The following is a 56,677-nucleotide window of genomic DNA, read 5'->3' on the forward strand; positions in this document are numbered from 1 at the left end:
TTTGTGAAATATGTAAAATTATATGCCTACATAAAAATATATTTAATAATGAATCAAATGATAGGAAAAGAATTAATAATTACTTAAATTTTTTGAATAAGACGAACGGTCAAACATGTGCTAAAAAGTCAACGGCGTCAAACATTTCGAAACGGAGGGAGTACTATGATACTACAAGCCCTTTATTTCAGAGATGACAAGTTGTTCATGTTCCTAGCATTTTTCTTTGCAGAAAGTCAAAACAGGAGGTGTGCATGGCATCATTTCAGCAATGACAAGTTGTATATATTTTTCCAATCAACCTACTACGGGATCACAGATGACAGGTTGAACAAAAAATGGAACCTTAAGATTATCAACTAAAATGTTTTATTTCTCGAACTAGCAAGTGAGAATGCATAGGAAGAATTAAATATAATTTCAATAACTAAAATAAAGGCACCCAAGTCCAAAGTCAAAAAGAACTCGAAACCTCAATGGTGGGGGTGCATACCCACACATCCCACCGGCGGAGGTAGAATCAGTTCCTCACTTCTCAAACAAGCAAGATGGGCACTTGATTTTTCCTGTCACTACTTATCTCATGATTATCTTAGGTGGACTTATCTGCTTTTGTAGATGAGCTTGTTTCATGCTCAAGTATGTTGGTAGCGTCATGGAATTCCATATGGAGCGCATGAAATTAGTATGTACAAGAACTCTATTATCTTATTAGAGACCCTTTAAACATGACAATACCACTAATTGATGGTACTCCATGAATCATACAAGCTTACATACAACAGTTTGTTTGATACATGAATGGCTTTTACAGCATATCTAAGAATCCTTTTATATTGATCAAATGGGCCAACAATTAACGTAAATGATAATCTCATCCTAATATATGCCATAGAAAATCCAGCAAGTCTGCATAAAGTACTGCATGCTTTCCTCAATTTCATTGAGGAAATTTATTAATATATCCAACTAATATAAAACTTAGTATCAGTCTCCAACAAATACAAAAAAGTATATCTAAAGGTGAAGCTAAATGGAATTATAAGTATACCAAGCTAAATGGAGCTCGCCGATAAATGAAAATGCTTATCAACTCTATAAATAGTTAGAATTAGCCAGAATAAGACCGGAAGAACCTCATGGATGGTAGGCAAGTCACTTCTTCCAGGACTACATCACGAGGCTTCATAAATTGACAGAACAGAATCATCTCATCATCCAGTAGCAGAAAACTGGATGTCAGCATCTCGGGAGGCCTTTCTGAGCTTCAATACCCTGCGCCTGAACTTTGCCTGCTCAAGGCCATCCATCGAAGGCACAATAGTCATCATCTCTAACATTGGTGTGTTCTTGAGCAGAAGCTTAACAAGATCCAATCCACTCTTGCTCTCATCGATGTACACCATCCTAACTGCCCTGAGATGCCTCAGCACGACCCCTTTACCTCCCATAACCCAATGGTTTGCTCCATCATCGCTACCCCATCTCCGCTTGCATTGCGATGGCTGCAAGAATTAGCAACCACACCATCAGCATTGCTACCATGTTTTGCAGAAAAAAAAAATCTAGAACAGCGAAAGAATTATATCTCACCACAACAGACACAGAGAGTTCTTCCACATTCTGACAATTTGCGAGCAATGGGGCAATGGATGAAGCACCTTCTTCTCTCCTCTCTATTATACATGACAACTGCCTCACTTTGTTTAGCCGCACCTTGGACCACTCCTCAGGACGTGCAAATTGCTTCAAGTTATTCACATATCAATAATTAGATTCCTCAAAAAAAAAAACTTTTTCACCAGATCAAGATTCAAGAGTATGTCATATACCTCAATGCACCAAGGTGAAAGCATAAGGCTCTGTACATTCCCAACCAAAGAAAGAAGCTCTCTGAGATTAGGCTCCTGGAGCTTGACCTGCGGCTTCTTGATGGCAAGAACGACCTCTTCTAATGAATCGACATTGTCTATAATGTGTCTGGTTGCCATTGCACCCAAGTAGTGGAGGGTGCGCAACGCTGGCATGTCAGAGAAGGCAACAGAAGACTGCGGAGTCCAAGAACAATCCGTGATGGCAAGCGAGCAAAGCTGCGTTGTGCCGGCTAGGCAGAGTGCACCAATGCGGCATTGTTCAAGGATCAGGTAGCGGAGCTGTTTGCAGTGCGAGAAGAGGTCTGCAAAGAAGTCGTCGCCGGCAAGCGGAATGGAGGCGAGGTGGAGGCGGGACAAGCGGGTGAGCGAGCAGAGGGACGGAAGAGGGTGGGCGTAGTGGTCGAGGCGAAGGGTCAAGGATGTGAGGTTGGTGCAGGCGATTAGGGAAGGCGGGAGGAGGGCGAGGCGGGAGCGGGGGAGGTGCAGCTCCAACTGCTCGACCCCGCGCGCGGCGGCGGCGGCGAGCCAGGAGGCGAGGTGGTCGGCGGCGGAGGCGGCGAAGGCCTGGTCGAAGAGGCCGTCGAGGCCGAGGCGGAGGCGGCGGAGCGGGTGGTGCGGCCTCGAGAGCGCGGCCGTGGCGGCGGCCGCGAATGCCGCCCTGCGGCGCGGCGCGGCCGGGAACGCCGCGGCGAAGTCGAGGTCCAGCGCCGGCGCGGCCGCCGCGACGCCGCGCCACCGGCGGGAGATGGCCGACGCGGCGACCGCCGACCTGAAGGGCAGCTTGGACACGATCAGCCCGAGCACCGCCTCGGGGAACTGCTCGAACGGGTCGCCACCTCCACCTCCATCTCCCCCGTCCCCGCCGCCGCCGCCGGTGGTGGCGTACGCGCGGGCGTAGGTGTAGCCGGCGGCGTGGTGGGGTATCAGGTGCTTGGTGCGCATGGCTGATCTCCCAAACCCCCCGGCCGCCTCCGGGCCGGCTCTTCGCCCCGCGATTCGCAGGAAGGTGTACTTTTTTTTTTCTCCCCCTGGAATCGGAAGCCCACGCGCCCACGCGACGCGACGCTGGCGGCGAGAAGGAAAAGTACAGCGCAAACAGGGGAAAGGAACCGAAAGCGCAGGCACGCAGGCCGCAGCCGACCCGCGGTTTTGATGGCTCCTTTCCGCGGGTGCGAATCGCGAGGCGGCCGCCGCGTGCCTCGTTAACCCGCGATACCGTGGGCGTGGGCGCGTGGCCCCTGCAGCTGCCGTCACCGCCGTGCCGTGGAGACGACTCGGCGAGGAGGACGGTGCCCCGCGCGGTCGCATGAACGAGCAGATGGGTTGTGAACGAGTAGATGGGTTTTTGGCTCGATCGGCCCTGTGTGCCGCGCGAGGCCGAGTGGAGCGGGGGTGGTGCGGTGCGCGCGGTGGGGTTTTTTGGCTCCGCGTGGTGGGTTTGCCGCTCGCTGCAGGCTTTTCCGTGTCGTGAGTCGTGAGTCGTGACGAGCGTGGCCGCTTGGGGAGTTTGCCAAGTGGTTTTGGTGACATCTGGGGCCTTTTGGCGGACTTGGGGGTCGGTCGCGCTGCCCACGTTTGGTTCTGACGTGGGTTTTGGTTCGGTTTCTGGTTTGGACTTCTGGGGCGGACAAGTGGATCGCGAACCGAACTTCTCTGTACGAGAGGGAATCCCTTTGCCTTCAATGATCAGTAATCCCTTCCCTCCGTTTTTACTCCATGGCAGGGCAGGTGATGAAACAGTAGAGCATCCCATTGTCCATGGACCACGGCAGTCGTACGAAAGATTGGAGAAATCGTGCAGTTGATCTGGCGTCAGAGAGCAGAAAGTGCGCTTGTCTATTGTTGTAGTAATTGCCTGACATATTAGCCTGCTGTAGTAACGCTGCAAGATCATTCCGTATTGAAATACTCTTTTATCTCTCCGTCCCAAAATAAAGTAAATATAAGTAGGAAAAATATGTGGAAGCCATAAAATAAGTGAAAACATGTGAAAATCATATCTCAAAGTTCTCTAAATTTATATATAGAAAAACTAGAACATATATAGGCATGAAATATATTCATACCAAATCTCAAATCTAAACTAAATTTCATTTGAGAGAATAAAAAAAGACAAATTACAGGTGAATTCACCTAACATTTTTGTTATTTTTTTTACTCACAAATAAAGATAAGTTTAGACAACTCTATTATCAGATGAGATACTCCCTCCATCCCAGTATATTTGACGTTTTACTTCATGTCCATTGTCCTACAATGCTTGACGTTTTAGCAAGGAGCATAAATGTGGGGCCGCATAGCAGCTGACGGAGCGTGGGGCTCCTCACCGGGAGACCGCGCGGGCCCCCCTTTGCCTGTTCGGCCGGGGGCGCTAGGTGAGGTTCTAAGCACTCGATCTGTGGAATGTTTCGCGAGAGAGCAAATGCGCAAGACACGGGCGATGTAGACAGGTTCGGGCCGCTGAGAAGCGTAATACCCTACTCCTGTGTTCTGGTGGATCTGTGTATGAAGGAGTTACAAAGAGCTGGAGAGCAAGAGAGTTCAAACTCTAGAAACCCTCTTCCTCTTTCTCTCCTCTACGAGCTCAGGTCTTCTCCCCCCTCTTTCCCCCGCTCCCCCTTTCTTAAGTGGGCAAGGTCCTCCTTTTATATCTCAAGGGGATCTCACATGCACCACTTCTACCTACTCTTCTTTTGGGTGGGGACTCACCCTATCTTCCCAAAAAAGAAAAAACTGGCTTGCGCCTTCGCCTGGAAGCTAAATCACAGCTTGTCTTTGAGTGAGGCCCAGCGTCATCACTCGCCTGACACCGGGGATCTCCCTGTTACTCCCTCATTAATGGGCGGAGATTTGCCATGGCTGTTGTCCGAATGACCCTCTGATGGGATGGGCCATACCTACCTCCACTCCGCCGGAAGCAGGCGCAACGTGGGAGCACGGTTGTCTGCCGATGACGTGACCGGCGTCAGACCAGTCACAAACCGGTCATTCTTGTCTACCACGCGTCAGTTTAGCATGCCACACGTCAGCCATTCTTCATAAAATGACTTCCTTGTAATGGTTGCGATGAAGCCTGGTATGAATCTAGCCGGGACTGACGTGCTAACTCCAGGAGTCAGCACGCCGGCTCCGGCTAGGGACGAGTGCCTAGAGGCTCTCATCATTCCGACGGGACGGGGCGAGGCGTGCGAAAGGCCGCCTGTTGCCACCTAACCCGCGATCTGACCGGTCTGTGACCGGTCACACACTGTGACCTGTCACGGACCGAACGAGTGTGCTGCGCTGCATTAAATGCGGCATGGGGCGCTCGTCCAACCCGCAATAAACGCGGTTAGGTGAGCGCCGCTGTGCTCACCTAACCCACACACGTGGCGCCAAACCCACAGGGGGTCGGGGCGCCCCAGCCCTCGGGGCCGAAACGGGAGCGGCCCGACCCCTCGGGGAGACAGAGGGAGGGGCGGCCACATCACCCTCGGGCCCGACCCCCCCGAGGGGGTCAGGCCACGTGGGTGACTGCAGCTGCCTCAAACCTCTAGTCAAGATACCCCCGGTCCCATATCACCGACAGCAGCGTACAATTCAAATTTTACTAACCGGGTTATCAAGAACAACAGCTCATCCATGATTCCACCGTGGCAGGAACGGCATGTGTATTCTTGGTTTGAAATGACTGCTCATCATGGTTATTCAAAGTACCTAGTACTCCAGTTAGGGCTATATAGTAATTTTCACCTAAGCTAGAACGCCCCAGGCCGAGTTTAGTTCCAATCTTCTTCTTCAAACTTTCAACTTTTCCATCACATCAAAACTTTCCTATACACAAACTTTCAACTTTTTCGTCGCATCGTTACAATTTCAACCAAACTTCCAATTTTGGCGTTAACTAAACACACCCTGGGACAAAGGGAGTACAAACATAGTACTAGTACTTCACTCTTGACAGGGAGTACTGATCTTGCCAGTTTCTCACCTGCCTCCTTGGCTCCTTCCGTTTTGAATCCTTGTTCAGTCAGATCTTGTGTTCTGGCTCTGAATCATGTAATCAGTACCATGCAAACAATGCAAATGAAAGCAAGCAACAGCTCCTATTGAACACTGCAAACCAGTAGAACTGATGTGCTTTGCATGGTATACAGAAAGATCCACTTGGTACATCAGTTTAACGATCAACTAAACAGTACTACATGAATGAATGAGGCTATCAAACGTTACAAGAAGCAGGTGACATTTATTTCTCTCCTTTCAGTTTTCCTCTCTTTACAAATGAATGTGACTATGACTATCGAGAAATTATGTACCTGGTTTGCTAACTTATCAGATACAACAACGTAGCAAGCTACGGTTTTTAAACAAACTGAGGTTTCCACAAAAACAAGAGAAAACAACATCCCAGCTGCACCTAAAGTTAGACATGACATCTCGTATCATCACCACCAATGATCCTCTTGTTATTCTGAGATACCAAGAGAGTGGTCGATTCCTTGCACCTGGACCATCTGGGTGTACTTCTCTCCTCTTTGTTCCAGAACCTGGCAACCACCATCTTCAGGAAAGCCCTGAAGTCAACAACAAATGAAGTTATGACCTCCCTGCACAAGATTGATACGTGTTATTATTTATTGATAGCACGAGTGTACCATCATTTTGGCAGCATGATAATGTTATCAGAACCCTGGGATAATTTGGCCATAGTAAGAACTAAAAATACATCAATTGAATTCTTCTGGATTGGTCATAAGGTCTATAAGTTCAATTCCTCTCAACACCCAACAAAAGATATTAAATTTAAACATCTTTGATAAAGTCGCAACACACAATAACAAGAAAATATTACTGCCCACCAAACTAAGGACCTAAACATTGCCTCAGCCATTCAATGATCTTGTTTTATGTCTAATAGTAAGTTAGGCCAAGTTTGCTGTGCCTTTAAAGAACCTTATGTCTGCACAGTAATGCCTTAGAGCTACCCTGTACCAACACCGTCATCCATTTGATGCTTAGTGACAAATAAGGGTACCAAGAGTTGATGACCTAACCCAGGATAGGTCCAAAGGTTGCGGGCGAGTGACTCACATTGTACTAATGACTTTTGGCCTTTTACCAAAATACCCCCAAACATTCAGGACTGGTAAAATACCACAAAAATAGTTTAGACCATTTCTACAAAACCACGTAGGATCGTTTTTAACCCTCCTGCTTCATTTTCTCTAGTGAGTACTTTTCCTCCCCCTTTATCTCTCCAACCCTTCCTCCCTCAACAAAAAGCAGCTGGAAATCATCTTTAGCCACCACTATCCCTCCCTGCAGACCAGCACACTGTCTGCTGCCTCCTTACTTTAATCAAATTCTACCACATCCAGCACAGAATCACACATGCACATATATGTGAATATGGTAGTTGAGTTCTGAACTTCTTATTTAAACAGCATGGACCAAATTAAACAGGAAGCATTATTCTGAATTGAATCGAGCTTCCAACAAGTACCAGTTTGAGCAGGATTGAAATAAAAATATATCATATTTAAATCAGATTTTAAGCCGAAGAGAATATTGGATGTAGCAGACTACTGGATGTTTGGGTGTGATTTTGGCAAAACACATAGTGATATAAGAAGGCTTTATGTTATCTTATGTGCTTGTTGCCTTGTTATCGGTCTTAGACCAGGGGTGCGACACTAACCCTCATCAAGCTGACAGTTTGACAGCACCTAGAGCTTCTCCCTAACGCGGTAGAGAGATTCTGAGGCTTAATTTATTGAACACTTGGTTTCTCATTGCTTGGTTAAAAGAGACATGGTCCCATCCTTGTGAAAAGAGACATGAGAAACTTATCTCCAATATTACGGAAAGAGATGGTATTGACCAATATAATCTTATCTCTAAAGTCGAGTAGTCCTCGTGGTGTTAAAGTAACTGCATGAAATGTAGTACCTCTGTCCCAAAATAATTGTAATTCTAAGTTGTTTAGCATATATTAAGGTTTGAGGAGAAAGACTATGGTGTCCCTCATTAAATGGTGTATATGCAAGAGCGGGAGGGTGGTTGAGGGTAGAATAGGAAGAAATTTGAATAAGAAGTGATTGATGGGACAATTAGTACTCTATTGTGACAACTATTTTGGAACAAATTTGAATCCTAGAAATAAAATTATTATGGGACGGAGGTAGTAATAATGTATGTGGTGCTACAGTAATCCCATGGTCAGAAATCATGCTAAGACATTGGGCTATGACACTTTATGCGCCATCTGGCTTAACATGTCGTAAGGTATTTAGATATTAAGAGTGTTAAGGTTGCAAATTCTACACGATTTAAAAAGTTGTGTAAACTAAACAAAACAGTAAAAAGAGAATGGATAAAAAGAAACATGTTCAAGGATTTTTTTTTTAAAAAAAGAAACATGTTGGATGGGCAACAAAAGGTTATATCAGTTGGAACTAGTGGAGATTATCCAAGGTAGGTATATATTATCCTGCCGGACAATGTGTAATCCTCTTAATAAAATCGTATTTGTAAATAGAAGGCTCTCATTACCAGCTTGGAAGAAGGAATTTAGATGCAACTCTGCCATGGTTGGTTGTTAGGGCAAGTCCAGCTGTAACTTTTTGTCTCTTTGGTCAATAGCTTCTATTAGTTTTATGTTGTCTAAAGAACTCATGTATCCTCAGCTTTTGTGTAAATATTCATTTATATGTTTTGATATATTAACAGTTAAGCCGTTGAGGCCTCTTCTCCTGTTTTCCTTAAAAAAAGGACCGCATTCAATTTCACACTGAATTCACTGAAAGCAGTCAAACAAGAAAAATGTTCTCCAGTGTGGGCATGTCCAGATCAGTATGAACCCATGGCCATAAACAGCTCATGCATTGCCAGTTTTGAAGCTAACTAGAAAATCGAGCACACTACAGAGTTCATGAGATCGATTCATCATGGGCAGTCGAATTTGCATATTATCCGAACGAGAGTTAGGAATGACAACTGCAGATAGTAAAATCCTATTGAAACACAGCATCGGATAACTACTAAAAACAAAACTTGCATGCTTCTCCAGATAAAGAACAAGAAATACTTACAGTGGTGAGCAAGGCGAACGGCCCCCATTGACATAGTACACAAACAAGTATGAATCATAATGCTGCCCTCTTATGTAATAGAAATGTGGAAGTCGTCTGACAAGCTTAAATAGCATCTTATTGTAAAAGCTGATAGCAGGTTGGTTATATGAGATGACATGCAAATAGACACCCCTGCAATTTGAGATACTTGCAGCATATTTAATCACCTCTCGGACCAGTGAGGATGCTGCAAGCGCGAATGCTTGTGAGGATTAATCAGATCATAATCACAAACTGTAAAACTAAGTTGGACGAGCAGGTAACAACCTATGCCGAGGTTTCTGTAGCTCTCCACTACACCGAGCGTCAGGATATACAGAAGTGTCAGATCTTTGCGTGAGCTGTTATACCTAAACAAGTCCTCAATCTGCAAGCCAAATTATTAGTTCCACCGAGCTCATCAGTAAGATCGATGCAATCTTGCATGTCATACCTCGCTATCTTGTGCTGCAATTATTCTCGTGGTTACAAAGCCTATCAGCTCATCTCTGCGGTCATCTGATCTGCTGGTATCCACAGCACCCCAAGAAATAATACCATTGCCGTTGACCACGTTCAAGAAGAACTCTCTCTCGTATCTGAGCAAAACAAATACAAGAATTAAGGGATTAATTGGTCCAAAAAAAAGGAAAAATCCACCAATAGGCTGCAACACTTCTACAACTGAACATGAAGGGTGATGCGACCGTATTCATAAGCAAGAACAGCAAAGGAGGGATCAGGGAGCATCCATTTGCAGTAGTCACCTTATGGGAAACAGCGCGAGGTGAATATTCTCAAGAACCTCGAGATCGGAAGGCTGGATAGGACGATACGCTATGGTGGGGTAGATTTCCGATCTTGGGTCCAACATGAGAAGCCCCGGTAACGACGACGACTAACCAGAGCCTCCGCCACGAGGTCCGCGGCGCGTTGCGCGGGGGGAGAGGAGCAGCTTCCGGGCGTCGAGGCGCGGCGCCGCGTCGGTGCGGTTGACCCGCGCCACAGCCGAATCGGCGGACCCAGCGCTCGGTGCAGCGCGGCGAGGAAGAGAGGCAGTACGGCGCCGGGAGACCGATCGATGCGTGACCCGGAGAGAAACGGGAGAGAGATGCAGGGGAAGGTTCTGGGTGGAGAAGGGAGGGAGGGGAGGGGAGGTGGACCAGCGGCGGCGGCGACCGGAAGGATGAGAGGAGGAAGAAAGAGGAAGCTGATCGGCTGATTTGGATTTTGATTAGTTGAAGCTAAACTGTCGAGGGGATTTCTTATTTTAATCCACCAAAAATAAGGTGCTCTTTCTCTTTAATCACCGGTGTGTGAATTGTGATTGAAAGATGCCGCCAGCCAGCCACGAGACCATTCTAGAGGTGATATGTCTCGATATCAACAGGCTAAACATAATAAATATTTTTTTATCAACAATAGCAATAAAACTATATAGGATGAATAATTTACCTCTAATCCGTTTTGTTTGATTTCGACTGGATTGCAGAAATTAAGAAATGACATAGTTTTATCAATTTGTTTTTTCATTGGGTATAATTTAAATAATGCTTCCTCTATTTATAAATATGTAAGGTTCATAATAATATTTGATTAAGGGTTTGTTCACTTTGATGTTAAAATTAACCTGCCAAATTTTGGCAATATTGGTAATACTAAAATTTAGTATGTACAGAGTAGAAGTTAGCCTAAATCATTTATTTGGTTTATTACATTCATGCATAATATATATGTAAAAATAACATGTTTTAGTATTTTCTAAGAACATGTTAGTCATTTTCTCAATAAAGATCGGTTACCAGTTACATTATGTTTGGTTTCGTACTTCTATGTACTCTGTTCATGTGATGCTACAACCAGGGTTTGCATATTCAATTATTCATCCTGTCCATCTTAAATTGAGGGTGTTAGGAACTTTCCTTCTTGGATTGAGGAGTTAGAAAGAAAATATAATAGACGGTATAGGAACCTATATTTGCAGCATGTGAGTATATGTTTAAAATTATTATGTATCATACTAAAATATAAGTATTTTGAAAAAAATGCGAGGTTTTGTGAAACATCTTAGCCTAAAAGCTATTGTTCCTTGAAATAAATTGTAAAAAATGAGGTTTTGTGTTATGGATATCAAAATATATGGTTTTGTGAAATTTGCTTGTAATTTTGTATAGATGGTTTTGTTAACATGGTATTGTCTTTTTCTTAAAGAAAATGTATTGTCTGGTTACATGGGAGTGGCCCTGGCACCCTCATCCTATTTGACCCAAGGGAACACAGGAAAACTTATTAGGAAACCCATAAAGGTTGGCGGGCTGGGCGGCCAGGGAGCGATGCCACGTCAGCGTTTTGCTACAGTAGCTACTGTGCGCGTGGGTTGGATTTTTTCGGAAAAGCCCTTCCATTTTTGGTAATCAGGTATAGGCCCCTCACGTCATGTGTTTGAAGAGAAAAAATCGCGTACAGGGGCTTCGTTGTGATATGTGGAAGATGAGAGGCTTTTTAGCAAAACAACATCCACTACCGCATACCTCTTCAAGCCCTAGCCGCCGCCAGCCGCTTCCTCTTCCTATCTCTCTCTCCCGTCCCGCGCCACCACCGAGCGCCAGCGCCGCCGTCGCCGCCTCCGCCTCTGCCTCCCCCTCGCCCCATCCCCGTCGCCGAGCGCCGCCACCACCCCCTCGCGCCGCCGCTTCCACTCCCGCCGCCGTCGCCGCCCCCTCAAACCCTAGCCGCCGCCACCCGCTCGCTCTCCCTCTCCCGCGCCGCTACCGAGCGCCGCCGCCTCCGCCTCCCCCTTGCGCCGTCCCCGTCGACCGGCACCGCCACCACCCCCTCGCGCCGCCGCCGCCGCCTTCCCATCGCGCTGCCACCTCCGCCTCTCGCCGTCCCCATCGACGGCCGGCTCCGGCTCCGGCTCCCCCTCACGCCGTCGCCGTCGCCGAGTGCAGCCGTCTCTGCCTCCGCCACCGCCATCGCCGTCGCCGAGCGCCGCCGCTGCCGCTCCCTCCTTGTGTAAATGCGGCCGATTTGAGGACGGGGATAGGGTTTTCGGGTGGATTTGTGAGGGGGATAGATTAGAGTTTCTGGTTTTCTGGTTTGGTCATCGGAGGAGATGAGCTCGTCGACGGCGGCCAGCATCGGGCCGCCGCAGCCGCCGCCGCCCCCCACGTCTCCCGAGGAAGGTGGGTGGCTAGGTTTGTTTGCCGCTTCGCTTCGCGGTTTGCTTTACTTTCCTTCTCGTTTGGTTGATGACTCGATCTGCTACTGGTGCAGAGAAGTGCCTCAACTTGGAGCTCTGGCACGCCTGCTCCAGCCCGCTCGTCTGCCTCCCCTCCGTCGGCACGCGCGTCGTCTACTTCCCGCAAGGCCACAGCGAGCAGGTGTCGTGGCTCAGTGCAATGGGATGCTCACTTCTGGTCAGCATGGTGTCGCTCGTCTGTCTCGTCCTGCTCCAAGTAATCTTCTGTTCTCTGAGTGTCCCCCAATTGAATGTTTGCAGCTTTTTTTTCCTGATTATATGTGTGCGCTCACGTTCTGTTTCTCTCATTTGCATTTTACAGTCCAGGGGAAACCATCAAAGACCATGGTGGATTGCCTTGCCATCTTCGTGGTAAGTATGGAGTTTTCAGTGGTTAAAAGTTTTTATTAGTACAAAAGCCAAACAAGAAAAAAAGATTGTTGACTGTAATTTACTCGAGTCTGAATGTAGTTGTCTGCTATGGTACCAGAACCAGCATAGTATACCATGGGTAATGCAGTTTGAAATTACAGTACAGCAAAGTAATTTAGGTGTCCGTTGAATTCCTTAATTGTAGACTAACAAATGTCCACATCTGTAGTAACTGAATATCACATCGCATTTGTGTTAATATATATTTTATATTGTGATTGGGTAAAAAAAGAGCTTTACGTAAGGAATTAGATGGTGAGGCTGACTTCGAATGGATCGAGTACTGTGGTTTTTATTTGTACGTTTTTTGTGATTTTCTTTTGCTATGGCTTCCATTTGGGTGCAGATTTTGAGTCCTATTGTTTGGATTAGATTGTTCAAAATGGATATTCCAAATGGATAGGTTGGCTGGGATTATTAGAAATGTAGTTTCAGATCAAGCTAATCCTGAAAATTCCACGAGGTGTGATTTATGTCTTTACAAATTTCAGACAAATTGATACTCTCTTCGTTATATTTTTCCTGTGCAGGTCATGAGACAATGCACAGCTCGGTTGATGAAGCCCTCTTGCTAAATGTACCGCATAATCAAATCAAGATGCACCTTGTTTTTTGTTTTTTTTTGTTTTTTGTTTGCATAAGAACTTTCATTTGAGCTTTCAGTGTATACTAGATCGACTCCCGCCGCAAGCTTGTCCCATTGAATAGTGATCCACCATAACCATTCACCAATTCGGTTGCAAATCTGAAATTCTATGATCTTAGATTCTTGGTACAGCTGGTGCTTCTTCTCCAAGACTCTCGCCGAGCGCGAGGCGTTCTATTACGTGGTTGACAACGCTGCTGTCATGGACTTCATCACTGTGAACACCAGCGGCTCCATCCTCATCAACATGCTCAAGGTAGCCCCTTTTCCTTCTCTCAAGTCTCACTCCTAATTAATTAGAAGAACTCTCTTTTGTTACACTCTTCTGAATATTCAAAGAACTCGACAATAATTAAACAGTATAGATGCAGAAGCTAGAAAACATGGTGGCTTCATGAGATTGATAATTACTCTATGATATTGTACATTAGAGATTTTACTTTAGCAATGTACAACACTAATGGTCTATTTATTTGCCTGTAGCAGTGAAATATCTTTGAATATTTTATCGATTACTCTGGATCATGTTGAAGGATATCTTGAATCGGCTGCAAAGACAATAATTTCGTGACGACTTTGTTCAGGTGGGGTGCAGAGTACTACATTAAAGTGGATGTTGATTTACATGTAAATTTATATGTGTGCGAAATGTTGCCCTCTGATCTAACATCATACCCCCCTTCTTTTAAGTCTTACTTTTCCTACTTAAATTTGACCTATTCAGACATTTCATTTGCATTGAATTTCTGCTAAGTATTTGGCATACAAATTGTACACTCAAAGTTGATAAAATCTCATGTTGTATTTTAGAGATGATGCTTCTGAAGCTAAATTTCAAACTCCATACACTTTAAAATTCTATCTCAACTATAGTGAGGCTCTAAAAACCAGATCGATAAATGTTGCAGCAACTCTTCGAAACATGCTAAGCATCGGTCAAAGGCTCAAGCTTACATTGGTTGCATGAAATCTGGTCCAGTCTTAGCTCATAAAAAAGTTTCCCTGTTGACTATTGCTGTTGTGTTTTCCCTGATATTTTTAACTCCTCACCAAATGCCATATTTCCCTTAGCCTGAGTATAGGAAATTTGGTGAATGGGGGAACAGGTGCATTTGGTTTACAACAATTCAGTTCTCTGTAATCTCCAAGGATCTAGCTTCTTACATATCAATTCAGCCAGTAAGGTATTTCTTCAAACATGGTTTTTTATCTACACGATATTTTTGTTTTTTTTCTAACATTTACCCATCATTGACCAAGAACAATGGTGTCATTTCAGGCTTTTTCTCTAACAAGAGTCTCCCTGTTTTGCTGTCTGGCTTTGTATATCTACTAGCTTTACCTGTATACATATATGCATTGGGGGTTAGCTCAGTTTTCTCTCACATGCTTTAGTGTTACTAGCACATGGTAGTATTTTTCATAGGTATGTCAACAAAGTAGTTTGTATGTATATCTTTAAATTGCTTACTTAACAAAGATGCGAAGAATATTGCTAATGCTTCCCTGGTCACTAGGAAATTATGAAACCTCTGTCCATAGACTTGCTAGCTAATACTGGATCACTAGACCTCATTGGCGGGAGGGGGAGGAGAGGAGGGGTTTGGCTTCCCCCCACAATTTGAGATTGTTATACATTGTGGCTTAAAGATTAAATCAACACCACTCTTAACAAATTAGGATCGCTAGCTCCATTACCAAATGATCCATTCTACCTCATAAAACATTCTTTCTCCCCTAATGGTTTCAATTGGAAGAAATTTCTTTCCTTTACCAGCTATTTGTGTCATTTATAGTTGGTCGAGTTCTCATTTCCTTTTTGATTGAGTCCATTGTTCTAATCATCTTTTGTTGTGTAGTGGCCAAACTATCTGTGTTGGATTGTTATGGGAGTATATTATAGGTCATTTTCTATCTTCAACAGCTCTTGTATCATTCATTTGTTGCTCCAAAACACATGGGTATATTGCTTCAGCATTCTATAATGCACCCCAGGAGGTGCTTGCCTTATGTTCTCTTCACAATTTTTTTAATTTTGGTTTGTCGTGTACTCTATGTACTTCCCTCTTGTGCCTTGATATATATCCGGCGGTCTCAATATTATTGGGAACTTGTCATTGTGGTTGGCAGATTCATCTTTGAAGGAGCTGCAGGTTGGACTAATTGTTTCCATCCTTTTTTACTTTAAATAAATTTTTTGCTTTATTGCTAAGCAGATTAATATTTCATTTGCATATGCATATATTCTTTATGTATTTATGTGGCCCATCTTTCTTTTAGTGTTGGTTTGCCAGTTGTTTGTGTCACACCATAATTCTCATATTAAGATATAATAATTGTTCGTGCGATTTCAATCAAAGGCATATTTAAAAATGATATGAGAATTGTTCATTATATCGATGTTTATTTAAGGGTTGTGCAATTTAAGTCACTTATTATTGTACAACCATCTAGCACAAACGTTTTTTTGTATTTTAAGAACAATTGATCTAATGTAAATAATTTCATACAGGTTGTTCTATATGTGTTCCAACTGATTCACTTGTAGAGTTAATACAAATATTGGTTGAAATGTACACACATATACGACATTGGTGCCCATCTCTTCTATCACCATCTGCGAGGCCTCACTCAAGGAGATACACCATCAGAATTTTGTGAGTTCCCCTTTAATATTTGAGTTTGTTACTTGACCCTGCAAGCTACGATGATCACAAAATTGTGTTTATTCAACAATAGCTTAAATTTCAGGACTAGAACATTTCTTTTCATCGATTATGTGCATACCTAATTGTTTGCTCGAATGTGAAAGTAATGTCGTACGATCTTGTTTCCTAGGCTTTTTTCATTTAAAAAAAAGATTTGAGCATCCCATGTTCTTGGATATGTCGAGAAGTTTCATCTTTCTTCCCATGTACAGAGTACAAACACTTTCTGTTTCCCCTTGACTATTCTAAAAAAACAAATCGGGATATGGCTTTTATTATTGTGCGCCTGTTTCAAGTGTGATAGGAGATCTTATATTGTGAAAACTTATTTCAGGTGAGGTAGAACGGGATTGTTCATTATGGAAGATTAGCACTACACTCTTGTTTGCTAGGTAAATTTTTTCCCTACTCTCTTTTCATCCTTAAGATGTGTATTATTGCCTATTCAGACATTCATCTATTTGATATTAATTTTATGATTGATTTTTGTCTGGTGTTACACATAAGATGATGATGATATACAGTCAAAGGCATACCTGATGTGATTTTTTTATTTTCCTAGGCATATAGATGATTAAAGTCAGGTCTTAAATTCCTGACAATTTTAATGTATATGCTTCTCAAAAGAATTTCTCAGCATTCTGTACATTTTCTTCTTGACTTAAAAATACTAATGAGTTACATGCAAATTTTCTTTTTAGCTTAAAAAGGATATTGAGCTAATGATAGTGATGACCAGGTGGGTAGTAACTTATTGTCTTGTCGGGAAGATTTGAAAATATTATTATGCTATATATGTTGTATATTATCGGAGCCAACCATTTACTTATAAGTGATTATGGCTGGCTGCAGTGTTCCTTTTGAACATTTATGTGAATTTTGAAGCCTGGATACATTATGAAATCCGAATATCTCCTTTTCTTTTCATTGGAAAAAAAATTTGTATGCAACTTTTTTTCTGAGCAATTACTTCCTGTTGTAGAGGCTGCAGAGTTTGAACTTGTTGAGCCCATCTAAATACTCTAAAGGAGATGCTGAAAGAGGAGGTGGATGAGAGCACTAAAAGAAAGTTTGATAGTTGTGGGTTGTTCTTTGGTTTACTATGGTTAAAAAACAAACTATGCAGTTCAGTTTCTGATAGTATTTGTCTTCCCTAGCTATTTAGAATGTGTAAAGCATGTTTATTATCTTAGTCTTAGCTTTCCATTTCTGATTTTGGGGCTATCATGTATTCTAATTCCCATTTCTCCTTTGGTTGGGAACTCTGTGATGTGAATAGGCTTTGGTACTAAATTTTTATGTTGCTTTAACTATAGATTGATAATTGAACTTTGAGATTCATCTGTATTGCAAATATCGCTTTGGTATTACTGTTCTGACTCTGATTAAGTTTGCAAAATGATGATTCTCATTGTATGTTGTGCAGGAGCTATCTAAGGAAAAAGAATAAATAAGATCTTATCCTCTTCAACATGATGCTATCATCCTTGGTCATCAGGAAAAACTCAGAAGACCATGGACCACTCCTGCCACTCGTTGTAAGAAAGATGATCATAAATCCAATCTGATATTAGTTCTGTAAACCTAAATTTTTGTCCTAATCTATAATACCAACAAATTTAGGTCGACAAAAAAAATCAATACGAAGAGATCATGCTTAATTTTATAAATGGCTGACCTCAGGGAAAAATGTTGCGAGGATTGGGGAAAAATTGTTGCACATCAATCTTTCTTCATGACGAAAATGATGCCCACCTATCTTGCTTACAAAATGATATATTTTACGATTGGTGTAGGGTCATATGCATTATCACTTCTTCTCAATTTTATGCTGTTTTTTTCATATGATCAGAGATAAATTGTGCCTCTGTTATGATAGGATACATACATTTTAATATTAGTTATACACTCAGCAATATTTATTGTTTCAAACATAGTCTCTCAGATTAGCGCTACACTTTCCTATGATTCCATTGCTTTGTTCGCCTTTGATTAATTATTGTTTGTTCGATCATATTGGTTGACGTGGAATACAAAACAGTCAGGGGTCTTCTTTGTGAAATGAGTTCATTCGAACACAGCCTAATTGGGTTACAGTTCTTTGATGGGATTCAGGAAGGCACATATGAATGGTGCATAGAATTTATCTAATTTATCTAAATGCTCCAAAACACTACTTTGTGCAATATTTTTTGGTACAGCACCAATTCTCCTTTATGTTCACCGTTCTTCTTGTTGAGCAAGCATTTAGAGGTGCCATCTCCCAGCTTCGAAGCTAATTTTTGATGCAAGGTTTGGCTCGTATCAATTTTCATTGTGGGGGGGGGGGGGGGGGGGGGGAAGGTTTGTTCGCATTTGATTTAGGCAAATGGCATTCTCATTTTTACCATTCTACTGCCTCCAAACCCCAGTTACAAGAACAAAAATCAAATGATAAAAATGAAATATTGAGATTAAGAGCATTGCAAATAATATTCTTTCTAAAAATAGATGCAATTCTTCTGAGTCCATGTGATGAACCTTTTGGAGTGGTTAGGATCTGATCATGAGAATTGTCAGTTATACACCTATTTAAGAAATCTCTCAAAACGTGTATGATTAATGTAACGAGTTAAATAATTTATCCCGATGCCTAATCTAATCCTTTACTCAATTATCTTGCAGGCAATCTTGATCAGTTAATTGCTCCAGTTTAAAGACTTTTTTCACTATAGGCAGGTGAGACTGAAGATTGTTTGTCAGTTGAAACTGCGCTGTGTAGACAGTAGCCCTTGCTTGAGAAATGATGGCTATGACTTTGACCCTTTGATCATATGGAACAACAACACTTCAGTATGCAAGAAGCTCTTGGAAGTGGCCATTTACATAGTGCAAAATATCCATGAATTACTATTATCCCTTTTATCCATCAGAATTATGTTACTTGTCGTCTATGGTTTTAATAACACCAAATTTTGGTGTAAACATGGTATCTAAACACTGTTGAGCGATCCAGCTATTTAGCACTTGGAAAATCTACCACTAAGTTATGTCGACAATTTTTTTTCTTATTTACATCCTAAGCTTCTACCAACAACATAAAATATATACATTTCATCTCTGTGTATCTGGCTCTATGAACTTTATTGCCCTCTTAATTCTTTCTATTGCACCGTTCATGCTACAATAACTCGATAATTCACTACCATCATATACCATACATATCTAATTATATGCAAACGCTAACACACTGCATCCTGTCATTCCTATTTAATTCTCTATACCATTTTTCTAATACATATAACTGGCATCAAACTTCACACTTCCTTACCGTACTGACAAATGCGTACTGTATAGAACAAGCTGTGCACATGCCTTACCGTACTGACAAATGCATGTAGAACAAGCTGTGCACAGGAGGCGCGCAAAGGCGCGCCCCATCCTCTAGTTCATGTAGAAGCCCGTTAATCTAGTACTAACAACATGGGACCGATGCATGAGGTACTACTTGCGTGCTCTTCTTGGCTTCATTTGGGTTGGGGACTGTGTTTGGAGCAAAACGATACATGGATTAACGCATAACTAACTATATATTAGCTAAAAAATTTAAAATGATTAATATAATTTCTTTACAACTTTACTATAGATTTTTTTTAAAAAACATCGTTAACAGTTTAGAAAACACGCACGTGAAAAATGAAGAAGAGAAATTAGCAATGTGGAAAAAAGAGTTAATTGGATCCATTCCATTATAAATTCTTTAGTTTTGAAATATGACATTACTATTCACTTATTTGAAGTGATGCCATTAGATTGAAGGTATTTGAAATATGCCGCTACATACCCTTTTAACACATTTAACAAAAACTTTAAACCAAATTGCCCTCGTCCTTTTCCTTTGTCTCCTCCCATCTCTCCTGTTCATCTCCTTGATTTCTTCCTTCCTATTTTTCGCCTGTGAATCTCGGCTAAGGACACCCCCTTCACCTTTACTCCGGCGCGGTCCTTCAAATCCCGCGAGGAGGAGATGAACGTGGCGTCGAGGGCTGGGTCGAGGCGGTACTATGGTTCGACCCTGTGAAGTGGACGACGCCGAGGGACTAGAGGCCCTGGCGTTGGAGCTCAGCCATAGCCGAGGGACCGTGATGGTCGTCGTCCTCAGCGGGGAAACCAGAGCTCGGACGCTCAGTAGCGAGGTGCAGGGCTTATAGTGGCTGGGTAGACATAGGCTTGGTGGATCCATGGCAGCAGAGATGAATAGGATAGATGGGAGGAGACAGAGGAAGGAGACAATGATAATTTGGTACAAATTTTTTGTTCAATGCATCAAAGGGGTATACAGTGGTATATTTCGAATATATGAAAAAATGTAATGGCATGATTTCAAATAAGTGTACAGTAATGGCATATTTTAAAACTGAAAAATTTATAATAGCATAAATCTAATTAACCCGTAAAAAAGACAGCTCAAGAATACGTGAGAACACATGAGACGCCTCTTCACTTGACACTTGATACGTGCGCCCTTCAACGGTCATCATGGCGAAGCCGATCTCATCTCAACATTTTTTCAAGTCTAAAATCTCCGATCACGCTAACACTGCATAACGAGGGGTTACTATAGAAGCTAAGGCCACCACTTCATAGGTTATAGCAGACATTCTTTGCTCTTGCAGTTGATTTCCTTGATAATAAAGTAATCAGAGAGAATGTATTGGAAGAGGGTTATTCCCAATATCCATATAAGATTTTTATTTCTTTTACATAGCCTAGGAGTAGTTGATTTATTGTTTTAGAATTAATCGCAACGGCAAAAATGGTTCGTCATCTCTAAAATCAAAGCAAGCCCATATGTCTCAAAATTTTTTTGGAGAAATTTAAATCTACAACTTAGAAAATATGCTGATAACAAAATATCATAAATTATTTATGTTTTTAAGAGGAAAAAAATATAATATCTTCATCTGACTTACACTTCAGCGATAATGTTTAGACAATTGATCAAATGTTTAGCCACTGGATGGATAGTCACACCATGTGTCCTTTTTATGCGCAGGAGGTGGAAACAACTCACCATATATTGGTGGAGTGTATCTTCACGACAAGTTTGGTATAAGTTGCTGTTCAGTGTCAGGTTGGCATCCCTATCACCCCGCTGACAAGCTTCGTTTCCAATTTGGTCGGAGTTTTCTCGCCAGCAGCTGTAAGTCACAACAGAAAGGGGGTTTGACTCCCCTTGGCTACCTCATCCTCATCTTTACCTGGCACCCGTGACTAGAAAGAAACGCTCTGGTCTTCGACGGAATCTTTCTACGGTGGAGATGGTTGTTGATCACATCGTGCAAGAAGAGAAGCTTTGGGTTGCGGCGTTGCCTAATCCACTAGGAGACTTTTTTTTTTGCACTAGTGAATAGCCTTTTTTCCTTTCCTCGTTGTTCTACAAGTTCGGTTTCTTCCTTAGTTAGTATAGTGTGCCCTTTCTCTCCTCCATAACTTTCCATGATATGCATTATAAAATTTCTCTTTTTTCTAATATATCGATGTGTTTTTGCGTGTTAAAAAAAGTTTCGACATGGAGACCTTTTTTTTCAATCGGTACTGCAGTAGCTCTTTGGTTAAGTATTGGAGCAACACTACCCATCGAAAAAAATTTTAGGACCGTTTTTCTTCCATCCAAAGCGCTGCCGTCGCAGCCACCGGTCGGGTCGAGCCGCGAGTCATCTCTGCATAACCCCCGTGACTGACTGGTTGGGGTTGGACCGGTTTTCATCTGTTCTTGTCCTGAGAGGAGGCGAGCAGAAGGCTCGTGCGACCGCCACGAGAAGGGCGACGACGGCGGCGGGATCAAGGTCACTCTCGACTCGACGACGACGGCTTGCTCGACGGCGGCGGCTGGCGGCTCATCCCCAAACCCTAGGTCCGTCCCAACACTCCAAGAAGCCGGCGCGCGGCGGCAGCGGGATCAGGGTCGCTCTCAACGGCGACGGCGGCTGGCGGCTTGCTCGATGATGGCGGCTGGTGGCTCATCCTCAAACCCTATGTCGAGAGAAGCCTCGTCCTCGGCGGCCGCCGCGGCGGCGGGGGTGGCTGTGAGGGATGTTGGGGATGACAAGCCCTTGCCGTCGGCGGAGGTTGACATCACCTACTGGGCGGCGCAGGAAGAGGCGGCTGCGCTGCTTGAGTCGATGGCCGCGAGGGCTCGTGGGGAGGACGACCTACCGGAGGAGCAGCTGCAAGCCAATAACCAACTACAGGAAGACGAGGTAATGCTTAGTACTAGTACTAGTTACTAGTTCGCCCATTGCACTAGAATGTGTGTATAAGTTCCCAAACAGTATCAGTATGCAGAACCATCAATCATGCTTATGGTGAACAAATTTCGAAGTTACTGTTTATTTGTGCGAAGATTTATTCCGGATGTACTGTGCGCAGTAGTACTCAAGTCTCCTAAGACAGATATTGCAGTGAAATTACACCTATATAACATTCTGGTTTCTCTCGGAGGTCCTAAAATCTGCCCAGCAGTTCTGATGAGCGCATCACTTTCAATTAGGATACCAAAATATGGAGATATATTTATCAGGAAAGATTAGGATCACTCAACTTATACGTAGCTATTGCCTGGCGTAATGGATTAGCACATTGGAATACTGCCAGTTCAAATAGCCTAAGTAGTGTTATGTTTAGGTAATAGCACTGCAAGCTATTTTTGGTGATGATATGGTGATCTTGGAGAATAAGGACAATCTTCGATTTATTCAGGTAACATAAGTTTCTTTTGAATCTTCTGTTGTCCTCAACTTCTATCTTTTGAGAAGATTGTTCATGAATTATTCCACAGATTTTTGTGCATTATACACTTCCTGATAGTATCCGTGTGTTCTTGAATCTTCGTCGAAGTGGAGCTATGGTTGGAACTGATGATAGTGAAAACCACAATGGCGGAGAACTCTATCATCTTGCAGGTTGCAGCATTTGCCACCTGTTGTGCTAACATGTTTGTTGCCACGGTCATATCCAAGTATATGTGCTACATATTTTACCATTTCAGCTAAATGGTTGGATGAACCAAAGGTCTCATACCTGTGTGCTGCGCTTGATGAGGTTTGGACAGAGCTTCCAGGGCAAGAAGTCATATACAGATGGGTGGATTGGCTGAATAGCTCTTCGTGGTCTTCCATTGCTTTGAATGATGAAATAGTGTTAGATCCAGATAAAACATTAAAAATTGGAGATGAACGAGCTATCGCGAGAAGAATTTTAGTTGAGTCTACTATTCCTCTTATGCAGAGTTACAGTGAGAAGAGATCTCATAAGATATTTTTGGAAAGCCTTCTCGTGTGTGGAATTTGTCTAAGTGAGGATGTTGGTAATTCTCTTGAACTATTAACCTAGTTGCTTTGTCATTTGTTACTTCTGCTACATTTTTTTAAAAGTTTCTATTATTGCACTTTACAAGGCAGAAATTTCATCAAGCTCCCATGCCATCATTCCTTTTGTTTGAAGTGTATGGAGTCTCACTGCAAAATCCATGTGAAAGAAGGGAATTTAATGCAGCTGGCATGTCCTGATACAAATTGCCGCAATCCACTTCCGCCATCCGTATTGAAAAGCCTTCTACGAGATGATGGATATGCACAATGGGAATCATTTGCTCTACAGAAACTGTTAGATGCAATGCCTGATCTAGTTTACTGCCCCAGGTGTTCTGCTGCTTGCTTGGAAGTTGACAATGATGCTCAATGCCCGGGTTGTTTTTTTACCTTCTGCACTTTGTGCAAACGCCGCCGCCATGTGGGGGATACATGTATTACTCCTGAAGAAAAAATACGCATTTTGAAGGTAACAATAGCATAATCTGTTAAGAATTTATCATTGTTGTGAAATCCAGTAATACTGTATGCATTGAGTATCTATAGATTTTTTTTATGGTTGTTAATTATCATATGGAGCTCACTTTATATGGTCATATGGTTGCAGTGCTTATCTACAGTAGTTCAAAGTATTGTAAAGGTTCCCATGTAATAATTCTGTTTGAATTTATTTCATGTATGCTGCTTTCCTTTCACAAGATGTTCACATGAACTTTTGTGGGTGCATGAGTTTATTATTGTACTAGGGCAGATCTTTCTCAGTGACAACATGCTTATGTATCTGATTTAATAATGAAAGGGCCTGACAAGGATGTCATCTATGCGAGTAGGCCCCAGACCCCAAGTTGTTTCCCCGGTAATTAGCTAGTGTTAGTGAGCTAACCAGGGTACACAAGGCATTCCATTCTGCCCACTGCCTCTTCTTTCTTTTGTTTCCTTTTTCTTTCCCTACAGGATTGCTTTAAGCTAATTGTAATGTTTTTTCCCTTCTGCTATAACATACACACAGCTATGCTGTTTTTTTCATAAAGGAAAAAAATGAAGAATGAAAATGCCATGGTCTATTTGATGGTGTGAATCAAATTTCCTACATCCTTTTTTTAAATCTATTTAATGTTGTTCACTGGAGTACTTTATAACAGGAACGACAGAAATTGTATTCCATACCAGAGGAACAATTGTTGAAAGAAAAGAGGGAAATAGACGAGTTGATAAATATCCAGGAAGCACTTCGTGATTCTAAGCAATGCCCTCGTTGTAAGATGGCTATCTCAAAAATTGAAGGTTGCAACAAGATGACATGTGGGAACTGTGGGAGATTCTTCTGCTATCGTTGTAACAAAGCAATTGGAGGATATGATCATTTCTGGTATGCTGTTGATTAATGTGCAAATATTTCATATTCGATTTTCTGCATATTGAGCTAGCAACTGAAGTTATTCCTACCGAAGGAATGGAAACTGTGATATGTTTGAGAGGGAACAAGATGAAAACCCACAGCAGCAGGATGATGAAAATTTTGGTGGCGACCCTGACGAAGATGCTGAACTCTTAGAACCTGAATGGGTGCTGTTAACTTATCCCTGTCCAAACTGTGGCCGTCGGAATGAAAAGGTTAGCAGCAGTGAACTTATTTCACCGGATTAATTTGGCGTGTTTTTTTTTTCTTTTCCACCTAGAGCATGGCAGTTTTCAGTAAATTTCTGCTTAGCTTTTGGCTTGTACTAGTAAATTTCTACAGGACACTGCTTATGTGTGGTTTTAGGCTTTTAGCCCTAGGACAAAATTTGCCTAATAAGTAGTATATGTTCTGAAATGTCCCGATGTAATATTTCTGCTGTTCCTTACATGTGCACATGGATTTCAATTCATGCTTAATATCATCTGTCATGTGACAGTCATACATGTACAGACTGTTGCTGTAGTTAACGCTTCCCTTAAGTTGTAAAAAGCCAAATGAAATCTACCACACAAATGCAGTTTACTAACATCTCATGTTGGCTCTTACTAACAGCTCGGTACCAACAATCATATACTTTGCATCGGATGCCGAGGCCATTATTGTGCGTTGTGTCGGAAAAGAGTTTTGAGGGGCGAGCAACACTTTGGACCTAGAGGCTGCCAGCAACACACTGAAGATTGATAGAGATCTCGTATGTTGATCGCTATGCAGAATGTTGTTTTGCCTATTCCAATGGCATACTCGTACCTCTGTTTCTGACACCCGCTTTGTACCCAAAATTAGAGTTTTCCTGTAGCTGTATCATTTAATTTGCATCAGGAATTTCATAACACTTACCAGTTATAGGCAGTTACACTGTTTATGTTTGTGGAAAAACAGATACCATGCACCTGATTTGAACAAAACAGGTTTTGGCTTGTAATTAGTGAACAGTTCAGGTGTGTGGAGAATGAAAATTCAATTATCCATTTTAAGCATGTACCGGCCAGTTGATTTATTTCACAACTCTCAAAACTGCGTCAGTTCATTCACGATTAACTCTACAATGCGTATCTTGTTGGTAACCTGAAATAGTTTCTACTGCGCACTACTGTTCAGGAAGCATTTTACCGTAGAAACCTGAAACCCTGTACTAGTGTACTGGAAGTAATTTGGAAGGAATCAAGGACGTTCTACTATGTAGTATGTACTCCATTAGAGAGGGCATTCATGGTCTGAATCGATAATCACCATGGTCCTCAATGAGAGCAAAACCACGCACCACAGAGCGAGCCCGAAAAGGAAGACGACAACGTCGTCGCCGGTTCGACGCGGACGCCACCGGCGATGGAGCCCGCGGAGCGGTGGCGCCATCCTCGAGGTTCCTTCGCCGCCGTCGCCACTGCGGCGGTTTCAAATGATATTACTAGTCCTAAAATATGAGCTTTTTCAAATGATTTTGGTTAAATGATATGCATATATTATGAATCTGGATAAATAGTTGCGTAAAAAAAAACTGGATAAATGGCTTGTTCAAATTAATATCCGTCTAAATTCATATCACTAGAGTTTATCTCATCCAACAAAAATTCCTAATATTTTATAACGGGACTAATCTTCGATCTCAGCCACCCATACTAAATTGGATGTAGGGCTGAGGGTGACTTTGGAGTATAAACGGTAATATAAAATAATTGAAAGGTCTAATATGCAGACTACTAAATGATTACCATATCTTGATCTGCGCCGCCGACCTTCAATCGGGTGGCAACCTAAATACCCGGTTTTATAGTTTGGGGGTACTAGATGGACTCTTGGGTAAGGGTGGGCATTCGATCTGACCGAAAATTTCAGTCTTTGTCTTTGGTCTTTCGGTCATTTCGGTCTTTAAAAAGTGAAGACCGAATTTCAACACAAAAATGTCAGGACCGAAAAATTCGGTCTCAGTCTTGGTCCTGACCGAAATTCAGCAACATTTTCACATATGCAAAGAAATAATAGAAAATTTCAACACGAAATCACAAAAAAAAATCGTAAGCACATATGAGTAAAGACTCTTATTAGGTTGTATGCCTAGAAGAAGTAGGAATGTGAAAATTAGAGTTTAATCCTATTGAATTTAGTGGATTGTAGGTTGCATTTAGACATTTTTTTTAATTTGGTCTATTCGGTTAACCGAGGTGACTAAGCGAATTGACCGAATAAAATTCGGTCTTTCACTGCCTAGAACCGAATTGATGACCGAATTTCTCGGTATCGGTCTTTTTGGTTCGATCTTTTTCTGCCCATCCCTACTCTTGGGCATAGTTTAGGGGGGATTTGACTTTTTCCTTGCATTTAAAATAGTATAGGTTCGCGTGAAAAAAACTTACTCCCTCCGTCCTAAGATTTTGGGTGGATGCAACATATCCTATCACAATAAATCCGGATAGTCAAAAATCCCTTATGTCATGGGACAAAGGGGTACCTACTCGATATCGTCCGCCTAGTTTTAATCGAACGGTGGACACGAACCTACGTTTTTGGCGTCTAAAACGGTAATACGCCTTAAACCGAGGGTCTCCCCAAGAAAACTACCTCAACCAGTTTGTACTGGGCCGCGGCAGCTGACTATCGGGACCCACCCGTCAGCGTGATTGCGAGGACGGCCCCTCTTTCTTCAACCATAAGAAGAAAAGCAGCATCGCCGCCGCGGCAACCGCTCGCCGGAGCTCTCACCGCATCCCCGCCGTCCTCGGTACTTCTCTCAGGCGAATCTCACGTCCACGTTGGTTCCTCCGCTCTTCGCCGGTTCGCCCCGATGAGGTAACTTTTGCTTGTTTCTCTGCTTGACCAGAGAGATTCAGAGCTGGTGCTTGTCAATTGGTGCCAAAGTTCAGTACAATCTGCAGAACCAACTTATACCAAATTAAACGAATAAAATTTTGATCAATAGAACTTCGATTCGCATTGGCTAGTAGCATTTAAATGTTCAGATAATATCGAGACCACTGGTAGATTAGATTCAGCCGCAGCTGATGTTCAGTTAGTTTCAGAAAAAAAATTCTGGGCAAGTTTCAGAATTAGAGCTAATATACGGCACGATTCCTCTCGCATGAGATTCACTTTTTTCTTTTATCTTACCACAAACATTACACGCCATTAGTTCCTTCTGATTACGATTTTATGGACACTTCCGAAGACGAAGGCCAAGTGAGCAGCGGCTCGCCATCTCCCATCTCTCTAAACATCAAAGCAAGCGAACAATCTATTCCCTGGGAAATTCCGATGTCGAGCGAAGCCTCGTCCTCGTCCTCGGCGGCGGTGGCGGTGAGGGATCTCGGGGATGACAACCCCTCGGCGTCGCCGGAGGTTGACACCACCTACTGGGCGGCGCAGGAAGAGGCGACCGCGCTGCTGGAGTCGATGGCCGCGAGGGTTCGCGGGGAGGAGGAACTCTCGGAGGAGCAGATGCAAGCCAACGACCAACTACAGGAAGACGAGGTAATGCTTACTAAGTTCGCCCGTTGATCATGCTTGTGGTGAACAAATTTCCGATTTGCTGTTTATTTTGCGCGAAGTTCTATTCAGGTTGATCAGGATGTGCCACTACTGTTTCTACTATCCATAGATGCGAATATTAGGGAATGATCTAATATCAGATAATTAGAACGGGTGAGGCTTCGAACCCATGTCGTCTAGCCCACCACCTTGTAGAGCTATCCGGAAAATCCCTGGGAGTTTCTCCTGTTCTACTATCCATAGATTGCATTGGAAATTACACCTGTATGCTTAGCTTCTCAGGGAAGCTATAGTATCTGCCCTCAGCAGTTCTGATTCAGTCCATCACTTTCAATTAGGATTATTCAAGATAAATGTGTCTAGAAAGATATGATCACTCAATTTGCATGTAGCTATTGTGCTGCCGTAATGGATACGCCCAGATGAAATATTGTCAGTTTATAAAAGCTCGCTGAGTGGTAGTCCTATATAATTTTTTTTTCAGGTAATAGCACTGGAAGCTATTTTTGGTGGTGATATGGTGATCTTGGAGAATAAGGACAGTCTTCGATTTATTCAGGTAATACATGTTTCTTTTGAAGTTTCTGTTGTGCTCAACTTCTATTTTTTTAGTAGTGTAATGTTCATGAAATATTCCTCAGATTTTTGTGCACTATTCACTTCCTGATGGTATCCGTGTGTTCTTGAATCTTCGTCGAAGTGGAGCTTTGGTTGGAACTGGTGACAATGAAAACCACAATGGTGGAGAAGTCTGTTATGCTTGCAGATTGCAGCATTTACCACCTGTTGTGCTGACATGTTTGTTGCCACGGTCATATCCAAGTACATGTGCTCCATATTTTACTATCTCAGCGAAGTGGTTGGATGAACCAAAAGTTTCTTACCTGTGTGCTGCGTTTGATGAGATTTGGACAGAGCTCCCAGGGCAAGAAGTCATATACAGATGGTGGATTGGCTGAATAGCTCTTCGTGGTCTTTCATTGCTTTGAATGATGAAATAGTATTAAGTCCAGATAGAACCTCAAAATTTGGAGATGAACGTGCGATTGCAAGAAGAATTTTAGTTGAGTCTACTATTCCTCTGATGCAGATTTACAGTGAGAAGAGATCTCACAAGGTATTTTTGCAAAGCCTTTCTGAATGCGGAATTTGTCTTAGTGAGGATGCTGGTAATTCTCTTGAACTCTAATTACCATGTCATTTTTCACTTCTGTTATATATATATATATATATATATATATATATATATATATATATATATATATATATATATATATATATACGTTTTTAAGTTTCTGCTATTGCATTTTACTAGGCATAAATTTCATCAATCTCCCATGCCATCATTTCTTCTGTGTGAAGTGTATGGAGTCTCACTGCAAAATTCATGTGAAAGAAAGGAATTTAACACAACTGACATGTCCTGATACAAATTGCCGCAGTCCACTTCCACCATCCTTATTGAAAAGCCTGCTGCGAGATGATGGATATGCACAATGGGAATCATTTGCTCTAAAGAAACTGTTAGATGCAATGCCTGATCTAGTCTACTGCCCCAGGTGTTATGCTGCTTGCTTGCAAGTTGACAATGATGCTCAATGTCCGGACTGTTTTTTTACCTTCTGCACTTTGTGCAAACAACGCCGCCATGTGGGGGACCCATGTATTACTAGACAAGAAAGAATTCTCATTTTGAAGGTAACAATAACATATTATGTTAAGAATTTAGCATTGTCGTGAAATTCTACAATATCATGTACATTGAGTATCTTTAGATTTTGTTATCATTGTTAATTATCATATATAGTTATCTTTTTATGGTTATATGGTCTCCGGGTTATCCATAGTAGCTCATAGTTTGCAAGTTTCGGTTTTGCTTGTCTGTTTACAGTTAGATGTATATGCTGCTTTCCTTTCATAAGATGTTATCCACATGAACTTTTGTGAGGGCAGAGTGCATGAGTTTGGTAGAATTTCCTAAGCAAGAACATGCGCATGTATCTAATTGAAAAATGAATCAAAGGATGTCATCTAGGCCCCAGAGTAGTTTCCCCAGCAAGATCCGTGTTAGGCCCCAAAGTAGTTTCCCCAGCAAGATCCATGGCTGTGTTTAGATCCAAAGTTTGGATCCAAACTTCAGTCCTTTTCCATCACATCAACCTGTCATACACACATAACTTTTCAGTCACATCATCTCCAATTTCAACCAAAATCCAAACTTTGCGCTGAACTAAACACAGCCCATGTTTGGAAATTATAGTGAGCTAACCAGGGTACGCAAAGCGTGCCATTGCCCACTGCCTCTTCTTCTTTTTTTTGTTTCTTTTTTCTTTTCCTGCCAGGGTTGCTTTAAGCTTACAGTCCTTCTGCTACACCCAACTATGCTATTTTTTTCACAAGAAAAAGGATGAAAATGACATCTATTTGATGGTGTGAATCAAATGTACTACAAACTTTTTTTTCTCTATTTAATGTTGTTCACTACTTTCTAACAGGAACGTCAGAAGTTGCATTCCATGCCAGCGGAACAATTGTTGAAAGAACGGAGGGAATTAGAAGAGTTGATGAATATCCAGGAAGCGCTTCGTAGTTCTAAGCAATGCCCTCATTGTAAGATGGCTATCTCAAAAATTGAAGGTTGCAACAAGATGATTTGCGTGAACTGTGGGGGATACTTTTGCTATCGTTGCAACCAGGCAATTAAAGGATACGAGCATTTCTGGTATGATGTTGATTCTTGTACATAATGTTTCACGTCCAATTTTCTGCACATTGAGCTAGCAACTAAGTTTTTTCCTGCTGAAGGGGTGGAAATTGTGTGCTGTTTGGGACCCACGCGCACTACCAAATTCGAAACCCACAGCAGCAGCGTGATGAAAATCCTGGTGACCACGCTGAACTCTTAGAACAACGGGTGCAGCTCACTTATCCCTGTCCAAACTGTGGCAGTCGGAACGAAAAGGTTAGCAGTACTGAACTTATTTCAATTGAGGGCGTGTTTTTTCCGTTTCCACCTAGAGCATGGTGGTAGCTTTCAGTAATGCTCCATTTGCTTAGCTTTTGGCTTCTACTAGTAAAATGTTTTATGTTTGTCTTATCGCTATTAAAGCTATATATGTTAATGGAAATTTGCCTCTATAACAAACTAGTATACTTATGAAAAGCCCGAGTAATATTTCTACTGTTCCTGGCATGTGCACATGCATTTCGATGTGCTGAATGAAATCTACCACATGAATGTGGTTTACTAACATCTCATGTTGGATCTTTCTAACAGCTGGGCACCAACAATCATATATCTTGCCCGGGATGCCGAGGCCATTATTGTGCATTGTGTCGGAAAAGGGTCTTGAAGTGTTCCCAACACTTTGGACCTAGAGGTTGCCAGCAACACACTGAAGATGCTAGGTAGAGAGATCATTTGTCAATCGCTATGCAGAACTTTGTTTTGCCTATTCCAGCGTCATATACTCATACACTGATTTTAAAATTGTACTTACCTGTAACAGTACCCAAAATTAGAGCTTTCCTATAGCAGTACAACTTTGGATTTGCAGTAGGAATTTCTTCATAGCACTTTACTACAGTCGATATTGGTGGAAAAAAAACAAAAGCACACATATACCTGATTTGAACGAACAAGGTTTTGGCTTGTAATTAGTGAACAGTTCAAATGTGTGGAGAATAAAGATTCAATTCATTCATTTGATCATTACAAGCTTGTACCCACCAGTTGATCTATTTCGTAGTTAACGCAATTCGCACCAGTTCATTCAAGATTCAGCGCTGCATTTCACGTCCTTGTTTGAAACCTGAAAGGAGAACCAATATACAGCACGGAACATTTTATTGTGTACGGGAAGCAATTTGAAAGGAGTCGAGGGCATTCTTTTATACCTAAAGAAGGGATAATCTTGGGATAATCAAGGCCCACTCAAGAGTTAAAAAAAAAAGAGCCTACTCAAGAGTTAAAACAAAAAGATTTGGAGGGAGAGACATCCCTCCAAACACTTTTTAGGAAGAAATTGTGAGCGTATTAAAGATTGAACATGAGACCTCGAAATTGAAACCACACACTTCTTACCATTGCACTATCAAGTGCATCTCATGACCCATTCAAAAGTTGGATCAAACGATGATGACCATGGTCATAGGTGATGCTTTTTTCTGATTAAAATACACATTTTTCTTAATTTTCATTATCACATGTTTTTCAAGCTGCTAGAGCAAACCACACATCACATTCTCCAATAGAAGAGGGTAGGAGATGTCACATCAAGCGAGCATGAGAAAGAAGAGTCTGTGTGTCGGGCCATCAACGTGCGCTCCACGACCGGAGATGTGGCACACGAAGCACTCGACCTTTCTCTTCTCAAGCAAAATGGGATCCCCACCTCTTTCACGCCATCTTCAAGGTTCTTCTCCTAGACTCTTACCATACAGCCCCTCCCCCCCCCCCCAACCATCGTCAGCTCTACTGTTGCAACTCACGTCACTATGGCGGTCTAAGATGATAATACTACAAAATAAATAAACTAGCCCCCAACACCTAATAATATTTGATCTCAGCCAACCATATAAAATCAGGTGGAGGACTGACGGTGATGGGTTGTTTAGCGAACCAAAACACGGTAATATGAAAAATTACCTCAATTGTTATTGTATCTTTGATATGAACCATCTACCTTCGATCAGATGGTAACCGAAGCACCGAAGTTTGATACAATTTAGGAGCTTATAAGGTAAAACGGTATAAAGGTGAGGGTTCGCACGCACGTCGTATATCATCCACCTAATTTTAATAAAATAGTGGAAATAATGCCTAGTTCTAAGCGAAAATGTGTACTTATACCTAGTCCATTGTGAAACGTAGTCAACAGAATATAGTATAAGATGCAATTTGCTTAAAAAAGCCCTAGGTTTTTGGCGTGTGAAGCAGGTAATAAGCATTAAATGCTCACTTCTTACCCGGTAGTAACTATTGTAGGACTAGTAAGTAGTTGCAGCCCGGTAACACGGGTACAACCGGGTAACATGAATTAAACTATCTTATTTGCAGAATGTCTCTGACAAAAGTCATGGAAATAAGTCATGGCTAGAGACGGCTATCGGTGATTTTTTCTGAAGCTGGTCCCTGGCCCACACTACTGACACACTACTATCAAGTTGGGCAAGTAACATTGCTGTTGCCCTAATGGGCCGCGGCAGCTGACTGATTGGACCCACCCGTCAGCGTGATTACGAGGACGGCCTCTCTTTCTTCAACCTTAAGAAAGCAGCAACGATGCTGCGGCGGCCGCTCGCCGGAGCTCCGCCCGCACTCGCCGTCGGCACCTCTCTCTCCGGTGAATCTCGCGTCCACGTTGGTTATTCCGCTCTTCGCCCCCGTTGAGTTAACTTTTGTTCTTTTCTTTTCCTCTGCTTCAGAGATTCAGTGCGGCTGCTTGTCAATTGTTACCAAAGTTCAGTACAATTTGCAGAACCATTACCAAATTAAGCGAATAATTTATTTATCAATAGAACTTCAATTCGCATTGGTTAGTAGCATTCAAATGTTCAGATAATCGCGAGACCACGGGTAGATGTAAGCCGCAGCTAATGTTCAGCAAGTTTCAGAATTTTTTTTGGGCAATGTTTCAGAATTCAGAGCTAATATACGGCACGACTCCTCTCGCATGATATTCACTGTTTTTTTTATGTTACCAAACAGTGCAAGCCGTAAATTCCTTTCGATTACGAATATACATCGTTCGAAGACGAAGGCCAAGTGAGCAGCGGCTCGCTCGTCGCGGCCGTGGAAATTACCATGATGACGCCGGGATCGTCCTCGACTTCGGTGCCGGGAGATGAGGCCGACGCCGGCAACTGGGATGCGGGGGTGGAGACGGCGGCGCGGCTGGAGGCGATGGTTCATGCGGAGGACGAACTCTCGGAGGAGCAGATTCAAGCCAACAACCAGACACAGGAAGATGAGGTAGGACAAGGATTACCCCTGCTGTTTCTTGGATCATCTTTTCTGCTGTACTTTGCACAGTTACGCATATTAGGTTTCTGACAGACTTGCACTGATAGATCGATTTTAACATATTATCCAGGAATATCTTGTATCAATGTGGTACCTATATGGTTCAGTTCAGTTAGGGGGTGTTTAGATCCAGGGGTGTAAAGTTTTGGTGTGTCACATCGGATATTATATAGGGTATCGCATGGGGTGTTCGAGCACTAATAAAAAAATAATTACATAATCTGTCAGTAAACCGCGAGACGAATTTATTAAGCCTAATTAATCCGTCATTAGTAAATGTTTATTGTAGCACCACATTGTCAAATCATAGAGCAATTAGACTTAAAAAATTCGTCTCACAAATTAGTCGTAATCTGTGCAATTAGTTTTTTTAGACTATATTTAATAATACTTCATGCAGATGTTCAAACGTTCGATGTGACAAGGTGTAAAATTTTAGGGTGGGATCTAATCAGGCCCTTAGTTCAGATAAAAAGCACAGATCTGTTGATGTGTTCAGTTCTACCGTTAAGTACATATGACCAGATGATTGTTATTGCCGATGATACTATCTAGTAATTAACCTGATATGAATCTGCAGCTGCTGGCACTACAGGCCATCTATGGTGATGATTTGGTTATCTTCGACAATAAGGACGGCCTTCGATTTTTCCAGGTAACATCACCCCCTCATATCTTCACCGTGAAGAACCTTGCAGTTTCAGAAGAAAAAAATTATGATTAATGTCCACGTCTCATTGTCCTCAGATTTCTCTGCACTATCAACTCGCCGGTGACATCCGAGTTTACCTGAATGTCTGCCCCAACGGGAGAACAGAAACCGGAGCAGAAAACGACGACGACGACGACAGTGACCGACTCTTGTATGCTTGCAGCCTGCAGCATCTGCCTCCTGTTGTGCTAGCCTGCCTACTACCACGTTTATATCCGAGTCACCGTGCCCCCTACTTCGTGGTCGCCGCGAAGTGGCTGGACGAGCCGGAAGTTTCAAGCTTCTGCTCTGTTCTTGATGAGATCTGGGCAGAGCAGCCTGCAGGGCAAGAGGTGGTGTACAAATGGGTGGACTGGCTGAGCACCTCTTCCTGGTTTTGCATTGCTTCAGATGATCAGATTGTATTTGGACCAGATGCAGACTCGGCTGGTGGTGATGACCGGGCAATCGGAAGAAGCTGCTCCCTTGATTCTATGATCCCTCTAATTCAACGTTACAGCAAGGAGAGATCACATGAAATTTTCGCTCGAAGAATCCATGAGTGCGGAGTCTGTCTCAGTGAAAATACAGGTAATTGATCCATTTGGTGCTCAAACTGTGCAATGCTTGCTCAAGTTTTAAATTTGTTCTTGTACACTGATATGGCAGGCAGAAACTTCATACAGCTCCCATGCAGCCACTCCTTCTGCGTCAAGTGCATGGAGACGCAGTGCAGGATCCACGTGAAGGAAGGGAGCGTGGCGAGGCTGACATGCCCGGACACGTCGTGCCGCCGGCCGCTGCCGCCGGCGCTGCTGAGGGGCCTCCTCGGCGACGGCGAGTACGCGCGGTGGGAGTCGCTGGTGCTGCGAGGATGCTGGACACGATGCCCGACGTGGCCTACTGCCCCAGGTGCAGCGCCGCGTGCGTGGCGGCCGGCGACGACGCCCAGTGCTCGAGGTGCTTCTTCACCTTCTGCGCCGTCTGCCGGGAGCGGCGCCACGTCGGGGACACCTGCGTCTCCCCGAACCAGATGCTCGACATCATGCTGGTAATTAACTAATTCTAACAATGCCATGCATGGAGAGAGTTCTTCCTTCCTTGATCTCATGACACACAAACTCTCACGGTCTCACCGTCGATCTGTTGCAGGAACGGCAGAAGGAGAAGAGGCCGTTGGCGGCGCCGTCGCCGGACAGCCAGGCGGTGTCGTCGAAGAGGAAGATGGAGGAGCTTCTGAGCCTCCGCGAGGTGATGCGCACGTCGAGGCAGTGCCCGTCGTGCAAGATGGCCGTGTCCAAGACGGCCGGCTGCAACAAGATGGTGTGTAGCAACTGCGGCCGCCCCTTCTGCTACCGCTGCAGCAGGGCCATCACCGGCTACGAGCACTTCGCGTACGCATCACTCCCCTGCCCCCAAATCAAATGACCAAATCTTTCTTCTCCTATGATCTTCTTACCTCTCTGCTTTGGCGTCGACGCAGTGGGGAGTGCAAGCTGTTCGAGAGCGTCGGCAAGGGGTGGTTCCCGGGGCAGGCGATGTGGATGAACCTCGAATACGACTACGACGAGATCGCCGAGATCGGGACGCCCTCGTGGATACGGGCTATCAGGTATCCCTGCCCTACCTGCGGCGCCAAGCGCACCAAGGTTAGTTTACCAAGCAAACTTCAGAATGATTTTTACTACTTCCTTCGTTTCATATTATTATAAATCGGTTAATATTTTTCTTAGTTAAACTTCTTTGACCATGTTATCAAAATATATTCAATATAAAATTTAATCAAACTAATTTGATATTTTAGATATTGCTAAACTTTTCTATAAACTAGGAAAAAAGTTAACTAAAGTACTAATCAATTCTTCAGAGATGTAAGTACACCAGGCAGTAAAATGGATTGGTTTTGCTGCTTTGCAGTCGGGCAACAATGACCTTCTAACGTGCAGAGGATGCCGAACCCATTACTGCGCGCTGTGCTCGAAGAAGGTATGGAGCATCGCCGAGCACTATGGGCCAGCAGAATGACTGACATGGCAGTACATTAACTCAGCAAAGAGTAGATGACCCACTGTTCACATAAGCATTTGCAAATTTTACTTACTGTGTAATGGGAGTAATTTAAAAGGAATCAAGGGCGCTGCCGGCTGCCAGTTCAGCAATGCTAGCATGTAGTCTCAAACTCTCAAAGCTGCCGTTACAGAGTATAAACTGTTCATATAAACAAATCTGAAAATAAAAAGGGAGTCAGAGAACATAATCAAGAATAACCCCGCAAAAGAAATCGATCATGTTGCTATTCTCACACACGATTCATTGACTATATACATCGCTCCCGGTAGTTTAAGCACACAGAAGCATCTGATTTCATGAAATGCTTGGACATTTCGTACAAATTTTTTCCATACAATGCAAACATTTGAATGTACGGTACATCATGAATTTGCTTGTGGAATCTTGTTTTTTTTTTTCGCCGGGACCTTGTGGAATCTTGTTGCTGATTAGTTCCATAAGACAGCCCCAGTCAAAAACCTATGGTTCAGTACAGCTTCAGCAATTGGACGCTTACGATAGTCCGGATTTAGCATTGCCTATGGCAAAGAAATCAGTCAGTGTTCTTTCTGAATATATATTTCGGTGAAACCAATAGTCGGATTACTCAATCCTATGTGTTGTTTCTGAATATATATTTTGGTGAAACCAATAGTTGGATCACTCCATCCTATGTTCTGCAATACTACTAGCATATTCAGATATTCTTCAGCAGCGGAATTTTTTAACAATATGTATATGATTCATAGAGGCAAACCTGCAACAACTCCCAGCCGGCACCATCACCCAAGTCTAGAAAATCTACAGCTTCGGACAACCGGTCATCTGCCAGAAAGTACCTACAAAAAATTCCTGAAGCTAATAAGCATGCCTATTGAATTTGAATATCATGACTGAAAACCAGTCGAGAAATAAGCAATAACAGTTTTCTCAAGTAGACTTGAGAGTGAGTAGATCTCTCTACAACTAAACTATGAGAAATCTGGTTTTGTTCTAGAAAGACATACTCTCTTGCAGCATAAATGTCGAGACGGAACGTATTCTCCAAAAGTCTCTGCACAATAAACCTATGCTATATTAGTTATCTCAATGCTATGAGGAAATCACCATTTTATTTATGAATTACAATAAAATATCCTCAGTGACCTGCAATGAAATGCCATCCATAGTTCCTGCTTCGCAAAAGGGAATAAATGACATGTATGCAAGAAGTAGCCCAGCTCCATATCTGTTTTGTCAAAAGTACATAAGAATACATGTAACTAGTGCTTTGTCAATAAGAGGGAAAGGAAGATACTTGCATGTCGTCAGCTATTCCAAAAGCTCGCTTCTCCAGAGGAGTTGATGCTCCAGCAGCAGATGCTCGACGCCACAGTCCATCCGACAATGCTCCAGAACCAACAGACGAATACCTGCGATTGTCAAAAGTATCTGTTTTCTACAATGTTTTCTTCTTTTCTCCATAAAACAAATGTAGGAAGGGAATAGACATATACCCAATATCTACAGAGAAAGCTAAATCACGGAGATGCGGAACCAAATAGCGCCCATTTTTCTCTGCTACAGTACTAAAGAAAGTCACATCTACTAATGGTTAGTTGAATTGAAATATCATAAACTACAAAATGAAAATTAAAGCATTCCAATAAAAAAGAAAACTAAAGGAGGAAAATGCAGCATACTTGAGAACAACAGAAGAGGGACCAAGGCTTTGGTGCAGTCTATCATGATTATGCATGTGAACAAGGCCACACATAGCTCCATAAAGCAGCTTAAGAACAAAGTATCGCTTTAGTTCCAATTTGTATGCTCGATCGTAAGGATTCCAGAACGATATGGATCCAGATTGCTCCTTCAGTTTTCTTTCACTGGTTAATTTTGCATAGTCTGCAGCACTATATCTCCCGTCATCACGGAAGGCAAGCCACTGTACAAAAGCTGTATAAGTCTCACAGTCACAGCATTATACTGACAGTCTGTGAATGGACAAGCTTATGTGGTAGACCTGCTCTCCAGTAGCCGTCTCAAAGGCTCCTAACAGAAACTGAATGTTCTCGCAGATGTCACTAGCATCATTCTGTAAGTATAAACCAAGAAAAAAAATATTTTTACAAATGTCTTCTCTACCAAATCATTCAGACTTGCAGGTTTCTGTTAGCAGTTCTGTGAATTTCCTAACCTGAAGAAAAGCATGAGTTCTTAGCTCATTAACTGCCATCAAGTCAGCTTCAGAAGCACCAGAACGGGACCCAGGATATACCTTTGTTTCAAAACCTATGTCTTAGCACACATAAGATAGTCAATAGATTCATACATCTAGAGCGGAGAAAGGTAGCACCATCATATAATCCAAGCAATACCTTAAATAGAGCTTCTGTGCCCTTCAGTGGACCTTGAACCACTCTTCCCTCATAAAGTCTGCACTTGACTATGACAAGCAAATAAAATCAGTGGACATTTTCTATCAGGTAGCATACAAAATCACCATGTCAAGTGGAATGAAATAACCTAATATTAACTTCTCCTTCTCCAACATCTTGAGCTCTCAATCGCTCAATCTCTTCCGGTGAATATCCAAGACCGAGGTTTTGAATACCAGCAACATCTGGAAGCCCTCCAAATTGAGAAGATGGATAACTATTTCACATGAAAGGAAGTTAGAAACGGTGAATATTAAAGAAAACTCTGTCAATTATTTATTCTTATAAGTAGATCGCAATATGCCAAAAAATATGCTCAAGGTCATGAAAAATCTGGTGATTCTTTAGTCTAGAAAAACCAATACAACTATACTCTCATCAACTCATTAAAATAAAAACTATATGAAGTGGAACATATTAGATGCAGCATGGTTCCATTGCATGTTGTAATGTTCTACAACGTTTTGCGGAAAATTATCAGAATCAGTAGTAATAACATATGAACAGATATCTTTCTGGCTGCCCACGGCATTTTCTTTAGCTCATTGGACTTTTTACAGTTGTAGAATGTCATCACGAGGTGCCAAAAAATGATGCTAGTTGTCACCTCCAAAGCGTTTCTCTGAATTGGCCATCTCCTAATTTTCCTAACCTATGTATAACTAGGTAAGCATATATAAATGCCATATAGAATTGTCAATATCTCGATAAATCTTCACCTCAAGATTGAAATTTTATCATAAACTGGCCATCTCCAAGTGATTCAACTGGACATAAGCAAATTAACCTAAGGGACAGGCAGGAATAGTACGACGCTTGAACCATTTCCACATAGCCAAATACTGGGAGCTCAATGTTTACATCTTTTGTACTAAAATGTTTAAGGTAAGCTCACCTCTACAAGTGTGGATCCCTTAATAACTTCTCAAGAAGCATAAAGAAACGACCACATAATCAAGAAAAAAAATCAGGAATGCGGACCTTGTGATGTTCATGAAACCGTAGCCACCCAAGTATCTTCCCACCTCGAAGTAAGCGGGATTGGTCATCAGAGCCGCCGAAATCGGCGGCGGAGACCGTCGGAAAGGTCGCCGGCGCCATCCACCCGGGTCCAGCGAGGAGAGGAAACTGGTGGGAGGAGCTTTCAGCATCGTAACCGACGGAGCAGCCGGAGAGTGGAGACTGACACTCTCACTGGTGTGTTTGGGGATAAGGCAGCAAAAGCCTCTCCCAGCCACAGAATGCCAGGAACAGCTAAATTTGTTATTTTTATTTCAAAAATTACCATTTTCCAAGAAGGTAATCCAAAAAGTATTTGTTGTCTTATGTGCGGAAAACCATTTTTAATGCGTGTCTCCGTTAATTGGATCACTAGTTTGCTCTTGTTGTTTGGGAATTTTTATTTACATCTTAAAAAGACTCATGGTTTACAACTTAAAGTTACGAAAAACCACGTGTATTATGAGATTTTGCATATATTAATAGTTTTATGGTTTCAATGTTGTATAAAACCCCACGTTAATTGAAATCTTATAAACTTCAGCATATTTTAAACAAATTTCTAAAAGCGTTAAAGTATTAAACTATCATCCATAGTGACTAAGAACTTAACACCTAAAATTTTTATATACATTATATGTTTTAGAATTTTAAGCAATTTCGCGCTTAAAATACATAGGAGTATGGTATTGTAAAATTTTAGAACCATACTACATAATACATAAGGTTAAGTGCAACATGTAATAATGCATGTGGTTTTCTGTTACTTTTTATTATAAAATTTAAGTTTTGTGAAATTTAATCATTTTTTATTTTAGACTCGTCGAAGCTGGAAACTGGAACACTGAAGCCGGTGGGTGTGCCTGTGGATCTGACACCTCTCTCCCGTAATCCAAGCATTTTCCGTTACGCCCCTGAGGAGAGAGAGAGAGGCAGAGATTACCCTGCATTACGGGGAGTGGTAGTGGTAGGTAATCCGGTACATCGCGCGCGAAATTTACTCTCCCTCTCCACTTGCTCTCCCCCGATGACTCCTACCCACCATTGCTAGTCCAATACAAAGAATCCGCATTGGCATTCTGCAATGGCAATGGCGAAGCTGCGCGAGCGCCGGCAGCTGCGGCTGTCCGTGCCGGCGTCGCCGCCGCCATTCCCGCACCTGGACCACCCCTTCGCCGCCCTGCCGTCCACGCCGCCGGGCTCGCCCGTCCTGGCGGAGCTCGAGATGCTGTCCGTCGTCGGGCGCGGCGCGGGCGGCACGGTCTACAGGGCGCGGCACCGGCGCACGGGCGCCGCGCTCGCGGTCAAGGAGATGCGCGACGACGGCGCGGCGCTCCGCGAGGCCGGCGCGCACCTCCGCGTGGCCGCCGCGGCGCCCGACCACCCGTCGGTCGTCCGCCTCCACGGCGTCTGCGTCGGCCACCCCGTCGCCGGGAACCGGTTCGTGTACCTCGTCCTCGAGTACCTCCCGGAGGGCTCCCTGAGCGACGTGCTCGTGCGGGGCGCCCTCCCGGAGCCCGCCATCGCCGGCGTCACGCGGTGCGTGCTCCGTGGCCTGAGCCACCTGCACCGCCTCGGCGTCGCGCACGGCGACGTGAAGCCGTCCAACCTCCTCGTCGGCCACCGCGGCGAGATCAAGATCGCCGACTTCGGCGCCAGCCGCGTCGTCACGGGCCGCGACGAAGCCCACCACCAGTCACCCGGCACGTGGGCGTACATGAGCCCCGAGAAGCTCCACCCGGAAGGGTTCGGCGGCGGTGGCGGCGCCGACTTCTCCGGCGACGTGTGGTCCCTGGGAGTCGTGCTGCTCGAATGCCACGCCGGCAGGTTCCCGCTCGTGGCCGCCGGGGAGAGGCCGGACTGGCCGGCGCTCGTCCTGGCCGTGTGCTTCGCCGCCGCGCCGGAGGTGCCCGTCGCGGCGTCGCCGGAGTTCGGCGGCTTCGTGCGGCGGTGCCTGGAGAAGGACTGGAGGAGGAGGGCCACCGTGGAGGAGCTTCTTGGACACCCCTTCGTCGCGGGAAAGCCGTCTCGTTGCGAGCGCCAAAACGAGTGGCGCACCACCTTCCAGGACAAAACTGGCCAAGTGAACACGAGCATCTACGGAGAAGAATAGAAGATGAAATTAAAGTTTAAAAGGAAAAAACAATTTTGATCGCTTAATTGGATCTTTGATCAGAGCTGGTAATGATGCAAGTCCAACGGGAACGTGAATGAGAGAGGACTGGTTAGTATAGATGATCATCTGGACCTGCATGATTTGGTGAGTCCTGAAGAGATTTTCTTTTGCTTCACCTGGACTAGGATCAGTTTTTTGGAAACAAGTTCTGTTAGGATTTTCAGGGAAATAAGTTAATAAGATAGAGGGCTTTGGTTTATTTGTGGTTTATCGGAAACAACTACACGTCGGGCGCTCGATCCGGGATAAAAAAAATCAGGTGCCCACGTCATGCTGACGTCAGCAAGCATGCATGCATGCAAAACTATTTTAAACTATTTTTTCTCTTAAATTATTTATCCAAATCATGATCCGATTGCACTGTTAAATTCGTTGCAATTAAATCTTTAAAACAAGACCACACATGGATATATTCCGATAAAAAATTAGCTTATTATTGAATTATTTTTAAATGTTGCACGATGTTCCAACAAGTATATCGGAATTGTTTCACTAACTAGATCGAAAATGTTTCAATCGTTTAAATCGGATGTCATTTCACCTTATATAAAAACAATGTTTCAGTAAATAGCGAAAAAATATTTCAGTTTACTGCAATATTTGATCCATATAGTGAAACATTATAAGTACATTAGGTGAAACATTTTTGGTGGAACAAAAAATGAAACGAATTCCCTTAATAGAGGGTTTCCATAATATGAGTGTTTTGTTGCAAAAGAATGTTTCAATTCACTGCAACATTACATCTATACATAGTAAAACATTGTGAGTACACTAGGTGAAATATTTTTTGTGGTACAAAAAAAATAAAACGAATTCCCTTAATAGAGGGTTTCCAAAATATGTGGGTGATTTATTGCAATGGAGTATGTGGTGAAGACACGTGTGTCAGGTGGCAGGGATACGTGGGGCACGTGTGCGCGTTGGGAGGGGGAGCGACCGATTATGCTCCCTCCCCCGAGCGATCGAGTAGGAGGATTATCATGGTTTATCAGATAATTATCCGTATAAATCTGAGATATTTATAAAACTTCTTATCGTTGAAGGATAAAACTGAACTAATCACGAACCCTCTGTGCAAACAGCTGAACTTCTCGAGGGCGGAAAGGCATGTGGAAATGTGGTTATGATCAAGATTTTTGCTGGGCCATGAGCCTAGGCCTGCTGGCTACGGAAGTCCATTGGAATAAGTTCACTGGAGGTCCCTCAACTTAATAGCTAGATCTTTTAGGTCCTTTAACCACAAAATCAGAAATGTGTACCCCTAAACACACAAACCGTGCACTCACGACTTGTTTGGTAACTCAAGAGAAGGGGATTGGGAGTTTACACGAGGGAAATGATGATGAGATTAAGATGTAAATTTGATTTTTAATCCCAATATCTTGTTTGGTAGAGGTGATGGAAATTGATAGGGAGTTTAGTTGGAGATTAGATCATTAATAAAAACGGATGGCTGAGATTTGTTTAGATAAAGTAAAGGAGGAATTCCCTCCCAATTACCTGCCCCTACCCAGGTATTGAAAATGAGGGAGTTTCTTCCTCAATTCCCCATCCCCATCCCACCAAAATTCCCATGTCTCCCAACCAAACAAAACACTTAATAGCATCATCCCTCTAAACTCCCAATCTCTCCTAAAAACTCCCTCCAACCAAACGGGCCGTCAAGGTCCTATGGCAGTATATATGGGTGGTTTCGCCGACGTGGCATCCTAGTCAGCAAAAAAAATAAAAAAAGTATGTGAGGCCCACATATCAGTTGCACTTTTTTTTTCCTCTTTTCTCTCTTCTGTCTCTTCTCTCTTCTATTCTGCGGCGGGTGGTGTGGCAATGGCGGCGTGCTTCCGCTGCGCGCGGCACGGCATCTGGCCCCACGGGGCCCAGCCTGGCGACCTCCGTCTACGATACTCACCTCGGCCTTGCCACGCTGTCCTGGACGCGCACCTCCCTCAGCCTCTCGCTCCGCGCCATGCTCCACCTCTCGTCCCCGGCCACCCCAGCATCCAACTCAGTAGCGGGGGTGGGGATATACTTCGATAAGGACACCGACGGGGAGACCCTAGCCTTTCGTGTCCGCCCCTGGCTCCACGACTGCCGCGTCGAGCACCTCCGCCACCTCGACCTCTCTAGGAACAGCCTCAACAGCATCTTGCCGGCGAAGCTGCTCAACGCGACCGAGCTCCGGGTGCTCTCACTTGCCGACAATGACATCTCTAGCGTGCTCCCCAATGGCGGCTCCGTCTCGTACTTGCTCAGCCTCCAGGAGCTCAACCTGTCGAACAACGCGCTCGCCGGGCGCCTCCCGCCCGCTCTCTACAGGCTGCCGAGCCTCGCCGTGCTTGGTCTCACCAACAACTACCTCATCGGCGATCTCGCTGCCTTGGAGGGCGTCGACTTGAGCGCCAACTAATTCAATGGATTTCTCTCGTCCGACTTCGGTGGGAGCCGGCTACGATTCTTGAACATCTCGTCGAACAAGCTCAATGGCGCTATACCTACCGAGTTGTCCGCCGTCGTGCCGGCGAACTCGACTTGCACACACTTCCCGGTCTCGGGTTCGCCCAAGCCTTCCTCTTGGTTCTTCGTCGCCGTTGTCGCCGTAGGGGATTTGTCAGACGCCGCCTACCGCAAGACACGGGCGAGGTTCCCCGCCGGCCCGCGCCCCGTGCTGCTCTCCCGACGGGAGCACGTCTCCATGCGCGACGCCGGCCACAGGCACCGGAGCTGGGTGATCGTGCGTGGCAAGGATCGGGAGATCTCCGTGGATCTCGTGTCCCGCGGCTGGGGCAAGGACGGGAGGAGCAGCAGCAGGGAAAAGAGGAGGAGAAGAAGAAAAGAGAAGAAAAAAAAGATGTGCATCTGACATGTGGGTCTCATGTACTTTTTTTTCTAACTAGGATGCCACGTCAGTGAAATCACCCATATATACTGGTATAGGACATTAAGTGCACGGTTTTTGTGAGTTTAGAGGTACACATTTCTGCTTTTATGGTTAAGAGACCTCAAAAATTCTCATTGTTAAGTTGAGGGACCTCCGGTGAACTTATTCCACGTCCATTTAATCTGGCCCAACTTAGGCTAGAGGCTTCGGTAAGCAAGGTAATCAAACAGTGGGGACTGAGATGGCAACGGTGAATTCATCGTCGGGGTCCACATCCGCGTCCCCGTCACCGCGGTGATAAAATTTGGTGACGGTGATAAAATTTCACCGTCCCCACCCCCGTCAACCACGACAGGGGTACATTTTCACCAGCCCCGATCACCACGCGGTGAATTTTTCCCCGTGGTGAACCCGCCCCGCTTGAACAATAAATTCATCCCCAAATCATATATATGCAATGAACACAAATCGATGGCAAAGGAATCGATGGCAGCCGATGGCGTGCTGGCTGGCCGGAGGCGGTGAGCGGCGCAACGACAGTTGGAGGCGGTGCGCACGCGTCGACGGTTGGAGGTGCCGGTCGGTGCGACGATGGTCGGAGGCGGCGAGCGCGCATCGACGGCCGGAGGCGCAGGGCGGCGCGACGACGGCCGAAGGCGGCGGTGCGTGCGTCGACAGCTGGGGGCCAGGACCGCGCCCGCGCAAGGGGATGCAGCGGCCGCCGGCGGCGCCGACGACTGGGAGCCGGGACCGCGCCCGCGCGAGGGGATGCGGCGGCCGGCGGCGCCGTGAAGCAGTGGAGGCGGCGCTGTGGACCTCGGAGGCGGCGGGCGGCGCGTCGTCGGCCGGAAGCGGCGGCGTGCGGCGTTGCTTGTGTATGGAGAAGGAGAAGGATTTGGGGGGAAGGGTAGACTAGGGTTAGAGGTATATATATACCTTGTCATTGGGCTTCAATTCTATGGGCCACATGACTAATAAAGTCTAGAAATGATCCCTAGCTACAGTTAATGCGGGTCACCGTGGGAGACGGGGACAGGGAGTGGAGCACCGTCCCCGCCCCCGCCATCCCCGATGGTAATGAATTTTGGACCATTAGAATCACCATGGAGGGTAGATGTTAACCATCCCCATCACCTAATAGGTGAATTCACCACGGGGAAGCGGTGAACGGGCCCCCATTGCCATCTCTAGTGGGGACAGTGGTTGGTAAAGATTGAAATTCTACTCCTTCCGGAAAATTCTATAAATTAGTGTGAAACTTCTGTGTTTCGAAGAAACTTTAAAGAGTTAAAAAATGATTATAATCATATGGAAAGAGATGTAATCAAATGCAATGAATAGAAAAAGGGAGACAGATGCAAGTAAAGGAAAGCAGGGAGAAACCAAAAAAAAAAGTTACATGCATTAGCAAAAGCAAACGCTTTTGATATCATAATTGAGATCCGGTGATGATTCTCAAAAGGATGCTATGTACGTTGGTAGCAGTAGTGGTAGGCCTCAGATGTTGGTTCTGATGACCAACCGCTTACGTCACGATGACGGCATGCGGTATGAATTTGCAAACTCATTGGCACTTCTCAATAATATAAGTACAAATGCTACAATATAGGAGTGTGTGATATATATAGCACTTCTCATTGGCTCTTCAATGGAGTGCCGTCCCATGCCCAATCAAAAACTACATTTTCTTGGGTTAAAAATGTTAAAAAAAGAGCACTAGAAGGTAGTAAACACTTGTGTTGTGTCTCTACTACACTTTCGCCTTGTGTTTGACGGCTTGACCCTTTTTGTATGTGCATCCTAGTTAATCTAAACCTTCGCCATTTACTGCAACACCAAACAAATTAATCACTCTTCGTCGTCGCGTCAAATATAGCGGGTAAATTGTGTTGATCGATTCGTATTTGCTGTAGATGATAGTGCAGTGGCCGATCTATCTTGATCGATCTATCTCGTCCGTTGGATCAGATCACTATTGGTTAAACTCCGCCTTCTGCTCCAAATCGGACGGACGTGATCCATCGGTGGAATCATGAGAGAACGGCGGGTGATGCGATCTCCTGGAGCGGAGAGGCGGTGGGCCCGGACTGGAAGTAGGTGGAGACTGGGTCCCCCTCTGTTTCCGTGAGTGGGCCCGGGTAACAAACCTGTCCGGGTGGGTCCGGATGGGCCAGGGACTCGTCCATGGGCCCCCACAGGCCGAGCTCCTTCTCCAAATTCTCTACCCACCACTCTGCTCCCTCCTCTCCCGGGCTGGCGGTACATGGCACTGTTGCATCGCCGTCGCCGGGCTCATCGCCGCCGTAGCCGTCGATGATGCTCCATATATCCGGCTCGATGTCGATCTCCGGCAGGTCGAGCAGCTCGTCCGACACGGCGCCGACGCACGTCGTCGTCGTCAGGGAGGACGACGAGCACGGGGACGGCGGCATTGGCGCCGCGACCAGCGGCGCCTCCGTGGGCGCGTCCACCAGCATGTCCGAGATGTCGATGTCTTGCTCGAAGAAGGACACGTCGACGTTCTCGGGCTCCTTGCTCGTGCCGCACTGCTCGCCGGCCGTGTCGCCGCTGTTGTTGTTATTGGCCGCCGTCGTCGTCGAGGAGGACGCCGACGACGACGGGGAATGCGCGTCGGCGTCGTCGCTGGCGTCCGCGGCCTTGCCCTTCTTCTTGGTGTCACCTGGCTTCTCTCTCTGCGACACCCTCTTCTTCAGGTGGGTGTTCCACACGTTCTTGATCTCGTTGTCCGTCCTCCCGGGCAGGCACGACGCGATCTTGGACCACCTGAGCAAAAAACCAAATCCGATGAGACCGACCACGAGATCGAACACGCAAGAATTAACTAACACCCAAGCATTGAGGGCCAACGAAGAACTTACTTGTTCCCGAGTAGGCCGTGCAGCTTGATGATGGTGTCCTCCTCGTCGGCGGTGAAGTTGCCGCGCTTCAGGTCGGGGCGCAGGTAGTTGATCCACCGGAGGCGGCAGCTCTTGCCGCACCGCAGCAATCCGGCCTGCTTGGGGAGGGCTCGCCAGTTGGCGTGGCCGTGCTTCTGGATGTAGGCGATGAGCCGCATGTCCTCCTGCGGCGTCCACGAACCCCTGTTCAGCCCCACCTTGGCGCAGCACGGCGCTCGTCCCCTCCCCATGCCCACCTCTGTCTGAACGTTTCCCGGACAGAGTAGCAGTGGATGATGGATGAAGCAGAAGATGGTGATCGAGAGCGCATGGGAGACCGGGAGGGGGTGGTATATATGTGCACGCGCCGAGGTCTGAAACGGGCAGGGCGTTCTGTCTCCTCTCCCTCTCCCTATCACCTTCCTATAGCTTGTTTGGAGTCTTAATATTCTAAAGAAACAACTGGTTGGTAATTAGTTTTCGAGAATCTTGAAGAATTGGGTTTCTTAATTTTTAGCTTTCGGTTAATTTTCTGGATTTTACAACTACAATTTCTCATAATTTAGATATTTCTTATTTTGGTTTTGAAAGAAGGTGTAGCTAAGCTTCCCAAACAGTTTTAGTCTCTCCGACGTGATGATGACGGATGACAACCTCCCCATCTCTGTCTCTCTCGTTCGTCTCCCCCGTTCTCTTCTACTCCTACCTCCGAGACGAGACTATTGCGCTTACCAAACCCCTGTCCCTGGAAAGCGACGCCGTGTGGCCCCTGGCCGGCGGTCGGGTTCGTCGGCGGTGATGTGTAGCGGGGGTTGTTAACCACGGCGTGCTCCCTTCTCTCGCTGCTAGCGCGCCTGGCGATCCTACACGTGTGCTTAGCTGCCGCTAATTTCTAGCTTTGGCGCAGGCTTTTGGAGTAGTTGTGTGGGAGAGATTTGAAGTGGCAACCTTTTTGTGATGATAATGTACTGTATATATAACTATTTATATCCTTTTTGTTTTGAATCCTATCTCCTGATTACAAATTCAGTAGCTTTTCATCTTATTAACGCGTGAAAGTGTGTTCTAGTTCTAAATGTGTGTAAATATAACTAGCATGGCGGCCCGCGCAGATTGCGCGGCTAGCATCATTATATTTTCTCTCATATAATAGCATATCTGTTTTCTCATTATATTATTAAAATATATTACAATGACAACATAGTTTTAAATTTTGCAATAACCTTACGAAACTACTAATGTGTAATATTCATATTGTATTTTATATACGTGTTAGTTATTAATTTTTTTTAATATCAAATTTTAGTTATTTGTAAATTATATATATTCCTATATGGACTATAGACTTGTCTTTTAATATTTTTTAATTCTGATTTTTTATTATTTTTAATTGTATTTTTATGTGGACTCTAAACTTATCTTTCAATATTCTTTAATCTTTAATTTCAAATTTCAGTTACTTCTAAATTGTATTTCTATATTGACTTTAAACTCTTCTTCCCATGTTTTTCTTAATTTCGAATTTTAGTTACTTTTTCTCTGATTAATGTGAGAATTTCTAGGTCATGAGAGCGAACGTAGATGCACCTTTTTATTCCGAATTTTAGTTAGTTTTAAATTCCTATACGGCTTATGGACTCTATACTCTACTTCTAATATTCCTTATTTTTAGATTCCGAATTTCTATTTTTTTTCTTAATTGTATTTCTATATGGATTCTATACTCTACTTCTAATATTCCTTATTTTTAATTCCGAATTTCTATTATTTCCTAATTTTATTTCTATATGGACCGTATACTCTATTTCTAATATTCCTTATTTTTAATTCCGAATTTCAATTATTTCCTAATTGTATTTCTATATGGACTCTAGTCTCCTCTTCTAATATTCCTTATTTTTTTAATTTCGAATTTCAACAATTTCTGAATTGTATTTCTATATGGACTCTAGTCTCCTCTAATATTCTTTATTTTTTAATTCCAAATTTCAGCTATTTCTAAATTGTATTTCTATATGGACTCTGCCTTTTCTTTTTCTCTAATTAATGTGAGAATTTCTAGGTCATGAGAGCGAACATGGAGGTTCCTTTTTTTTTCCGAATTTTAGTTAGTTTTAAATTCCTATATAGACTCTATACTCTACTTCTAATATTCCTTATTTTTTAATTTCGAATTTCTATTTTTTTCTTAATTGTATTTCTATATGGACTCTATACTCTACTTCTAGTATTCCTTATTTTTAATTCCGAATTTCTATTATTTCCTAATTGTATTTCTATCTAGACTCTTTACTCTACTTATAATATTCCTTATTTTTAATTCCGAATTTCAGTTATTTCCTAATTTTATTTCTATATGGACTCTGGTCTCTTCTTCTAATATTCCTTATTTTTAATTCCGAATTTCAGCTATTTCTAAATTGTGTTTCTATATGGACTCTGTATTTTCTTTTTCTCCGATTAATGTGAGAATTTCTAGGCCATGATAGCGAACGTGGAGGCTCTTTTTTCTATTCCTTTAATTATATAATAGATTTTGATTTTTAATATATCTCCCAGGGGCTATATGAAGTAGCAGTGGGGGTGGTCATCATCTACCAACGTTTTTATATAGCCGTAAAAGGTCTAGTTCACCGGGAAAGTGCACACTTTCTTTCCGAGCAAAAGTTGGCTGAAATGTGACGGCATGATTTTCTTGGGCCTCTGGAGATTTTGTCGTTGTCTTATTCTTGTAGTACATGAAAAAAAAATTACAGTGAGCAAGGTTTTTCAGTGTTCTATATAGCATATTAAAGTTGCGTTCTCCTTTAGTCATTAAAATTGTTTGTGTGTCTAACTAAACTCGGCTTTTGGTGGAAGCCTAAAAATGTGTTTTCTTAGAGAGAACTGCTGATCGGTTATGCAAGTAGACCTTTTTCTCCTAATCAAACATTAGTTAAGGAGAAAATAGATATGTAAAATAAAGCACTTCGCTTAAAATCTAAATTACATATATACTATTATTATCTTTTGAAAGGAATATTAAGTCCATGTTTCTGTTTGGAGAGCTTTTAACAGCAACACCTTTTTTCAGAATCTCTAAATCTCCAAATAATTTAAATTTCGAGTGTGACGTTTGTTTCTATTAAAAACGAACATGAATATTAAATTATGACGAAAAAAAAGAAAACCACTAGCCATGATTAATTGAGTTTTTAGTCATTACAAACTTGAAAAAGATTTATCTAATATTTTAAAGCAACATCTATACAGAAAGTTAGTTTTCAGACAAAATATACCATTTAACAGTTTGAAAAACATGCTAATAAAAAATCAAGGTAAAATCCGTATCTTAATAAAAAAAATAACGGGGATGCATGCTAAGGGCACCCACAATGGTTATCTATAAACTCTCTACAAGAGATCCATGTCAGAATATTTTCCTACTTGGAAGAAATTAAATGAAGAGAGAGAGCAAAACTATCTACTAACCTGGAGATGGTCTATAGAGAAAAACGTGGCAATAGATTAGAGAACTATAGATATCCATGTAGACATACCATTAAAGTGGTTTACTATTAATATAGTCTATTGCTGAGATGTACATGTTTTATAGATAGCACCTTACTTTACCATTGCGGGTGCTCTAATAGCCCAAATAGTATCTGAACACTTCAATGCTTGCCAAATGATCTTTGTACCTAGGAGTTGGTCCTTTTGAAGACAGTGACTTTGCTTTTATTTTGATAAAATAGATCCAAGGTTGAAGGATGCGATACGCTTTCACCGTTTATGACACTAGCTCGTGCACGTTACTGAGAAATTCTACAGCATGCTCTATTTAATTCTTCCAGGAAATTAAATGGCAACTAGTCTGCTGAAGGCTGAAGCCTACGACAGACCGTTCAAACAAGTGGGAGAAAATAAAGTACCTAATCATCTTAAAGTCGTTTTTAAGCAACTAGCGGCACACATTTTTGATTCTGTGTACTTCAAAGGTCAGTGATCGAGCTCCTACACAAGATAGCAATTTAAACAATTCTCCACATTTTTGGCAAGAACCGCCTAATTCTACAACTCTAGGGTGCTACTCTGCTTGATTGTGATATCCTAAGTCCTAACTCCAAATATGTAGGTGGCCACTCGCAAGGTTAAAGATATTCCGGTCATAATATCATAATATTTAACATTTAGGACATGGTTCAATCAAATTTTAACTACCATTTTTATGACAGTACTTCCTCCTTCCGCTTATATATGTCATTGATTAGTTCTTTTTTTTAACTAACCAACGTAAAAGAGAAAGTACTTTTAAGACAAATCTATTTTTTTTTCTTAAAATAGCATTTGTGAAGGTATTTATGGTTAAAATCTTAAAAATAGACCTAAGCCTTGTCGTAAATATAAAATATTCACAAGCAGGGGAGTATATAATTCAGAAAGACAAGTAATGAGATCGAGCACCAGCCAAACATATGAGGCAAGCCACCATACGTGATTCTTGTAGCAAGTCTATCAACAGTGGAAAAACAAATAATGGAGCTACTCCCTCCTTCTCAAAATATAACTATCCTTAGCGTTTAAAAACTTGTCCTATATTCTTTTTCATCTACTATTTAATTTCTTTACCTATTTTCTCTTCTTAACCAATTACATATTTTCTCCATTTAATTTCACCCACTTTCTTAATCTCCATTAAAAAACTTGCATGTTCACGGTATATATTAAGGCTATGTTTGACATAATTCCGGATCTCATATCCTCATTGGATCTGAATTTTGTACATTAAATTATAGTGGTTTAAAGTTTTAATTTTCATTTAAAATAATAAAAAATGATTTATTCAAATGTTATTAACAAATTCATATATCTAGATATATGGATCTGTGAAGTTAATTAGGAATACTTAGGTCTAAGAAATTTTGAATGAGCTGCAAATAGGGTCTAAAGTACCAGTTGCTCTAGTTTTTCTTTTAAGGGTAGAGTGCTGCTCCAGAATTCTAATACTAAACATAAATTTATATGGCTGTAACAGTTGAGAATTGCGACGCAATTCAGAACTTCAGATTGGAATCTCTGTCCGCATGTATGGGCTCTGCATACTTTTGGCTAATCGAGTATACTAGCAATTCGACGTAGCTCAACAACCCGTCCTTTTCCATGCCAAAGGCTTGAGAGTTCCGATTCCAGTGTGTCACAAGATCTCTCAAGTCCATGAGTTGGGAGTGTGGTCAGTACAAGCTTAGACTACCAGACAGCCAGTTGCCGTTTTGCCTTCCTCGCACCTAACTCTTGACATGCTCTCGATTGATAGGTCGTCCTTGTAGGCATTTCGTCATGTGTCGAATTAGGACTCTTTAGGAGGAAGAATAAGGCTCGTTTCCAGGGGTCCCATTTCCAACTCCCCTTTTTCGTTTTTCGTGCGTACGTTTTTCAAACTACTAAATGATGTGTTTTTTTTCAAAAAGTTTCTATAAGAAAGTTGCTTAAAAATCATATTAATCTATTTTTTTTTGAAAAAACTAATACTTAATTAATCGCACGCTAATGGATCGCTCCGTTTTTCGTGCAGGAGGTATTAGTTCTTATCCCTTGAAATCGAACACAGCCTAATAATGGGTTATAATCCGACTATAAACTTATACTAAAGAGAGATAAAGAAAAGCGATAAGTGTTGGCTCATGCAAGAGATAGCTATACACTTTCTCCAAAACATTTACATTAAAGAGGAGAGAAAAAATAAAGCCAATATTATAGTTAGCACATGTTAATTTTAGTATGAGCTAATAGCCAATAGTTAGCTACTTCCTCCGTTTTATAATGTAAGTCATTCTAGCATTTCTCATATTCATATTGATGTTAATGAATCTAGACATTATTAACATTAATATGAAGGTAGGAAATGCTAGAATGATTTACATTGTGAAAAAAAGGGAGTATATTATTAAACCTGCTCTAAGCCACTGTACGTTTCATCAGCTTCGCACTACCGGGGGAGACAATCAAAACCCACGGCTTTAACACAAGTATCCTGGTCAAGCTAGCTATAGTTCAGTACTTCAGTACCCCCCTACCAATATCCCGAGTGACGTTCTAGCTAACCTCATCGTCATTTGGACAACTGTGACAATGAACATGGCTGGTTGCGATCAGTAGATTTGGAGAGGGGAAAGAGACGTTCCGTACATAAATGGTGTGTACAAGTCAACAACATGCATGCATCCATGACTATAACTTGTGTGTCTGTGTGTGAAGGACAACACACCAGTGTGAACTCTCTCAAGAATAGTAACGCATAGAACTGTCAACTATTCCAGGTAACAATTTGTTGAGAAAATTAGAAACAAAATCCCAGGTACTCCTACGTAACAGTGATGGCAGAAACAAAATGTATTATGTTGTTTTCTTAATAAGATATATAGTTCGAAAAGGAGATATCACGTTCATAAAAAAAAAGAGAATGATTTTGACCATTAAATCGTGGTAGATCTAGATTAATACTACAAATCTGTTTATGGAGAATTCGAAATGAGTTCTATATCGATCCATGTGCGACCGCAGTTCAAGCCGAGACACTGGCTTGTTTAGAAGGGCTGAGGACAACAACTGAATGGATTCATATGCCAATAATTTTGAGACTCACAATGCGAAGGTTGTCCAAGCTCTAATGCAACATGGTTCATCGATTTCGGAAGAATGGTACTTAGTAGGAGTAGTTCACGCTGAATTCGGAAGAATGCAGTACTTAGTAGGAGCAGTTCACACTAGTTTTCGTAACAAACTCGATCGAGCCATGGCCCATGCATGATGGCCCCATGGGAGAGACGCAGCACGGACACACGGCCGGTACGTACCATTCCTGTCCCGCTCGATTGCACGGCGCACCCGCGCGCGCGGAGAGCTGATCGACCGCCTCCGCCGGATCCGGCTCATGCGCGGGCGCGTCACCTCGCTCTCGCGGCGTACGTACTGCCACCGTGGCACCACCGCGTGAGTACGGCACGTACTGGACTATACACACGGACACGGCCACACCCACACGTACGTACGCGTACGCCCACACGGCCGGGCAAAGCAGCACGAGCCGGACGTATCTATAATTTTTATATAGGTGATCCAACATATATATATTTATATACCTTAAATTTAGCTAAGCTAAAAATATAATTTGGTCAAATATGTATCGTAATACTCCGTATATTAATAAAGAACCATTGTTTGTTGAAATAGAATTAACTGGATTTACTAGCTTTCTTACTCTTCAAATATGCCCTCTCTGAGAAATCACATTTACATATTTATACCGAGCTAGTTACATGGGAAATTACACTTGTAGCCTGCCTAGATCCTACTAGATTGACCGATAGGTGGGCCCTCCTTGAGGGGCTTCCAGTAATATCCCGGGGACAGGGGCGCGGGCTGCGGGCTGCGCCCATTAAGGCGACGGTATGGCGCGCCTAGGGTTCCCGGCTCCACGCTATTATCCGGATAATGTCATTTTCCAAATAATAGCATTCTTCGGTCTCCGTCTCGCCGACCGAGCCATGGTGTCAGAGGTGGTTGATGGATGCTTGGTGCGCTTTAATGGCGTCCCATGCTCCACCATGTCCTCCGGCTTGGGCTCCAGACATCCGGAGCCGAGTAATGGCCTCCCCTACGGAGCCTGCCTCCGCATGGCGATAGCGGGGACTTCGTCCATGTCTCGTCCTTCTGGCTGGCATCCGGATGCAATGCCCTCGGAGGATGGAGCACCCCTTCTTAGCCTCCTAGGGCCTCTGCAACGGAGGCTTATGCTATGAGCTGGACGGCCGTAGTAGCGCAAAGGTCAGAGCCCCCCCTCCCACATTTTTTTTATTTATTTAAAAGTTTTTTTTACGTATGTATATTTATATACACATTGGGCTAGGATTTTTTTTCCCAGAACCACACCCTGGATTCACACGTGATCTGCAAAGGGGCACGTATTTTTTCCCACTATAATTTCTCCCGCACGCGGCACATCGATATTCCCTCCACTTAATCATTTCCTTATGTAGCAATTTGCCGAATAGGATATGAAATATTTGTAAAATAATAAAATGTGTTATATTCTAGACTATATTTTTTTTATGAGACAAATGAAGTACATCCAAAAAAGAGATGCACACGCGCACGTAGTAGATACCGTACGTGCAATGTTAATACTACCAGTACATACGACACAGGAGCTAGCTGGATGGTACTTTCTAACAAAAACCAAATCTCGAAGATAAATTTGAACACAACGTATGT

General features: G+C 43.2%; 8 protein-coding genes and 1 pseudogene across 27 annotated transcripts; 5 read left to right on the plus strand and 4 right to left on the minus strand.

The window, feature by feature from the left end:
* Positions 1-910: 910 nt before the first annotated feature.
* Positions 911-2,997, minus strand: LOC4330391 (F-box/LRR-repeat protein At3g26922). Its single transcript, XM_015768649.3, has 3 exons — positions 1,833-2,997; positions 1,594-1,746; positions 911-1,505 (listed from the first exon to the last, which is right to left on the minus strand). The coding sequence occupies exons 1-3, from the start codon at positions 2,814-2,816 to the stop codon at positions 1,215-1,217; spliced, it is 1,428 nt and encodes a 475-aa protein (XP_015624135.3). The 5' UTR covers positions 2,817-2,997; the 3' UTR covers positions 911-1,214.
* Positions 2,998-5,940: 2,943 nt separating this feature from the next.
* LOC9269142 (histone acetyltransferase MCC1) lies at positions 5,941-10,208 on the minus strand. Of its 2 annotated transcripts, none has more exons than XM_015771463.3 (5): positions 9,736-10,208; positions 9,423-9,567; positions 9,257-9,356; positions 8,948-9,176; positions 5,941-6,430 (listed from the first exon to the last, which is right to left on the minus strand). In XM_015771463.3, exons 1-5 carry the CDS (start codon positions 9,840-9,842, stop codon positions 6,280-6,282), a joined length of 732 nt encoding a protein of 243 aa, XP_015626949.1. In that variant the 5' UTR covers positions 9,843-10,208; the 3' UTR covers positions 5,941-6,279. The 2 variants fall into 2 exon arrangements, with proteins under 2 accessions (XP_015626949.1, XP_015626948.1); XM_015771462.3 differs by having other exon boundaries at positions 5,941-6,463.
* Positions 10,209-11,489: 1,281 nt separating this feature from the next.
* LOC9270838 (auxin response factor 12) lies at positions 11,490-19,033 on the plus strand. 17 transcript variants are annotated; one of them, XM_066308034.1, is made up of 12 exons: positions 11,530-12,153; positions 12,245-12,426; positions 12,532-12,581; positions 13,172-13,543; positions 13,774-13,871; positions 14,359-14,471; positions 15,147-15,248; positions 15,418-15,440; positions 15,800-15,944; positions 16,330-16,387; positions 17,422-17,533; positions 18,660-19,033. In XM_066308034.1, the coding sequence occupies exons 1-4, from the start codon at positions 12,084-12,086 to the stop codon at positions 13,176-13,178; spliced, it is 309 nt and encodes a 102-aa protein (XP_066164131.1). In that variant the 5' UTR covers positions 11,530-12,083; the 3' UTR covers positions 13,179-13,543; positions 13,774-13,871; positions 14,359-14,471; positions 15,147-15,248; positions 15,418-15,440; positions 15,800-15,944; positions 16,330-16,387; positions 17,422-17,533; positions 18,660-19,033. The 17 variants fall into 17 exon arrangements, with proteins under 17 accessions (XP_066164129.1, XP_066164131.1, XP_066164126.1 ...); XM_066308022.1 differs by having other exon boundaries at positions 11,544-12,165; XM_066308032.1 differs by having other exon boundaries at positions 11,490-12,153; positions 14,567-15,440.
* Positions 19,034-21,730: 2,697 nt separating this feature from the next.
* On the plus strand, positions 21,731-25,786 carry LOC9266311 (uncharacterized). Its single transcript, XM_066308035.1, has 7 exons — positions 21,731-22,237; positions 22,662-22,736; positions 23,265-23,343; positions 23,434-23,816; positions 24,490-24,716; positions 24,799-24,961; positions 25,362-25,786. Exons 1-7 carry the CDS (start codon positions 21,980-21,982, stop codon positions 25,488-25,490), a joined length of 1,314 nt encoding a protein of 437 aa, XP_066164132.1. The 5' UTR covers positions 21,731-21,979; the 3' UTR covers positions 25,491-25,786.
* A 1,624-nt stretch (positions 25,787-27,410) lies between these two features.
* Positions 27,411-32,001, plus strand: LOC107277794 (uncharacterized). The gene is given in 9 exon segments (XM_015767420.3): positions 27,411-27,593; positions 27,970-28,271; positions 28,774-28,848; positions 28,931-29,234; positions 29,237-29,458; positions 29,605-29,987; positions 30,785-31,011; positions 31,095-31,251; positions 31,567-32,001. Coding segments are annotated over 8 exon segments (1,719 nt in total). The 5' UTR covers positions 27,411-27,593; positions 27,970-28,055; the 3' UTR covers positions 31,702-32,001.
* A 1,532-nt stretch (positions 32,002-33,533) lies between these two features.
* On the plus strand, positions 33,534-37,269 carry LOC4330395 (uncharacterized; annotated as a pseudogene).
* LOC4330396 (uncharacterized) lies at positions 37,260-40,658 on the minus strand. Of its 3 annotated transcripts, none has more exons than XR_001542800.3 (12): positions 40,456-40,658; positions 39,563-39,691; positions 39,415-39,472; positions 39,234-39,314; positions 39,060-39,131; positions 38,737-38,981; positions 38,551-38,622; positions 38,352-38,466; positions 38,201-38,282; positions 38,062-38,108; positions 37,812-37,893; positions 37,260-37,593 (listed from the first exon to the last, which is right to left on the minus strand). XR_001542800.3 is itself a non-coding variant. In XM_015767418.3 (12 exons), exons 1-12 carry the CDS (start codon positions 40,623-40,625, stop codon positions 37,504-37,506), a joined length of 1,239 nt encoding a protein of 412 aa, XP_015622904.1. In that variant the 5' UTR covers positions 40,626-40,658; the 3' UTR covers positions 37,260-37,503. The 3 variants fall into 3 exon arrangements, 2 of the variants coding, with proteins under 2 accessions (XP_015622904.1, XP_015622905.1); XM_015767418.3 differs by having other exon boundaries at positions 38,356-38,466; XM_015767419.3 differs by having other exon boundaries at positions 38,356-38,466; positions 39,415-39,482.
* A 575-nt stretch (positions 40,659-41,233) lies between these two features.
* Positions 41,234-42,848, plus strand: LOC107277561 (mitogen-activated protein kinase kinase 10). The gene has a single exon (XM_015769043.3). The coding sequence runs from the start codon at positions 41,558-41,560 to the stop codon at positions 42,584-42,586; it is 1,029 nt and encodes a 342-aa protein (XP_015624529.2). The 5' UTR covers positions 41,234-41,557; the 3' UTR covers positions 42,587-42,848.
* A 4,222-nt stretch (positions 42,849-47,070) lies between these two features.
* On the minus strand, positions 47,071-48,756 carry LOC4330397 (myb-related protein Zm1). The gene is made up of 2 exons (XM_015768130.3): positions 48,410-48,756; positions 47,071-48,314 (listed from the first exon to the last, which is right to left on the minus strand). Exons 1-2 carry the CDS (start codon positions 48,676-48,678, stop codon positions 47,561-47,563), a joined length of 1,023 nt encoding a protein of 340 aa, XP_015623616.1. The 5' UTR covers positions 48,679-48,756; the 3' UTR covers positions 47,071-47,560.
* Between the last annotated feature and the right edge of the window lie 7,921 nt (positions 48,757-56,677).

The sequence above is a fragment of the Oryza sativa genome, chromosome 2, assembly GCF_034140825.1.
Source record: "Oryza sativa Japonica Group chromosome 2, ASM3414082v1".
Lineage (NCBI taxonomy): Eukaryota > Viridiplantae > Streptophyta > Magnoliopsida > Poales > Poaceae > Oryza > Oryza sativa.

Bases quoted from the DNA above. Each gene is read 5' to 3' on its own strand.
- LOC4330391 (XM_015768649.3), bottom strand. From the start codon at position 2,816: ATGCGCACCAAGCACCTGATACCCCACCACGCCGCCGGCTACACCTAC. The intron at 1,747-1,832 runs GTATATGACATA...AATAACTTGAAG, and splicing joins TTTCACCTTGGTGCATTGAG to CAATTTGCACGTCCTGAGGA. The intron at 1,506-1,593 runs GTGAGATATAAT...TAATTCTTGCAG, and splicing joins AACTCTCTGTGTCTGTTGTG to CCATCGCAATGCAAGCGGAG.
- LOC9269142 (XM_015771462.3), bottom strand. From the start codon at position 9,842: ATGTTGGACCCAAGATCGGAAATCTACCCCACCATAGCGTATCGTCCT. The intron at 9,568-9,735 runs GTGACTACTGCA...TGTTTTGCTCAG, and splicing joins CTCGCGCTGTTTCCCATAAG to ATACGAGAGAGAGTTCTTCT. The intron at 6,464-8,947 runs GTAAGTATTTCT...AATCTTGTGCAG, and splicing joins CGTTCGCCTTGCTCACCACT to GGAGGTCATAACTTCATTTG.
- LOC9270838 (XM_066308019.1), top strand. From the start codon at position 12,084: ATGAGCTCGTCGACGGCGGCCAGCATCGGGCCGCCGCAGCCGCCGCCG. The intron at 12,166-12,244 runs GTTTGTTTGCCG...CTACTGGTGCAG, and splicing joins CGAGGAAGGTGGGTGGCTAG to AGAAGTGCCTCAACTTGGAG. The intron at 12,427-12,531 runs GTAATCTTCTGT...TGCATTTTACAG, and splicing joins TCTGTCTCGTCCTGCTCCAA to TCCAGGGGAAACCATCAAAG.
- LOC9266311 (XM_066308035.1), top strand. From the start codon at position 21,980: ATGATGGCGGCTGGTGGCTCATCCTCAAACCCTATGTCGAGAGAAGCC. The intron at 22,238-22,661 runs GTAATGCTTAGT...TGTTATGTTTAG, and splicing joins ACCAACTACAGGAAGACGAG to GTAATAGCACTGCAAGCTAT. The intron at 23,817-24,489 runs GTAACAATAGCA...ACTTTATAACAG, and splicing joins AAAAAATACGCATTTTGAAG to GAACGACAGAAATTGTATTC.
- LOC4330396 (XM_015767418.3), bottom strand. From the start codon at position 40,625: ATGCTGAAAGCTCCTCCCACCAGTTTCCTCTCCTCGCTGGACCCGGGT. The intron at 39,473-39,562 runs GTTATTTCATTC...AGTCAAGTGCAG, and splicing joins GAAGGAGAAGTTAATATTAG to ACTTTATGAGGGAAGAGTGG. The intron at 37,594-37,811 runs GTTTGCCTCTAT...TCTTTGCCATAG, and splicing joins CCGGCTGGGAGTTGTTGCAG to GCAATGCTAAATCCGGACTA.
- LOC107277561 (XM_015769043.3), top strand. From the start codon at position 41,558: ATGGCAATGGCGAAGCTGCGCGAGCGCCGGCAGCTGCGGCTGTCCGTG.
- LOC4330397 (XM_015768130.3), bottom strand. From the start codon at position 48,678: ATGGGGAGGGGACGAGCGCCGTGCTGCGCCAAGGTGGGGCTGAACAGG. The intron at 48,315-48,409 runs GTAAGTTCTTCG...TTTTTTGCTCAG, and splicing joins CACGGCCTACTCGGGAACAA to GTGGTCCAAGATCGCGTCGT.